We start from the raw sequence: 72,089 nt of genomic DNA, 5'->3' as shown, positions 1-72,089 counted from the left end.
TTGATGAGCCTGAAGCACCATTAGTCATAAGGGGAAAGCTTGAGTCCATAGGTTCAGCATAGTTTTCTGGGTAGTCCTTGAATCTTTTGCTGTTGTCAGTTTCATTGGTTTCCATAGGCTCTGCACCCTGAGTTGATTGCTTACTTTTTGGCATGACTTTATGCTTGTCCAAATCCTTAGTACTGTCATTATCAAAGGGTGAATCTTCTTCAGTGAAGACGTGAATTGTCTTTCTAGCTTTCCAAGCCTTCTTTTTGAACTCGACAGTTTCAACATCCATTCTTTCCTTGATTTGAGCTAGAGTTATGATGGTTTGGGAAGGGATGATTGGAAAGATACCAGTGGTATCCAGAGTTTGGTTGGCATTAGTGTTTGAAGGATTTTTAGCTCTAGATGCTTCCTTGATCTTTGTTTTAGCTTGGTGATTCCTGTAGTTTGTGGAGATTTTCTTTGAGAGCTCAAGTTTTCTGTGCCTTATTTGGCTGGCAATGACATCCGTATGTGGGGAGTTGGGATCAGCTCTAACAGAGGCTCCAAAAGTGAGGTGTTTTGAAGATGAAGGAGCAAATTTAGCAATTATTTTTTTTCTAATTCTTTCTGTTTTGCATTCCTCATCTTGATTTCAAAGACTTGAGCAGCATCAGCATCAGAGTATCCTCTATGAATGGCATTTCTTCATTCTTGAACAGATTTTTGGTAGGCAGTTTGGGGTGGTGGGAGAGATTGAGGTGTTTGTAGGCTTTTGTGATTTGAGTAGTGGGATTTTGAATGTGTGGGTGGGATGGGGAAGGGTGGGGATGGATGATCTAATATTTTACAAAATTTGTAGAATTTGATTCCATTGAGAGCATAAGCAAACTCCAGCCAATGAGAGATAGTTGGGGTTTCAAAAGCTTCAATACCAAACTTCAAAGGTTTGGAAACATCAATGGTAAGTTTAACTTTTAATTTTTTTTCAAATCTTTCTCTTCCATAAGGTTTCTTGGCAGTTTGAAAAACTCCAACAGGTTGTAGAATATTTTTGATATCTGGTATGATGTGTGATGGGATTCTTTTGATGAGCAGCCAAACCATTACCTTAGTAAATTGTTCTTCATGAATTAAGTCTGGGCCTCCAAGGGGGACACCAACAAGAACTATAAGATTGTCAAAAACTCCTATGGTGCCTCCATTCCTCAGTGTTGAGTAATCATCTTCATGAGTGAGTCTGAGGATGAAAAAATTCCTTCTTCTATTCCAAATATCTAGTTCAACTCTACCATTAAATTCCCAGTTGTTGTTGATGAATGTACTGATTCTGGATGTTTCATAACAGATATTGCTGCAGAGTTTTCCAATAAAACACCATTTACAATCTAAAGGTTGCTTGGCTCTAATGTTGTCAGGGTTTAAGAAAACCTCAGGATAAAGATCTACTTCAGGCATATTGAGGGTTTTGTTCATCTGATCAACAAGAATTTCAATGGTTGGGTTGGAGGGATTTAATTAGGAAGCCATTTGTGGGTAGTAAACGAATAAGAACCAGTAGGTATATTTACCAAAGTGTATTCTAACAAGGCAGGACTAGCTGTTGTAGTGTGGGGAATCCACCCAAGCTTTAATTTGAAAATGATTCTTGCAAATGTCAGTAATGTTGGTCTTTGGAACATAGATGTGGGTTGTACTCAAGTTAGTCCAAACTGGTTTTGATAAGTACTGATCTGTTGGTGTGGACATCACTTTGTAGTTCAGTTGGTGATAGTTGTTGCTGGCTCTCGTGACTAATGAGTTCTGGCTCATGTACCTGCATACAAGGACAATCAAATTGTTATTTAAAGTGTTTAGAGTCTTACCTTGTCCTTCCCATTGAGGGCAGTAAATGGTAATTGTGTAGTCTTCATAATGACCGAGAACGACATGTCTAGCTGAATTTTGAAATGTTGACGCAAGTTGGATTTGTTTTTTGTCTTTGATGAAGAGGTTGTCTTTGAATTGGTCCTTGGTATTGCAGTTGAAGTGGTCCTTGTACTTGCAGCTGGAAGGATTTGAGTGGTTAAAAGTGTCTGAGTCATTTCGAAAATCTTGTATCTGAGTGGATAAAAGTGTCTGAGTCATTTCGAAAGTTTGAGGTAGTTTTTGTATCTGGGCTTGTCGGGTGGGAATGTTGCAGATCCATTTACTCAAAATCTGACCCTTTGACGTGGAAAGAGACTTCTTGCTAGGTGTCTGTTGCCACTTTGCATGAGCCAATGGTGGTTCTTTGCTTGTAGTAGGCCAAATAATGATGCTAGTAGGCTTGATAATGCGCCTCAAGTTGCAAGACCGGAAGTTAATGCTGCAAGTCTGGTAACTCCCGAGGATTTTTTACGGTTGTGATTGAGAGGCTGTTGCTCTTCTTATGTTGATTAAAACCGCTGAGATGATAATTTCAATCAGTTTTTTGATCAGTTTTCGCTGAGAGAAAAAAAGTGTTCCTGTGTAATCCTTCTGTTGAACAACATTTCTAGAGTAATCTCCGCGTTGAAATCTCCAGGCAAAGGGAAGATGGATGCAAATATGCGACCTCAGAGATATGAGCATGAGAAGCAGAGAGTTGCCGAAGTCGAGCCTCAGATAGAGCAGACTGTTGAAATCCCCCAGATAAAGTAGGTAAAATTCTTTGTAAATCAAGCAGTTCTTGGGAGAGGTTTTAACTTCCATGCATTTAATCAATTTGAGTGCTATTTGCGGCCTGATAATTGAATTTTGTAGGTTGAAACTGCAAGGATAAGTGAAGGTTTTTCTGGTTATAACATGCATGAATTGCATTATACTTCTGATGCAATGTATGGGAGAGCAGGTTCTGGTGGTAGGGTGTATGGTTTTAGAGGTGGGAGAGCAGGCAATGGGGAAAGGTATGTGTATGCAACTTCCAGGCGAGGGAGACCAACGCAACAGGTCGAGCAAGGCCGAATTCAGAATGGAGAACTTGTGGGTGTAAAAGATGGGTGGGTTATTTTTGCTCTGCACCCCACAAAGGGCCGCCGGGTGATAAAAGAAGGCATTGTATTGGTAGATGATGAGAGGATTGTCTGTGGGGGGACTCAGCAGGGCTTCTTTTCTGCTCATATACCCGATCTTTCCAAGGATCAGATTCGGATCAAAGCTATAATGCCACCTGAACCAGGTCAGATCACATTTCCCAATTTGTTCATTCTTGCTCCCACTCTCAGGCAGATGGCTCAGGATGTGGCCGAGGTGTCTCAGACTGGTGCTGGAGAAGTCACACATCCACTTGAAGTTCCTCGAGATGAGCATGTAACTCCTGGAGTTGATTCTAGGATTGTGGGTCAAATCTACAGATCTGCAAAGGCTAGTGCTATGGGAGGTGAGGATCCCCAGCTTCCTATGTTGCCGGCTGGTGACACTTTGCCTCCTGAAGCAGATGCAAAGGCTGTAGAGAGGGTGTATAAGGCAGTGATGGCCAGAGCTGTGAGAGATGTTGCACTTGAGTCTGGGGGGCCAAAAGAAGACTAAACAGGTAGGATTTGGAAAGCTACACATGCTGAATTTAGTAGAACCAGACATTCTGAAATCTTTTCTTTTAGTTTGATGCCGAAAAAAAATGATGCTATCCTGTTTATGGAAATGTTTTATGCATACTTTGGTAATTTGTAGTACTATGTTTAAGTTTTATTTCTATTTAAACAAAAAGTAGTGCAATGTAGTTGATTCCTAGTTAAAAGCATGTTAAGAAAGAAGCAATTTTCCCAATAGACAAGATCATGAGTGCTAACAAGGTTCAAGAAATAGTCAGGTTTAAGGGACTTGGTAGGACAAGCAGGCAATAGAGAGCATATGCTTTTGGTAAATTGTAGAAAGATCAAATTAGGAGTAGTGAGTAGAGAAACAAATAAACAGAGAGTCAAGTACTCACCTCCAGGAAGTTTAGCCAAAATAGCCAAGATAGTACACTGATACATACCAGGGGAAGGAGGTGCAGAAATCCAGCTGATTCCCCAATGAGCTTTGCAACTAGAGAACTTCAGACTAACTGGTTGAGATTTCTGTCTCAAAAAAACTCCTTCCTTTTCTAGGATAAAAATCTGGCTTTGAAAGCTTGAACAGGGTAATTTAAATCTAGGCAATGGGAGTTTAGTGGCAAGTTGTTTTTGATAAGAATTTTCCAGTAAGACTGAAAGATGCTGAGTTAGGCTAGATTGGGTATATGTTTTTGTAAAAGAACCAAAAAAAGATTTTGTGCCATAATAATCATGAGATATGCCAGAATGACCTTTGATGGTTTGGGCATTCATTCCTGTGTGATTCTTCGGATTGTAAGTTATGAATTCAGTGATTTGTGTGTTGCAAGTGATTTTTGAGCTTTTTGTGATTTGAGTGGTATTTGTGATTTGTGTTGTGTAATTGATGCAATTGAAGTTGCAAATGTGAGACTTGTGAGTAGTGTTCATGGATTGTGCTTGAGATTAGATGAGAAGTATCATTTGCAGTGAAAGATTGGAGGTTTCCGGCAAAAAAATTTGGGATCGGCGGCTAGAGAGAGCCGTTAAAGAGATGTTGGAAGAATGTGACAGGAAAAAAACGGTAGGAAGTAGCCGTTACCGAGAGGAGAGAAAGCTCAGGTGAAGTGGAGAGAGAGGAGAGAGCCATTTAATGTAGCGTCACGTTCATACGCAACAAACCAACCAGCTACAGATGTTATCATCAGTTTTGAAACTAACTTTTATTCTGTCCTTCAGATTCATTTTCTAAAGAATATGCATATTAGGATTATCAACAATGATATTTTACAGGTACCCAAGTCTACAATTGAAAATCCTTACCAATTTATAGGTAGAGATCGGAATGCAAGATTTGTTAGTTATTCATTTTCACACACAATTTATCTACTAGCATCTAAATTACAGATATCTTCATCAAAATGATTTTTAAGTGATGCGGTGTCATGGAATTTTTATAAGCCAGTGATCTTACCTTTGGGCATTCTTTCTCATGCATAATTTATGAACTGGCATACAAATTGCGATTTGCGAATGACTGCTGTGCCATTTATGTTTTTTTAAGTGACCCATAATCCACTACTTTGACCCAAAATCTATCACATGAACGAAATTTATGGTATAACCCAAAATTTATACTGTAGCCGACCATTTACCAAGTGATCAACCATCCTCCTATACTGAGGCGACCCGCCGACCCCTAAAGCTATACGGAAAATGGGTCATTTGTTCAAATATTTTTAAATCACGGTTCAAATGGACGAGTAAAAAATAGTTTGGGTGAAATGGCCAAAAAAAAATAGTAAGGATGAATCTGGTTTCATCCTAGCTTAAATTTATAAAATGGCAAGGATGAAACTGGATACATCCTGTGTAAATTAAAAATAAGAAAAAATATTTGAAAACAAAACTAGTCAAATAAAACCAAGGTGACCAAACATGTGGTACAAAAAATCCAGCCATATTATTTTTAATAAATGAAAACCATTTAATTAAAAAGTGACACAAAAACCTCGGGTCAAATAATAAGGTGCAAATTTAGTTTTTATTACTTTAAAAAAAAGCCAAACATACCCTTTTTACCTTGTCTTCTTCTTCTCTCCTTTCTTTTTTCTATTTCTGCGGTCTTCACCTCCCCACCACCATTAACACCAGCAACAACAAATATCTCTCAATGAACACCATCGCAACACCTCCGTCACCACCAGCAACAACACCTCCGTCACCACCAGCAGCAACACCTCCGTCACCACCAGCAACAACACCTTCGTCTCCTCCACGAAACCTTCGTCTCTTTTTCGTCTATTTCTATTCAGATCTATCACCAACAGTAGCTCCGCCACCATCAAACCAACCGATGTGTCCAGATCCGCCACCAACAGAACCTCCGTCTCCTCCATTAACACCATCATCACCTCCGTCTCCTCCATTAACACCATCATCACCTTCTTCTTCTCCGTCTACCGATTTTCCATCAACAACACCGCCTCCTCTTATTTTTGTTTTTCCCACCAGTACATCAGATCCGCTACCAACACTACTTCTACCTCCTCCTTTTATCATCTAAAACCACCACCAATACCTTCAAATCGTCCACCAACAACACCTCATCTACAATCAACTCCTGTACCTGCAGATCCGCTCCCAACAGCACCTCCGCCTCCTCGTTCAATCCTCTACAATCACCACCACGACCTTATGATGTTTTTATCACCAGCAAATGATGATACATCTTCAAAGTCGAAATCAATATTGTATTGGGAAATGACAGATTTCTGATGAAACCAAAATTGGTTTCATCAAATTCTGACAGTTTTGGTTGGTGAAAACAGTAAACTAATGATGAAACCAAATTTGGTTTCATCATAAACTTGCTTATTTTCTGTCATGAAACCAAATATTTTAATGATGAAAATTAAGTTTATGATGAAACCAAATTTTGGTTTCACCTGATTTTTGTCTAGTTTATTCGGTCTGACTTGGAAGACGGCGTGTTTGGTTTCATCATTGAAGTTATGTTGGTGAAATGACAATATGTGGTTTCGATTGTATGTACAATGGTGGTTTTGATTATATGTGCGTATGAATTGGGAGAATGTGTATAGCAGGGTCTGGTACTGGTACTCCAGGTATTGACGAAGAAGTTTTGTTGGTAGTGGTGGCCTTAACTGAAGTTATGGAAGTGATAAAGAATTGATTAACTGAGTAAGGGTGGTGCCAATGCAATGAGAGTTGTAGTTGAGCTTCAAGAGTTGCATAAAAGACTGGTATGGGTTACAATTAAAGAGGTGTATGTCTGCATTGTTAAAAGTGTAATGAATTGACTGAAGTTGATGAAACCTAATTAGGTTTCATCGTATTTTTTTTCATTTTGTTGAATATTAATATCTGTGAAGCCAATGTTTGATGGTGGGATACAGGTGAATTATTTTTTGTTGAAACTGGTTGTAGTTGAGGGGGTAATGGTAGTGGTGGTTGTGGTGCTGGTGGTTGTGGCAGCGATGGGGGTGGTGCAGTTGACGGTGGTGGTAGGTTTCATCTTATTGTGGATTGTTTTTTGTTGAAAGTAGTCTTAGTTAAGGAGGTAATGGTAGTGGTGGTTGTAGTGATTATGGTTGTGGTGGCGATGGGGGCGGTGCAGTTGACGGTGGTGGAAGGTTTCATCTTATTGTGTTTCATTTTTCTTCTTCTTCTTCTTCTTCTTCTTCTTCTTCTTCTTTCTCTTTTCTTTTATGATGAAACCAAAATTCGGTTTCATCTTATTTTGGTGAAACCAATTTTTGGTTTCATCATTTTTCTGATGGTGGCGCGGTGGTGGTCGGTGGAGGCGACAGTGGTCAGTGGCGGCGGCGGCGAAGGTGGTGGGTGGCGGCGGCGGCGAAGGTGGTCGGTGGTGGTGTTGCTGCTGGTGGGTTGTTGTTCGTGGTGATAATATAATAAAATTTAAAAGTTGGGTTGATTTTTGTTTTTGTTGGGGTGATTTAAATAGTAGAAGGGTAATATAGACAGTTTATGTTAAATGGGGTTTTTGTGAACATTTTGTTTTGATGGAGTTTTTGTGCATGGATGTGACACCTTTGGGGTTATAACTCGCGGAATGATTTTAAAATGGGCACGATGAAACTGGTTACATCCTGCCTATTTTTATATTTTTGTCCATTTAAACAGTATCAAAATCTAACTGTACATTTCACCCAGGAATTATTGATTTTGGTCTTTTAAACCAATTTTGTGAAAGCTATATGAGATGAGGGGAATAGCCTCTCGCTGCTGTTCCACAAAATCTATTCCTACTTTTACCGAGCATAGTTTACCTACCGCATATCAAAGCCCCCGGACACAATCCAATGTCGGGTGATAGCAGAAACAAAGCATCAATGTGTAGATAAGAAGGATGACGCAGCACAATACTACGAGCCTATTGGAAGCCACATGCTTGCACTGGTATATTTGAAGGTGGATATGGGTGTCCGCAAATTAAGGATGGGAAGCTCACAAATGAGTTGCATAAAATCAACAAGATTTTATTAAGGTAGAAAATAAATAAGGGTGAAGGTGTGATGATGGCGGGGACTATGACGATACACCATCACATAAGAAGATACAGTTGTAAAATTAATTAAGGAGTTGACTAATAATTTCTTACTTATCTACATGTCTGTATTAGTAATGTTTTGTTTTCCTTGTTATCGATCTCGATTTAGTTTAAAAGAATTAGAGTCCTCTCGGTTTTTATTTGCTTATAAGTTATAACTATGTATTCTGTGTTTGTAATGCGATTAGGTGCCAGTCTTGCATAATAAGTGAGATTACCTAAGGAACGCTATGGATCATGAACAATATGGAACAGTAATACTGTAGTCATTTTTATAACTGAAACAATTAATTAAAAATTAATTTTCCCAATCCAACCGGTAAATCAACAATTTTTTTTCTGGGGTCGCTGCTTCCGTTTTTTAGATTACAGGCACATCAACACACCTCCGTTTGGGGTAAGTATGCTATTTCCATAGTGTCAGTTTGCTGAAAACCCGTTCATTTCTGATAAAAGATAACTTACATGATTAATTAGTTTCTTTATCTTTTATTTTACTGACAACTAAATATGTTTTCTATACCGTTGCTTTTTAGTTTCCTCCGTCATTTCAATTTTCAAATTGACCTTCATCCTGACATTGTTGAGACCTGAGGCTCATTTTCTTCAACAATGATTTCAAAGCATTGGTATACATTCATGCATAAACCACTTTTCACAAAATCCTGACTTCATCTACTATTCAAAAACTTTTTCAATTTATAGGTAGATCAGAATCCAAGACTTGTAATACTTTTGGTTTCGCTCAGTTTACTAGCTGACATACAAATCGCAAACACCTGCCGAAAAATGAAATTTAAATGATTAATTGTCATGGAATTTAGATACAAGAGTGATTTTACACTAAGCCACTAAGGCGTTCTTCCTCACACACTAGCCGACATACAAATTCGAAATGCCTACCATATGTGACGGACTCATAATTCGCCATTAGAGGCCACTTGAGGAGAGGGGAATTTTGTCTGGACGTTGTCTCACTGAGTCTATTTTAACCTTTTTTTTCCGACCATAGATTACCTCGTGTGGAAAAACCCAGACACAATCCGATATCATCCGATACCACAGAGCATTTATTTGTATTTAAGAAAGCAGAAGCCGAAAACCATAAGCCTGCTACAAGCCACTTACTTGCACTTGCATATTTGTAAGTGGAGATATAAGTGAAACATGTACCGCATGAATCAATTTCTATGTATTTTGAGTTCTCTCCGTCTCTAATTAGTCTCACTATTTGTTTATAACATTTTTGAAATCCATATAATTTGAGATTGTAATGGATATAGGTGCTATATTTGGTTCGCCATTCGTGCTGAGGTGCTATATTTTGTTGTTGATGTCCCCTATCCATCTAGAATGCTCCATCATGAATGTTAGTAGAGAAAATTAACATGATTTTTAACTTTCATAAAAAATGTTTTTACAAACGTGTTAATTTAACTTAACTAATAATTTATCTTATAAATGCTGTTAAGCTGGATTGGCTAATCAACAATGCATATAGCTTGAATTTGTTTCTCAAAACATCCACTTGATTAAATATTTATCTCATCAACGTCTACCTCGATGAAATATGTTTCCACAAAAGTTGCTTTTCAATTTTCTCCATCATTTCAACTTAAAATTAACTTTTATTCGGATTCGTTTTCTAATAATATATGCATATTATGATACAATTTGGCATGCATAGATATACCAGCTTTTATAGAAACCGAATCCTACTGGATGTGGAAAATCTTTTTCAATTTATAGCTGGCGATCAGAATACAAGATTTGTTAATTATTCATTCCTACACACAATTTATTCACTAGCATGCGAATTACAGACATCTTCATCAAAATGAACTTTAAATGATGCAGTTGATTTGATTATAATCATTGAGGTTTTAGGTTTCAGTCCAATTGACAAAAATGTGGTTATACTTAGTTCCGAGAAGCGCAATTGGGCATATAAAACCAAGACCAGAGTCTATGAACCGTTATGTCATCCTCCTTTGAGTGTTTCCTACGTGGGTAGCTTCGGATTAAAATCTGAAAATGAATGCCAAGCCGCAAATAAAACTCAGCGAACACTAATTTCTTAAGTATTCCCATGATCTTCCAGTTCCATGTGGTCGAAATTGCGGCACATAATTTAATAACATCATATTACATCGAGGACACCGTATGCCTTTAAGAGATGGTGCAATCGCCTCTTGTTGCTAAACCCGTTAAATATGTGTTTGTTCGAATGCACCTGATACCACTCTAGTTGTCTATAAATTCCTTGTTGTTGATCTCGATGTAGTTAAAAGGAACCAAAGACCTCTTGGGCTTTAATTAGTCTTCATATTTGTTTATAACCTTTCTAAATTTTTTTTTCCAAGGTGAAATTAGGGGGAGGTCCAAAAAAAAATATTCTCATTCTCAGGCCCACAATTAATTTTAGGTACCGTGACACCCATAATTATATAAAATTATTAAAAATGTATGCATGACGGATTATGCATCAGGGGTATAATTGGCAACGCAACTTGGATATAACATATCTAAAAATCCGCGCCTTGGAATTTTACAAATTTTATATCGTTGGAAATCTTTTTAAGAGAGCTACGCAACGAGTACAAACAACAATATTAAATTTTTGTTTTTCACGAAAAAATCGGAGGTGATCATCATTTTAGGCAAAATTTCGAAAACTGACTACATAACCATTATGCAGCCACCAAAAAGATGCATAACACATTCTACAGACGCATAACGAATTATGCAACCATTTTCTTGATTGCATAACAAAGTTATGCATCTATAACAAGTTATGTAGCCATTGCTTTGGTTGATTTTAGTGCGTACATAAAAAATTGATGCATAATGCATTATGCGAACATATTTTCGGATGCATAACAGGTTATGCATCTATTTTCTCGATGTATAAAAGATTGTGCAACAAATTTCTCGATGCATAATGCATTATGCAGCCATATTTTCGGATGCATAACAGGTTATGCATCAATTTTCACGACTGCATAACATGTTATGCAAATATTAATGTAGGTGCATGACAAGTTGTGCAGTCTTTGTTTTTATTGGTTTAAATAGTGACGAAAAAGTTGATGCATAACGTGCTATGCAACCGTTTTCTGGAATGCATAACAAGTTATGCAACAAATTTTGTAGATGCATAACAGGTTATGCATCCATTTTCATATCTGCATAACAACTTAAAACAACACCCAACAGATTAAAAACCAAATCTGATCTTGACATGTTATGCAGTCATAACAACGTGTCATGCATAACTAGCCACCAACTTCACAGCTCCCCATCTATATCTCGAGAAAAATCAGACTCCTCAATCTTGGACAACAAGCACACCCTTTTCTTCCTTCTTTTCTCGCTGCCAGAACTGTACCAAACCCTCACCATAGACAACATGTATCCTTCGATATCTTGCTGGTTTCAAACCCACGACAACAGCACACATCACCCACACAAACATCTGCAACAACATTTGTTTCTTCTCCTCTTCTTACACGACCCAGATAATCAATAATGCCCATAGAAGCAACCATTGTAACAGCTGCGAACTAGGTGGTAATAAGATGGTGGTTCAGTATTTCTGTCGAACAGTTGATATACGCTACCTGATGGTGTTGTCGTATGTTGAGAAACCATCTCCTTCAGCTCTCCAATTCCTGCAATTTCACATTCAACACAGCCCAATAACTCCACTTCTTCTAGGAATTATAAACTAGACTCATTCATCATCATTTACTGTCACAATCGACCACAGCAACAATATCTCTTGGACAGAGAAAATAGGGGATGTAAGAAATTCTTCTTTCCCGGCTCTCTTGAATTAAAATACAATCCAAACTTCTACATCATCTCGAGCTCCCGATTCTTCGAACACAACCACCAAAACCCATTTAATCAATCAGTCCCAGATCCCCTTTTCTTTGTTGATTTCAGTTTTGCAACTTCACCAAATTCCTTATATGATCTTCTAAAACTTCATTCATAATTACATCAACAGATCAGACCCTAACTTCTTCCTCTCAAACATTATCTCAACTGTATATGATTCGAATCACAGACGAACCCTTGAATACACCCAATCCAGTTGACAAACGGACCCAACTTGGTTGCTGCAATTTCTAATCTCAATCGAGACTTTGGACTCCGTCGATAGATAGGAAAGAAAGCTGCAGGGAGATACGAATCTGAGAAGAAGAAGAAGAAAAAAAAAAGACCGAAACATAATTTCAGAAATTATGGTTTTGAGAATAATTTTCTTCCAGAAAATGGGTGTGCGCCTGTGTTTTTCTGAGCGTGGGTTTCATAGTAGAAAAGTCTGGGAGAATGGGTCTCCCTGTAGTTTTCACTTTTTCCAATTCTACTTCAACGTATATTTACTTCCTAATGGATAATATTTTTGATAAATTTTAGAGAGTATTTTCGAAACAAAGTGCATAATCCGACGAACGCTAAACTTTATATATAAATAAAATTTTAATTAAAACCTGCAGATAAACCCTTTTCTTTAATAACAAGTCCAGATAACTTTCAGGGGCGTAGCCAGGATTTTAAAAGAGGAGGTGCAAAAAAAAATCACAAGAAAATAAAAATCCTAGAGAAAAAAATCATTGCACATTAAAGATTGAGTACCTTTTATGCATGTTATTTGACCATCATCGTCTCCAGCGTCATAGTATATTATTAATCTCCGATGCTCAACCTATTAGTCACAAAAAACATGCATTTTCGACTATACGATACAACCTTAGTTTCTATATATGTAAAGCAATAATAAAAAAATTTAGATTCCGTAAGTATTGTGCCATAAATATGTGTACCTCGAAAGCAATAATCAAATTCGCCAACATCTACTTGAATCAACAAAAAAAAATAGAACTGAAGGTTCTAAAAGTATTTTTCATTCTAATATAATATTATATCATAACACTCGTGTCTCCGTAACAACAAATACATACCACAAAACACATGTTAGATAGTTAATTCTAAATCAGATCTGTTTCTCTAATTTTATATTTTTATGCATCATGTAGAAGTGCTTCCAATATCCACAAAAAGTCCCAAAAAACTACCTTATATGCAGTATTGTCACCCAAAAGAACGCCTTATATGCTTTACCAAAAAAATCAAAGTCTTATTGTATTCAACAATGGCCACGACGTTTTGCCATACCTTGAAATCGTTTACTAATCTTTTCGTTGCTGATACTGCGAAAAATTTCTCGTTCAATATATGTCACTAGACAGTCATTCAAATACTCATCACCGATACGATTTCGTAGACGATTCTTCACTATTTTCATTGCAGAAAATACTCGTTCAACGGTAGCTGTAGCAACCGGCAATATCAAAGACAATGTAATCAACAAGTAAACAAGAAGATATACTATATCTCTTTTCGTCTCAACTATTTTCTTGGCAAGCCCACTAATTCCATCCAACTCAAAAAAATCGGTTCTTGAAAGAACATCGTGAAGAAAGGTGTCTAGTTGTCGTTCTAGTATCATGATTTCAATTTCAGAAAAATCAGATGGATATAATTTGGCAAGACGAATTAACGCACCTTTGTCAAAAGCTGAAAAATATTGCTTCGATGAATCGATTCAAATGCGACATGCAAAGAAGCAACTCGGTGTTCACTTCATCAAAACGGTCATTAAGCGCTGCAGTTTGCATATCAATGACATTGTTAAACAAACCCACTTGAAAATGGTGCAGATTTGTCTGTTCTTGTAAATTACGTCTACCTCTCCCAAGTGGTACATACAGAGACATCATTTCAGTGACTACAATATTTGTTTTAGCACAAAAAGCAGAGATATCATTCATAAGACTATCCCACCCACCATCTCGCATGGTCTGTAGTTGTTCTTTAGATATCTTGACCAAATTCATGGCATTCACAATGTCTTGGTCTTTCCGTTGCAATGCTTGCGACGACTCGTTAGTGACTCCTAACAAAGTGCTCACCAGAAACAAAGTAAATACAAAATCAAATGTCAGCATCAAGATTAGATAAACGTATGCTTTTCCCCTCGCTTCCTTAGCACCTTCTCGACTGACAATCTCCAACATGTCTAAAATTGATGGAAACATCAAAATTAAACTCAACAGTGTGTTGTAATGTGTACCCCAACACGTGTCTGAAGGTCGTTTGAGGAAAGTTTCTTGATTCAATCCCGAGCCACTTAAACGTTCACCTTTTTCAACAAGTTCAACCAATCTAGCCAATTCTTTTTCTCGAAGAACATCTCTGCGTTTGCAAGAGGCAGAAACAATAATAACAACTTCACTAACTATAGTAAAGAACAATGCAACCTCGCCATGCTTTTGAGCAACATTCATTGATGCCAATTGAAGCTGATGCCAGAAATAATGGATAACACACGTCGTTTGAGGCAAGTTATTAACTTCCGTCTGATAATACATCTAAAATTTCCTACAATTTATGGGTTCTTTTTTTTTTTTTTTTTTAATTTTTAGAACAAGAAAATTTTCATTGAAACTGATTATGAACCTGATGCATAATGAGCATCCTCATGCAGTAGAGGTATTACCACAGATGAAATATAATCAGTCCAAGTATGATTGAGTTTGTCTACTCTAACTAGTTTAATTAGATAGTGCATCAGCTATTTTATTTCTCTCTTTCTTTCCTTGTCAACTTAGACGCAAATCCGAAGATGTATCCCCGCTATTAATTTTTAATTTCCTCCAGCATTTTAATCTTCAAATTATCTTTCTTCCAAAGCTTCATAATCATTTGGTAATGCTTATGATTTTTGTTTGAGTATGATTTATCTACAATCATTCGGTAACGCGCACCTTATTAACCAACATACAAATTGCATATACAGAATTCGTTACGCATAATTTGTTAAGTGACACATAATCTGTCACAGTAATCGAATTTAAACAGCCGCAGAGTGTTTTGCATTTGTATTTGTTCTCACGCAAAATTTATCAGCTGGCATATAAATTGTAACTAGATTTGTGCCCGTGCTACGTGTCGGGCCTATATTTTCTTTTAACTTGGTGTGTGCGGAACTTTGTTATGCCCTATGGCGATGTATTTTTGATTTGGCAAGCGCGGCGCTTCGCCCCACCCCGTGACAATGTATTTTTTATTTTATGTGTGTGGGGCTTCGCCCCGCCCCTTGACAATGTATTTTTGATTTGACGAGCGCGGGGCTTCGCCCCACCCTGTGGCGAAGTATTTTTGCGCGCGGCTTCGCTCCGCCCCATGGAGGTGTATTTTTGATTTGGTGTGTCGGGACAATTACATTAAATAGGTGGATAATATCTGTAGATTTTATTTGTTTACTCCTTTTAATTTGGTGTAAACAAGGCTTCGCCCCGTCCCGTGGAAGTGCATTTTTGATTTGGTGTGCGCAGGGCTTTTTCCCGTCCGGTGGAGATGTATTTTTGGATTTGGTGTTGCGGGCAAAATACATTTTATAGGTGGAGGACATGTGCAGATTTTATTTATGTTTTCTTTTTATTTTCGTAGAAAATATATGGATATTTTTCCCTTTATATATTAATTTGGAAAATACAGTAATTACTCGATATCAAAATTGAATTTGGACTTCCATAAAATCCAAACACGGTAAGTTATGGTTTCCTTTAAAGTTTGTAATTTTTGAACCAGCCATATATTTCAGGTGTCCTCACAAGAATATTATCACTTAATGAATTCCAAATTGAATTTGGTTTCCTTTTTTTAATTTTTTTCCTCTTCCTTTTAAACCAATCATGTGTTGCCAAGTGTCCTCGCCAAAACGCTCGTTTCACAAAACACACAAAAAGCATATTACGGCCAAAAGGAAGCGAGGATTTCCTCACCGTTCAACGTGAGAATTTTATTTGCCTAGGCCTTTAAGTCTTTAGACTAGATTTGTGCCCGTGCTACGCACCGGGCATTTCTCTTACTTCCACTTGGAGTGTGCGGGACTTCCCCTCCCCGTGCAAATGCATTTTCTACGTGATATGCGCGGGGCTTCATCCCGTTCCATGAGAATCCATTTTTTATTTGGTGTATCGGGGGTTTCGTCCCGTCCCGTGGCGATGTATTTTTGAATTAGTATGACGGGATGAATAGCGGAAAAAAGATATAAATAATGTGCAAATATTTATTTATTTATTCCTTTTATTTTCAACAAAAAATATGTGTTTTTTATCCTTTATGTTGGTTTGGAAAAAGAGTTCTAATATGCTAGTTACACAACTTGGGAATTGAATTTGGACTTCTAATTTTATTTCTTACAGTACTTGGATGCGGCTAACTTATTTTGGAACTTTCAGCTTGTGATCATTTGTTTAATTGAAACATGGTAAGAAAAAATCATCCATCGGTACTTGAAAGAAAAAACAATTAAAACACCAAATCGAAACATATAGTGATACTAATTAATTGAAACCTTTAATGATACTATCACAGTCAAAGGAAATAAAAATTCCATGGTTACTATTCGAACTTAAATTTCATATGTGGAACTAAATTTCAAATGAATCTACTCCTGAGTAAACGAATATCAACACAGCTAAACGTTCTTCAAGTAGAGACCCGTCACTACCAAAAGAACTAAGTAGTAATATTGTTGTCTCCTATCCTTTTAAAAATGCTCTTTGATTTTCTTAGCATCAAAACGTGGTTATCTTTCCCATTTTCTTGAATTCTTTAGCTTCTACTGCAGCTTCTATCACCTCTTCATCTGTGTATATCTGTGTTGCTTCAGGTTAAGTTAGACACCGGATTCCTAGTCAATAACTTGTGGCTGATTTACCTACGTTTGCCTGATCTGAGTATACGTCTTGTAGATTAAAAGCTAAGACGGCGGCAACTCCAATCCTTCTCGACTTTATCGGCTTAAGAACTTCGCCAAATCTTCAACAAATTTATGAAATTAGTTTTTGTATTTCTGAATCTTTTCGACTTTTTTTCATCATGCAATAATATGCAAGATTTATTGTTAATAATTTACATATTGAGTTCTTCATGATTTTTCTTTCTATGATAATTTGTTACGTTAATATTAATCAAGAACGTGTTTATATGCATGTGCAGGGCTATTAACTACGATGATGATAACCAAGAACTTACTGATGAAGATATTCAGTTCCTGAATGAATATCTTAACCAAGCACTTCTTCCTCATGAAGGTCTGCAGTTCTTCAGTGATTTTGATAACCAAGAACTTCTTGCTGATCAAGATCCACAGTACTTAGGAGATTTTCATGATAATGATGTTCCTGCCGTAGACCTTAGGGAACTTCCTCCTGGTTTCGTGTTTAATCCTTCGGATCAACAGTTGTTGTCTATGTACTTGAAGCCGAAGATAGGAAATCCTGAAATTCAGTTTGCAGTCATGCCTTGTATACCCGAGATGAAAGTTTATGAATATCATCCTAAAAAGCTTCTAGGTAAGCACATCGTTATTTATTCTTTTTCAATTAATTTTTATTGGTTAATTACTATGATTACGATATTGATCGTTTGTACGTTTCATTGTATGTTTATTACAGAAAGGTACGAAGAAAAATCAGGGTATTTCTTTACTCAAAGAACCAAAAGGTGTGCCAATGGAAACAGACCAAATCGAACTGTGGAAGGACATGGGTACTGGAGAATGTCTAGAACCACGGAGCCGGTCAAGGAAGGCAATACAGAAGTTGGGGAGAAGAGCGGCCTCGTTTTCCATACCGGTCGTCCAACTGATAGTAAAAGTAGTACAAAAACCAATTGGGTGATGAAAGAGTACCATATGGTAGTGAGTGGACATTGTGTAGGATCTATTTGAACAAATAGATCGATTTTGGATTCATGGTGTACTTAGCCACTGTAACCATGGTTTTACCAACGGCAAGTCGTGACATATTCAACATTGGCTTGGAGAGAAGAAGTATATTTGATTGAGAAGGAAATAATAACAATATTTGATGGGTAAGGAAAGGACGGGTTTTTCATCCTTATGGTTGAACATAGTCGGGACTCGGGGTAGATAGATTAGGGTGTAGGCAATACCGAGAAACCCATAACCAAAAAAAAAAAAAAAACTAAGAATGTAATTTTAGGTTTATATACGAGTATCTTGTTCTGATTCTGCTTTGCCTCCTAAATTACGAAGTAAAAACCCGGAAAAAAAACATCAACAGTGTGATTTGGATTCAGAACAGAGAAGCAAGAAAGAAACACAGAAGAAAAGAATCAAGGAAGCAAAGTTCTCAGGATTTGCGTGGGAGAGTTATTCTTGGAGGAATGAATTTAGCTGGATTTTATATATGAATACCTTGTTGTGATTCGGCTTTGCCTCATAAATCGTGAATAAAAACCCTGAAGAAGAAAATCAACAATGTAATTTGGAATCACAACACAGAAGCAAGAAAGAAACCCAAAAGAAAAGAATCAAGAAATATACACACCCTTCTTCCCTGTCTGCTGCCATTGTTGCAGTCTTGCAGAGAAAGATGCCGAAACAAAGAAGTGGAGGAGATGCCAAACAAATTGCAGAGTTTTTATAGGTTTCGAAACATATTAACACTTCTGTTTCCTTATTAAACTCTGTCGTGGAATGCCAAATTGATGTAGTTTTTAAGTGGTAGTAAAGTTCGTTCAACTCGGATTATGTAGACTCTATTTTAGACTCAAATTAAAATAGAAAACTTAAAAAGAAATTGTATTCAAGTTTATAAAAAGCACTGAGACTTTGGATTCCACCAATCTCCAATTTTTATGTGATTTAATCTAGTCAATATTTATGCAACTCTTTACGTTTAAAGTGATTCTAATATTTTTGCCTAGACAAGTAGATTCTCAAAACAATAGTTGTAAATAGAAAGCATGGACCATTAAAAGAGTTAACCTAAGCATGACCTATCAATTGAGAACACAACCACTTAATCAGAATCATATATTCGATTTCAGTTCAGTGCAAATAATCATAAAAGAATTACGAAAATTAAATTAAATAGAATTTACCACATAATAATTGGAAAAATGGCTTCCTCCGTCGCCTCAACAATGGGGTTTAGCTCCTCATATTAATCACTTGCTCAAAATATTTGTTTATGGTTCAAAAGTTGATTAAAAGATGAAAAACTATAACTCTGAATGTTTCCAACGGTGTATTGGAGTCGCAAAACGAATGACTGACTGTTACAAAGAAGTTATTGTAGCAGAGTTACAAATTTGAGACGCTGTTCTTATTTGCAACGGATGTTCTTCAGCAGCAGCAGCAGCAGAAATACGGGTTTCCTGCAACTTGATCAATTCGCCTCTGTAGTGTTACAAACTCCTCTGCGACTGCTCCAATAACTTCATTTTTTTCCCTGGGACTTAAATACACCTTTTATACTATTTAGAAACCTAAAAATAGCGATTAATTCTCTCTTTTTCTTTTCGTGCAAGCCACGGCAATAATCTCTTCTACCGACTTCCTTAATCGTTTCTGAGACTTCCAAACCATCCTAAACTCTTCCTTAGATAGAATACTACCTTAGGAAACAATATCACGCGTTTAGTCTCCCTGGAATTCCTAAAATAATTCCACAAAGTTTCCGTGCAAAACTCAAACTATGTTTCCTAAAATTATTTTCTCCGAAACGGAATGAAAGTATCACTTTTCCCGAAACAGGGCGAAAGTATCACTTTCCCGAAACGGAGTGAAAGTACCACTTTTCCTGAAACGGGATGTGAAAGTATCATTTTATCTAGAAACGGAAAATTAGTCAATCCATAAACCAAAATATGGTTTCATGATGTGTTATGCATCCTTTTTGGTGGTTTGCATAACGGCTATGCATTCAATTTTCGAGAATTGTGCCTAAAAAAATGAAAGTATCATTTTTCTTGAAACGAAGGGAGTACATCGTTTTATTAGTTGCAACGGAAAATTAGAATTTTGCTACATAAATTAGTATGTCTCATTTGTGGTGGTTTGTATAATGGATATACATTTAATTTTCTAAAATTGTGCCTAAAATGATAAATACTTCCGATTTTTCATAAAGCTCTAAATTTGATATTGTTGTTTGTACTTATTGCATACATTTTTTTATAACCTTTCCAACGAGATAAAATTTGTTAAATTCCAAAACACGGATTTTTAGATATGTTATATTAAAGTTTGCTTTCCAAAATATACCCCTGAAAAGATAGGATACACAAGGAACATAATAATTCAACTGAAAGGGAGCGACATTTTCTATTTTTGGGCCCTTATCATTTTTAATCTTTTTGTGTGAATTGATCATTTAGATTTTACAAAAAAGTGGACATATAAAAGTCCTCCCTCACTTGGTCTGCCAATAGGATGGTATAATCCAAATTTTTGACAATATTGGAAATACATATACCGCCTTTTATAGATGGAAATAAACATGCAAGACATGTTGGTTTTTCATTCTCACGCACAATTTATTAGTAGCATACTAATAATTGCAAATACCGGAGGAGAAAATAACATTACACAGACTCCATGCAGAACAAGGATTGCAGCTATAAGTTCACTGAATCTATTTTATAAAGATTAAAAATGCAACAACTAGCCGGATCTCCATAATAATGAAGCCTCAAAATGGATACACAAACAAAACCCACATAAGTACAAACATACTCAGAAGTCATTTAACTTTTATCAATTCAATGAGATCTGAGTAGTCCATCGTTTGCCTTGGACATTCGATTTTACTTTCGGATTTTCTTCAGGTAAACTGGATTTTCGGATTTTTCGGATTTTACTTTTATCAAAACCCACATAGTTGATTTGGTGTTCTTTTCAGGTAAACTGGTAAAAGTCGATGGGATTTACTCTTTTAATTTTCCTTAGACATTCGATTTTACTTTCGGATTTTCTTCCTAGGCCTTTTGTCCTTGCGTTTACAGTTCCTAGACCATTTTAATTTGATGATTTTAATCTGATAACCGTTACTTCGCCTGTCTTGTCTATGGATATTGCTATGTATCTTAATATTGAGTTTTGGTACTGTGGTTTCATTTTCTCAGTTGATCTTTTTCTGCTTTTGTATTGTTGTCGTTTCTTTCACGACAGTTTTATGATGAAATTCCATTTTCTTCTAGCTGGAATTGATCGTTTGATCTTTAATACATTAAGGGTGCTCTTCTGTTTCGGTGTTAGCTTGTCGCCGGTATCAAAGTTTTCACTGTAGCTTGTTGTAATTGCAAGTAATCATTGTAGCTTGCTGTAGTTGCAAGTAAAATTGAAAAGGCAGAAAAGTATACAGGGTGACGAGCGGGGTGGCGTTGACTAGTAGATTAGGTGTCCTTTTGTTTTTTCCTTTTCTTAACACGTATACAGAGTTAGCTTAGGTGGTTTTTTAGCTTTCTCACCCTAGATGGATAGGTCTTCTTGTTCTGGGCCTTGTTAGTGTTGAACCTTTTTACACGATTTTTGTTAATCGTTAGTAATCGGTCTTTAGGGAGCTAATCCGTATTTTGCGTATAGTAATCGTTAGTAATTTTTGTTGATTTTTATTTCATTTTAACTTGTTTCAAAAAATAAATAAATAATAATAATAATAATAAAAAAAAAAAAATTGTTTTCCCCACCTTTCAAAACCACGCCCTAATCCTAACGTGGTTCAAGAGCGCTCGTCAACGATGCCAGCCTAGATAAGTAACACAAATTAAAGTCTCTTTTATTTATTTTAGTATAAAAAATTTGCAAATTAATTCGAAGTTGTTTCTAGTCATTCCCACCGTACCAAGTTTAGTTTGGGACCGGTTAGCGAGTTTCTTCCTTGAAGTTTTCTATTAATAAGCCTTACTCACCCAACTTTTTTCCCATATCTGTGGTCACTTTGAACCCAAGTTCGATCCCAACTACAACCTTTTAAAACATGTGTCAAGGCCCAAATTTTTACAACAATCTGTCCCTTCTTATTCAAATCACCCAAAACGCTATCCAAGCCCAAAACTATTCTAAACCAAAAATGAACATTCTAGCCTGGAATTGCCAAGACATCAACAATCAAACTTCAATACAACATCTACAAGATATAGTATCATTGCACAAACCCGAGATCCTGTTCCTTTCGGAAACTTTAGCAAATGACCGACATATGTCGAATCTTGTGCGATCACTTCAATTCCAAAACCTAACCTCCGTTCCCAACGTAGGTCGTAGAGGTGGACTATGTCTCATCTAGAACAACGTAAACATTCAGGTACTTCTCCAGTCCCAAAGTTACATTCATGTCATTATTACTCCCCCAGCTCCGGCACAACCATGGCTCTGCACAGGCATCTATGGTCCTCCTCATCCAGATGCAAGAATATATTTTTGGCAAGATTTCCCAATAATCTTCCTAAATCACAACAACTCAACTCCTTGGCTCCTGATAGGGGATTTTAATGACATAATGGACCAATTAGAGAAAAAAGGCGGCAGACAAGTCACATATAGTCAGACTCAACCGTTCCTAACAATGATAGATCAAATAGGTTTCATCGATCTAGGATTTCGAGGAGATCCATTTACTTGGACAAACAACCAACAGGGTCAAGACAACATCATGGAAAGACTGGATAGAGAAATTGCAACCCAACACTGGCGCACAACGAACCCTCATGCTGCAGTCACCCACATTCGAAGGATTGCATCGGATCATGCGCCCATCTTGCTACACACCAAAGCAATTGACTGGCAAGGGCAAAAAAATTACAAGTTTGAGCATCTATGGCTGACACATCCACAACTCAAGAAAATCGTCGAATCCGCATGGACACGACAAAGCGACTCAGATTCTGCCCTGGATCTTTAACTCAGGTTAATCACAACAGGACAAACACTAATGGACTGGAACAAGGACACATTTGGACATCTTCCAAAGTTAATACTCAATTCAACAACACAAGTTAAGATGGCTCAACATCAATGTGCTATTCACATCGGAGAAGAACTAAATTTCTGGATAAATCATGAGAAGGAGTTGCGCAAGCATCACCTAAATTTACTTCAATGTCATGCAACATACTGGCAGAAAAGGTCCAGAATACAATGGCTCCAATTTGGAGACAATAATACAACCTTCTTTCATACCAAGGCAACCATACACCGAAGCCGCAACAACATAAAGCAACTACAGGATCATCAAAACAACTGGGTCAGTGATAAGGATCAAGTGATCCAGATCATCCTCGATCATTTCACCACTCAATATTCATCCCCAAGCACAACTCTGGACGAAGAACTCTTTGAAGATATAGCTCCACGATTGACACCTTCACAATCTGACCAGCTCTCGGCAGCCGTAACCGTAAAGGAAAGTGCTACTGATCCAGATGGATACACCAGTAAGTTTTTTAAAGTTTTCTGGGACATCACGCATATTCAATTAATTGCTATGGTTCGAAGTTTTTTCGATAATTTAAACATCCACCCTCTCATGAACCATACAAACATTATACTAATTCCGAAAGTTGACAACCCAACAAAACCATCCCAATTCAGACCTATAAGCATCTGCAATGTCAGCTACAAAATCATTTCAAAAATCCTAGTCAACCGCTTACGCCCTCTTCTTCCATTCTTAATAAGTCCATATCAGAGTGCCTTTGTCCCTAAGAGATCCATACATGATACATCACAATCGCCAGTGAGCTATTTCATCATATCAAAACATCTTCAACCACAAAAAACCCCAAAATAGCTCTTAAACTTGACATCCAAAAAGCTTATGATAGCCTGGACTGGGGATTCATCAAAAAAGCTTTTACAAAACTAGGCTTTCCATCAATATTTGTGGAATATATCATGCTATGTATCAAATCGGTAACTTACTCAATCAACATCAATGGTACTCCGCATGGATTCATTACTCCTACCATAGGCATTAGACAAGGTGATCATATATCTTCCTACATATTCATTATATGCGCGGAAATTCTATCAACAAATCTTGCCAAATTGGAGGCAAAAAACTGGTTCAAGGAATCCGGATATCAAAAAAGGCACCCCCATCCTACACCTAATGTATGCTGATGATTTACTCATCACATATACAGATACCCAGGAAAGTAGCAACCACCTTCAGAGAATTCTTCAATTATACTGTTCTTCAGCTGGTCAAATTATCAACGCAGCAAAATCAACCATCATTCACCGACCAAGACTACAAAAACAACACATAGATACTATTCACCAATTCTTCGGCATGTCAACCACATCAATCCCACATATATACTTAGGAGTTCAATTCAAACACTGGAGGACCTCAAGTCACATCTTCGAACCACTACTCCAGCGATTGGCACGCAAAGCTCAAGGATGGATCACAAAATGCCTTACCCCTGCAGGTAGACTAGTCCTAATAAAAACCTCATTAACACCAACCTCAAATCACCTCATGCAAACACAGATTTTCCCAATCCATGTTCACAAAAAAATTGATCGAATCACTAGGAATTTTTTCCGGGGTCATGATTCTTCGGTCCGAAAACTTCACCCATTAGGATGGAACAAGCTAAACAAGCCAATAGCGGAGGGAGGTATGGGCATCTGGAAGAGTAGTCATCACAATAAATCTCTTTTCACGAAATTTTTTGGAATATTCAAGACCAGCCACATTCCATTTTCTCAAGCATCTTCAACGAAAAATACCTCCACCATTAGCCTATATTGCAAAGTACAATTTCAATACCTACTACCGCAAGCCCGCAATAGAAACAAATGGCATCTCTCATACCAAATATCAAAAAGCATATATTTCACCAAATAGGAAATGGTTTAGATACCCCTATCCAAGATAATTGGATACCTCACTTTCAAAACCTTGATCCAATCCAATGCGCTCCTATTCAATATGTCGCAGAATTAATCGACCCCATCTCTCATAACTGTAATCACGATAAGTTAAACATCCTACCTGACACTTCCACCCAAGATATTATAAATATCCACCTTCCCCTTAACAATATCTCAGACAAAATTATTTGGCCCCACTCTAAATCTGGTAAATACACCACAACGTCCGGGTACAACTGTCTAATCCAGCAAGAAATCAACTCTCTTCCACAACCTCACCCTCAACCCCTTCCAAACACAAAATTCTTGTGGACCTTACCGTGTCCGCCAAAAATACGGCTTTTCTTGTGGAAAGCTATAAATGAAGGTTTGCCAACCTTCTCTCTACTCCATCACATCAATCTTTCCACTTCCAACCTCTTCCCCCGTTGCAACTCTGAGCCTGAAACAACCAATCACATGTTGATTCATTGTCCGGTGGCTCTGTCCTGCTGGAACACTCTCTCTAACCGCATATCAACAACCCATCCCCAAGGTAACCTCCAACCAATTCTCATAACCACCAAACAACCATTTCTCAACTACTGGAAAATCGAGGTAATACCTCTTCTATCACATCCTGTTGTTTCCTCTTGTGGTCTCTATGGACAACCAGAAATGAGCTAGTTTTCAATCAGACACACTCCACCCATGACGACATCCTGGCAAGATCTTTCGCACAACAACATGAATTTGAATGGGCAAAAGTGACCTCCCCTCCAGTTCTCCCCGGGGAGCTTCCTTGCAGATTGAAAACAAACATAACAAAATCTTCTACAACCATTCAAGTGGGTTGGAGTATCCCAACATCAGACTGGTTTAAAATAAATATCGATGGAGCAGCCAGAGGCAACCCGGGAATAGCGGGAGAAGGATTCATATGCAGGAACTCAAGCGTGCACACGGTTTTGGCTATTGCACAACCTCTAGGTATAACCACAGCGCTAACGGCGGAAACATGGGCCGCAGTGATAGCAACCAGAGCAGCAAATGAAAGAAATTGGACTAAAGTCATATTCGAGACGGGCTTGGAAAATCTCGTGCACTTCATTAAAACTCCAAAGGAATCTCCATGGTATATCTCTACAATGATTGAAGAAATCATACATCGAATGCGTCAAATCCCATGTTGTGTTATTCAACATAATTATAGAGAAGGAAACCAAGCAGCGGATGGACTGGCAAACTTTGCAGCTGACGGCAACCAAGCGAGAAACCTATCAAACATGTAATATGGGAATCACATTCCAACATGTAATAACAATTTAGTTGGTTTTTATTTTATTGCATGCTTCAAAAATTTTTTTTGCAAATACCTGCTACAAATTGGATTTTAAATGAAGTGTCATAAATTTACATCGTAATCCAACCAACCTCACACCCGAAATTGATGTCGAATCAACCAACCAAAACTAGCACCTAAATCTATCACAAACTCTAAATAGTCCATCCGACGAGATGGGAACTGCTTCTAGCTGTTGTTCCAGTAATTTGCTCTCTTTTCCGAACATAGTTTATCCCCGTATCAAAACCCTCAACACAATCCACTGTCAGGCCATACCAAGCATTGATGTCTTGAACTGTTGATAAGAAGGCCGAAGCCGCAAACAACACGCACAAACATCCTACAAACCATTTACTATGTAAGAAATAGATGTCCTTATAGTTTGATCACCAAATATGTAAAAAGAATGTACGTAAGTGCATTCTTTAATTAGTCTTACAATTTGCTTTTAACCATTAGGTGCTCGTTTTGGTTGGTCACCAATTTAAGTTGCTAGGCTGCAAATAAGACGGCCAAACCCTCTTTTGTTTATCATTCGAAACAAAACAAAGTTTATATTTTATAAGAAAATTAATAAGACGGAAGTTATAACAAAATTATTTACACTGATAGTTGGAGTGGATTGTTTTTCTCTTGTGTGATTATTAAAGAAATTCGCATATCTCTATGCACCCAAACATCTTACAGCTTTAATTGAGATAGTTCCAATAACTCAAGTAGTCAGCCTCTTAGTTTCCTCCATCATCTCAATCCTCAAATTGGCTTTTATGCTAATCTTCAGTCTCATTCTGCAATGCGTCTATTTTCAGATGTGTATGATTTATAAACAATGATATAAATCATCAGATTGGAAATTTTGCATACACATACCACCTTTAATAGGTAGAAATGAACATGCAAGATTCATTCCCACTCGCAACTGATTAACTAGCATAAAATTGCACATAATTGGAACAATTTGAATTCTACATGACTATGTGTCATTAATTAACAAGCAAAGGGCAATGTAGTTTTAGTGAAAACATCTGGCATTCGCTATGTGAGATTTTTAAATTCTTAATTCCAACTAGTTTTGAGGAAGTACTAAACATGGTGAAAAACAAAAGCTCAGCTATTAAACAAGTGTGGTTGATAAGTGCTTGTACTGCAATGGTAGAAATCTGGTTCAGTAGAAACAAGAGAATGTATGAGGATCAAGTTCCCAGTAATGTGCAAATTCAATGTAGGATTTTGAACTTTACAAAGGAATGCAGTATCAGGTTGAATGGAAAAAGAAGAAGCGATTTGTATGACTTTCAAGCATTATCTACATTTGGCATCAAAAATATCCCAGTGAGTACTAATATGGTGAAGGAGTGTTTTCTCAAACTTCCTGAGATAAACCAAGTTTTGCTTTGCTGTGATGGTGCTGCCAGAGGAAACCCTGGCCAGGCTGGTGTTGGTTGTATAGGGAGAGACAGTGAAGGAAAGTACATTGGTGCTATTTCAGGAGGGATTGGAATTGCCACTAATTACAGAGCTGAAGTTATGGCTCTGATTACAGCTGGATAATGGGCAGTAAGAAGGGGCTTTTTGAATGTTTGTTTTAGTCTGGACTCCAAGGCAGTTATAACAACTTTTATGTCGGGGAGAATTCCTTGGATAGTCGGCATTAGATGGCAGATCATCAAGAGTAAGCTGAAAAAGATTACTTTCAGGCATTCATATGGAAAAACCAACTTCTCTGCTGATAAAATGGCAAAGAAAGGAGCTCTCTTGGCAAGAGGAGAATGGATGTATTATGATTGTAAGCCATCCTTCTTAGGTGTATTGGAAAATGAAAGCACATCATACTTTAGATTTTGTTCTTAAAGGGGTCTCCTGGTGGGCTTAGTTGTTTCTGGGCTTTGATTTTCCTGTATCTTTTTGTTTTGAGTTAATTAGCTTTTGTTCTGGGCCTGTCCAGACAGTTGGTTTTTTTGTAAAAACTTTGGTTTCTTTTGGTAATAAATTCATATGATTTAGCAAAAAAAAAAGAAAAAAATTAACAAACAAAGGTTATATATTTGTTCCATAACCAGCATACAAATTGAAAATTCTTATTTAGAATTTTGCAAAGATCCATAATCTATCAACTGGAAAATTTATTGCCTAATTTAAAACTACATGGTGACCCAATTTTTACTATGTGATCCAGAATAAACACCTATACGCGGTCGACCCCGTTATAGGATACAATAAAAACTCCATATATTAATAACCTTGGAACTTTACAAAATTATTAATATATAGAGTTTTTTAATATAGGGAAGTATACCAAAAAAAAAAGATGAATAATATATTAAAAATATATCCTATTGAATAATATATCCTTTACGTGAAGACATCATTTATGAATAATATATTGAAAATATACCCTTTATTATATACAAGGTCTTTTCAGGCCCGTGCAAATGCACGGGCTAGTTCACTAATTAATAGATTGATACAGTATTTTTGAGGATTTGTGTCGTGACCATTTGCGTTCCTTTGCTCGAAGTTTCTCATCACGTATTTTTCACGTGCCCATTTTCATTTGCTTTCCTTTGATACAGATTGATTAGAAATAAAATGTCTTCAACTTATTACCAAGGCCAAAACTTAAATCCGTTGCGAGTTGCAACCAAAATGCAATTCCAAAAATGGAATCATCAGACAACTCTTTACCAAAAGCTCTAGAAAATTCACTCCGACAAAAACCTTAACCTCCATGAGCTTTCCTTCAATTGACAACAATGCTTACGGTTTCCCACTTATGTCTTTCCAACAAAAATAAATAAATACAGTCTTCACATTTCTCAACATATACGTTTCCAGTTTCCCTTTGAAAACATATTAAACCAAACAAAACAAAGCTTTCTAGAAGCGAGAGTTTTTGTTGGGCTAGAGTTCAGTGGTCAAAATGAAAAAACGCTACCTGTTCAGAGGTCTGACCTTGCAATGACCCTGTTGAAACTGTAAGATCGAGCAAGAGAGAGGAGAGCACACGCATAAACAAATAAAAGACTACATTGATAATCAATACAGTGTACATTGTCTCATGGCTTACAAGTCTACTTATAGTCTCACAAACTTGACGATCACTCAAACGACTTTCCTAATAATAACAAACTCTGAATAAAGCACACATTCTTAACATAACACAAACTCTAAATAGAACTCTTCTAGAACACTCTAGAACCGACACAACTTGCTCTTCTAGTTAATCCAAACGTCTAAATATCGCACAGTGTGTCAACAACTCCTGTTGATCCAACTTGACTGCGTCAACTGCAGCAGTTGATCCACTCGGATTGGATCAACATATGATGTTGATCCTCGACCCAAATCCATATCCTGGTTTAACTTCCAACATCCTCCCTTAAACCAAGATATCATTCAACGAGAATTCTGTAACCCTCTTCTACTCCTCATCTTCTTCCATTGATCGACGTTTACACATCCTTGTCTTTTCTCATTTATAGAAACCTCTTCTTCCATAGATAAACGTTAAAAAGTTCTTGTCTTTTCTCATTCTTTTTCAAAGAAACCACCAATCAAACCCTTACTCCTTGATACTCGATTATAACTTATCCCAACTTCATGATCACTTCGAAACTCCGTCAACAAACTCAAACTCAAATAAAAAAAAAAGCACAAACAACAAACTAACTAAAAAACGAAACTCAAACTGCAAACCAAATCAAACGAAGCAATCTTCTAATTTTGCTTAACAACAATCTTCAAACACATTCCATAATGTCTCCATACCATAACAACCATCATAAACTTCTTTCTTCTTCATCTTCATCGCAGCGGAACACAAAACTTAACAAGCTATAAAACACCTCATTGTGCTCTATACAACTTGCTAACCAAACACAACAACTCATCACCGAGCATTGTAGCTCATCTTCAACTCTTAATCTTCTCTTCTCAAGTACACATGTTTCCAATCTTCATGATCACAACCTTGTTAATTGTTGTGATGTTCTCCTCAACCCATAGGTATTAACCTCCTTTTGTTGATTACTCTCTTCTCAAATTTGCAGCACCAACTGCAACACAACCAAACACAAATTCCACACTGGAATATCTTCACTTCTCTAGCCAAATCCCCACTGGGATTGCTTCACACAACTCTAGCCAAATCCCCACTAGGATTGCTTCACTCAACTTGTAGACTTTACTCAGCTACAATCTTGTTTCACGCTCACAACCTTGTGATGTCTCAAACTCAACACTCTCTCATCACCACCTGGTGATTAAATTCTCTTTCTTCACAACCTTAATGTTTTTTCTTCTTCTCTTTTCTTCTTTAGTTCCAGTCACACTTGTTAGAGTCGAAACCTTCACCCTTCTTTGTTTTTACAAGATTCTCTCACAATCTTTCTCTTGTTATGCTTCTGCCACAAGCAATAACTAACGCAAAGTCTGCCACACTTTGTAAGACTTCCAAGTTTCTGCCACAAACTCTTCAATCACCATGTTTGAGCTTAATGAGATACCATCCTCCCTTAAGCTCAAACATCACCACCCAACTTTCTTTGTCATTCTAAGTTTCTGAATTCGATCAACTTCATCAAACTGTACCAGTCCTCCTTGACTGCAAGACCAACTTTGATCTTCTCTTGCGTCTATTTGAAATCCATAACCTAACCCTTCGAATCAGCCACTCACCCAAAACTTCTTAACCTTCAAAGCTGAAATCTGCTTTCTGCAACGCCTCTGGAAGAAAAACTGTCACACTTACTGTAACACTTTCTTCTGTAATTGTTCGACAACAACAGTTCTTGTCCAACTGTAACACTAACCTTTGTAACACCAAACTGTTACAAACTTCCAATAACACTTTCCTTTTTTTTTTTTTTTTTGGCAAGTCGTGAAACCCTAACTCACCTGTTCCACACAAGCACACCTTACTATTCACTCTCCATACGAATCACAGCTAACACCCAGTACCATTAGTTCACGTCAACTCCTTTCTCTTCGGTACAAAGTGCTCTGAAGTTCTCAGCAGTACGAGGAACGCATTAGGTGTACAGCTCTTGACTTCAACAACAACTTCTCTTCTCTTCCTATCACCAGCTCGAGCATCAACATCTCTCATCACGGATCATCACAGCACATCATCCTCTTCTTCTCGTCGTACACAACCACTATGTTGTTGTAGTCATGAAAATCTCCATTATAATCAACAACCAGCACTTTTTTAAGCAGACCCTAACCATCTTCTTCCAAACTTGAATCTCGTTTCTAACAGCGTGATAATATCACGTTAACTACCAGAACCCATTGCATTCAATTCAAACACCAAGCCTTGTTGATTCGAACTCCTCCTCTTCGTTTTAATTTGAATAGCAGCGGCAAACCTTCTTCCTTGTTTACTTGCAAAGAATAACTCTGTCCAAATAACCTTCAATCTCCTCCATTGGTCACTGATTCAATCGGAAGTATCTCAATCTCTTAACTGTATGGAAACAAGGTCATCTTCTTATCTTGTTCTTCTTTATGCCTAAATCACCACAACGTCCATCTGTTCGTTCTTCACAGCAGCAGGTTTTCTTTACAATTTCAATCGAAATACTGTCAGCAACAAACTCCGTCTGTCTTTCCTTCTTTCACAACCAAACTCAATGGAAACATCTCCATCTTCCTTTAAGATCACGAACAAACCAATATGAACAAACCCTTCACGAACACTAAAAACACCAACACAGCACCAAGGCTTTGACAAGCCTTCAACTTATCTTTGAACAATTCTCTATCACTGCAAAAAAAAAAAAAAAAAAAAAAAAAAAAAACATCTTTAGCTCTTTTCTTCTTCTCCTCTCCCTTCCTCTCACCTTGCTCTGATATCATATGTAGGATCGAGCAAGAGAGAGGAGAGCACACACATAAACAAATAAAAGACTACATTGATAATCAATTCGGTGTACATTGTCTTATGGCTTACAAGCCTACTTATAGTCTCGCAAACTTGACGATCATTCAAACGACTTTCCTAACATAACACAAACTCTAAATAAAACTCTTCTAGAACACTCTAGAACCGACACAACTTGCTTTTCTAGTTAACCCAAACTTCTAAATATCGCACAGTGTGTCAACAGCTCCTGTTGATCCAACTTGACTGCGTCAACTGCAGCAGTTGATCCACTCGGACTGGGTCAACATCATATGTTGATCCACGACCCAAATCCATATCTTGGTTTAACTTCCAACAGAAACTACAAAAGAACGTCTTGCCAGCGTCCAGTTTATGCACTGTAAAAGCAGTACTTTAGGGATATTGTTAAACATCTCAAAAAATTGATTTTCAATAGTCCGGTCTGCAAAAATTCTCCCGGTCACAAATGATACTGATCGTATTTTGGATGATTATGATGAATTTTCAATTAACCTGCCAAATCAAACCTCAAAATTCGCCACCGTCATCTCTAATTTTACCTTGGTATATCTTCGTAAAGTATTTATTGCACATGCTTATTGTCATCTCCAACACTAACGAATTCTTACAGAACTTAATCTTCCCTTTAAACTCTATATATGTCTTGTTGTCCCTTATGGTACCTCTAGGACACATCGGAAGTAACTGCAAACAAAGACAAATAAAAAAAGTAACACAATATTCATGACAGATGGATACCCCGATTATTCTAAAGAGAGAACGTTACAAAAAAGGATCGAATATATATAGTCAAGCAATGCAGTCGACCCTCGATTAATTCATATGATGACCTCAAAACAAAAGCAAAAAGATAAATTGAAACTATTTAGTTCATTGAAACATGTTGTATGCAAGAGAGAATTTTACAGTTTATTGTCTGACCGTGAATTAAATTGAACAAATCGAGTATATGCATCTTTTGAATAAAAAAAAAGAGAAGAATATATGCTTCCAAAATCATGCAAATAAAAGTGCAGTTAAGAAATCCAATAAGTGTCAAGCATACTCAGTCAAGCAATACATACTTACTTTCAATTGAGTGTCACTAAGCAAACATCGAAGGAGTTCGGACAATCCTCGTTTTCTTATTTTGATACTTTCCTAATGTTGTTTATCCTACAATAAGTCCCCAACACCGAAATTAAATACTAATGTAAATTTGAAATCCAACCATCAAAGTAGAGATTAATAACAACGATTATGTTTCATACTAATACAATGGGACTGTATTTCAAAGTAATATCTATATCGATTTTACGTATTACTTCTACTTCGTTCATGACGTTTCTCTAATAGAATCATTGGATGGGAAGAGGAAGCAATTTCAAACTACATAGAGGAACCTAAATGTTTCCATGGGCGCCATAAGTCTAATGTACTTGCACCACTGGTCTATTCGGCATATATTATTCAAACAACTGAAAAGCCATCTACATGCGGAGGCGTGTACTGTGCAAGCCTTTAGGCACCTATACACTAGCAATGCCTATATATGTTTTTTTTCTTGAAGTGACAGTCATGTAAGATAACGTTTTTTTTTACTAAAGAGCAATTAGCAAATTTCTTCTACTTCCTGTTTTAAGCGCCTATTAAAATCAAAGGAGCAACTCAAATCATCACCTGTTGCCAGATTGAAACCTCAAATCTAACTAAGTTAGGAATCTTGAACCTGAAACGGCATGCTTAGATCATTGCCGAGCCAAAATGCAGATGAATCACCAATTCCAATTCCAATTCCAATTCACACTTCAAATCTTTTATAAATAACGGAAACTGGGTCATTTGTCCAAATATTTTTAAATCATGGTTCAAATGGACGGGTAAAAAATAGTTTGGGTGAAATGGCAAAAAAAAAATAGTAAGAGCTTAAATTTAAAAAATAGCAAGGATGAAACTGGATACATCCTGTGTAAATTAAAAATAAGAAAAAATATTTAAAAATAGGCACAATGAAATTGGTTACATCCTGTCTATTTTTACATTTTTGGCCATTTAAACAGTATCAAAATCTAACTGTCCATTTCACCCAGGAATTGTTGATTTTGGTCTTTTCAACCAATTTTATGTATAAATAATTGAGCCCAATTGAGAGATAATTATCCATCAGGAGTGATCCAACGTCATCCATAGCTAAATTATGAAATATGTCATCAACTATTCAGAAAGTGAAAGACAATAGTATTAGTTATACAAAATTTTGTGTAAGAACCGTAACCCAGCGCAACCTTTTGAGAAGACATATCCGATATCTTTTAATCATTTCCGTTAGGCAGACCAACGGATGTATTTTCTCATAGTAATACCGTGAGAACTAAAGCAGAAAAGAGTAAAAGAATAATGTTCTACCCTGTACAAACTATTGTCGGAGAAAATGAGTTTATTTGTTGATTTTATAGTCTTGGTGGGAATGGAATTTAGGACCTTTAAGTCTTTAAGAGCGTCCACAGTGGTGCGAGTATAACCAAAGATCAAAGACTAAAAGAAAAGACCAAATTTGGGTTTAGTCCGTCATGTGGCGTAGTGGGAAAAGAGTATATTTGGTCGCGCGTTGATAAACATTACGCCTGGGATCAGGCGTTGGTAAAGATAACGCCCGAGTGAGGCGTTGGTAAAGATAACGCCCGAGTGGGGCGTTGGTATAGTATACGCTTCAGAAAAAAAAAAAAGAAAAAAAAAATGGGGCGGAGGTATAAAGCCCGCCCCATGAAAGTTTCATAAATTGTGAAGTTGAAAATGGAGTGGGGCGTTAAGTATATGAACGCCCCATTTCGCGCGTTAAGTTTATGAACGCCCCATCGGGCGTACATTTAACCAACGCCCCGTTTCAGGCGTACATTATATCAACGCCCCTTGTGTAGCGGACATGATATCAACGCCCGATGAATGGCGGAGATTATATCAACACCCGATGTGTAGCGGAGATTATATCAACGCCCGACTATATTTGGATTTGGTCTTGATCGCAGACCAAATTTGGTCTGGATTTTACTCTTTGATCAAATTTTGATCGATGGTCCGTCCCACTACGCCAGCCCACTCGACTGAAAATTTGGGTTTACTCGTCCATTGCAGTTTCTCTAAGGGTACTTACTCATTTTCTTATGAGTGAATGAAATATGACCTTTAGTCCCATATAGAATATAACTAAAGAGGAGTTCCACTATTTAACTAATCCATTATGGATAGTTAAACAAACAATGTGGGTGGAATGAGTGGAGGAAAATATATTTGTTTTCACTATTTGTACTTATGCCATGAATGTATGTCAACCGGACTTATCTTTTTGGCAAAATTACTTTTGAATTATTTCTTGAACGAATTATTTAAACTCAAATTAAATTTTGTCTTGAATGTGTGGGGGGGGCGTGTGACATGGGAGAATTTATTTTCTTACCAAAATATTTCATAACGTTTTTATGTGCATAAATGACGACATTATTTCTTACCGTTTTTTGACTATTTTATGACTGATTTATGTCGACATCATGCAACATAATTTCTCACATTAATGTGCATTGATTTCACCTCTATCATTTCTACCTATAAAAGGGACTAGAATTCTTCATTCCAAAGTGTGTCCAGAAGAGCTACTATCCTGTTCTTTTCGTCTTTCTCCCTCTGTGTGGTTTTTATTCTTTGTGCCATTGTTGTTGAGTTCGTATGAGTGGGCAAGTATTGCAGTGCTAATAATATTTGCAACGGGCAGTTTTATCCTGGATACGACTTGACCACAGGGTATAGGCATCACTCATTCTTGAGGCGTACTGGTCAACTATCGTGTTAAGGACAGCGTGTTGAACACGTGACTCTGTCCTCTGTTTGCTGATTCCATTTAGTGTTTATTTAAACATTTCATAAATTTATTTCTAACATCTTCTTTGAGTATTTTATTGTTACAGTACCAACAACTATACCTTTGATGGTTCACATTAAAAAGTCATGAGTGCAAATGCTTTCATTCTGTAGATACACGGACATCATCGGTATGCAGTATGTAACACTCATACTTCCCCGCAATCAGTTACGTACCAAAAATCCAGTGAAAAATCCAGCGACTCGTTTTAGTATTTACCATATATTTAAAGGAAAACTCATATGGACATCGCAGTATATCCCAAGCAATATTCTAATAACAAATGAAAAAAAAAAGTTTAATACTTTCTAAAGAATAATTTCATCAAACACTTTCACGATCATGAGAGCATGCTTTACTTTCCATCCTCATGAACTTTTTATGAGCACCAATTCCACACCGAACTTCACTGGCTTTTAGGCGGGCCTTGAATCAGTTGAGAGCATGCTTTACATTCCATCCTCATGAAATTCTTACAAACACTAAATCCACAACGAAATTTATGAACACTAAAGCAACAATGAAATTGTGTATAGAGCACTGGCTTCGAAGTTTGACCGCTGGCTTTCAATCAGTTTGATGGGTCATATATAAAAGTCAGTGAACGATAAGTTGCAACCTTTCAACACAACTCTTCGCAACTAAGCGAAAGGGTTCTAGAATGTGTCTTTTCCGGACAACCTTCGAATGGTCGTTCCCCTTCAAATTTTCTGGCTCTCTTTAAATCTGGTACGACAATGACACGTCAGCCAAAAGAGTGCAAATTTCCTATGGAACCGCCACATCAACAAAATCATTCTGCTTTATATTAAGAAGAATTGGTTGAATATCCTTTAATAATATTGAATAATACATCCTATTAAGAGTTTTTAAAGCTTTCTCTACACTATAAATAGTACTAGATATATTAGAAGATAATTCATTATTTTTAATATTCTCTTCTTCTCAACAAAATCAAAATGTCATCCAATGTTAGGAAAATAACTCATATGAGTGATAAAATTCGTATATAATTGTGTGAAAAGAAACAATCACATGCAAATTGGACACAAAAAGATCTTGCGAAATGGTTAAAAGATACTTATGAGTAATCAAATTGAACAGTTGCACTACACTAATCGAATGAATATGGACGTCTTCCTTAATCATCCCAATGAGAAACAAGTCGTATATGCTTCAACCGAAGAAGAAATAATCGATGGAATTAGACAAGAAGCGGAGGCAGATAATCCCGATGATGATAGTTCGGAGATACCAAAAGTTTTATGCCAAGAAGCTTTAGGCATGCTCGACAAGTTGGAAGTGTTTTGGCTTCAACAAGATGGTGCACATAGCAACGAGGTCTTACGCATACGCAAATCAAAAGATGCCATAACAATCCAAAAAATTACATCATTTTCTCAACCAACTATAGATAAATATTTTCCTTCATCTTAAATTTTGATGTAACAAGATCTATAATTTTCCTATTATGTTGATTTTATTAATATATGGAGGTAAATTCATTAAGGTGGGACTAGAAAAATCTATTAATATTAAAATTTGGAGTTTATTACTATTTGTAACTGGCCCAAATTAGGACCATGATTTTTTTTAATATATAGAGTTTATTAATATATGGAATATCAATATATGAAGTTTTTACTGTATTTCAGGAGAAGACAATTGTTTCTTTCTAGTTGCTCGTTCCCGAGCATAGTGTAGCCCCATGAAAAAGAATCCTGACACAATCCAATGTCGGAGATACCACAAAGTATTGATGAGTATATAAGAATGCGAAAGCCGCAAACCATGTTAATCGAGTTTTATGTAGTTTAATTAATCTCACTCTTTCTTTATAAGAAAGTATCGACGAGTAGATAAGAAAGCATTTGCCAGTTCTACGTAACTAGACTCTGCCTAAACCGAATTCTTAATTTTATAAGATAACCTACTAAAATTAACAAGTATGTAGGTATAGTTATAGTAAGTGACGACATTTTGTTCCTAATATTGATAAATATGTTGCCAAATTCTTGTTATCTTCGTTAATTATTCAATAAACGTTCCCTTGACAAATTGTTCTTCTTTATACCCTAGAAAATACTTTTGGTATCCCTTTTGTTAGTTTAGTTAGTTATTATTTGATTAACATGAAAATCATGAAACTCTTTCAAAATTTTGATACTGATACCCCTTCAAAAATTTATTGTATAACCATATATAACTGTAAAAAAATATATCCCTATATACTCATGTGAAAGAATAATCTTTCTTCCAAATATAGAACATGATTTTAATTATGAGATTAATGGTGAGATTATATAATAAGAATACTACTCTTACTTGTTATTGGAAGGAAAAACTCTAGGTAAATCAACTATGGAATCGTTAGAATCCCATTTGGAAGGTCCGGGGATTGAACCATATCATGATGAACTCAAGGTATATAATAACCTACAATAGGGGAACTACTAATCATTTTTTCATTTTTGAAGGTTTTTGCTGAGAACAAATATGTTATATGATTTGATTTGATTTGAGTTGTTTAATAATGATTTGATTTGAGTTGTTCTGGAATCAGTCTTATGAGTTTTTTCATTATTTTCGAATTTGGGAAACACAACATGGTTACCATTGAGAACCCCGCCTCTAGAAGATTTCAAAGTTGTGACAATTCTCAATATTGATAATCAACACTTTGTTAAGGCAATATTGAAACCGGGTTCTCCCCTTCCACCAGTTCAGAGTGGATGGAGTTCTATATGCAATGAGGACCCCTTACTGTGGACTCCATACATGGAACAGCTGCATAGAGGATGGGAGAACATCAAACAAATACAACCTGGGCAAGTTTTACAAGTTATAGAGAACATTGATATGGATGAGCCATGAATAAACATATCAGTTTTGTTAGTGCTTAATAATAAGTTTTCAAACTCGTATGCAGCAAGAACTGCAGTGGTTATTTTAATTTTTCATAGTTTCTCAAATTATTTCTTATTTTTATAGAAATAATTTTTTGCAGACAGATCATTTTAGAATCCTTAACTACAATCAATATCAACGAAAATCTGCCAGGCATTTTAACAAACAGAGAAGGTGCATGGTATAAATCTGAAAGTGTTTCAAATTAGGAGTTACATTTCCCTTAATCCATCATCACTAATACATAAACAAGAAAATGGGTTTGTGTTTCTATACTGAAACAGATGGAGGGAGGAAGAAAAGGAACTCTATATTTTCATCCATTTGTTGCGATAGTGAAGAGATTATATCGTTTCTATTTCTTTTTTGTTGTTTGGGGGTATAAAAATTTTATGAATCTGATGGGGTAGGTAAATCATTATTGGGGGTATGTAGATAAAGGGGTATCGCTAGTATTTCTGGGGGTATATGGAAGAACACCCTTCTTGTTATCTGTCAAGTGACTCAAAATTTTTAAAACTACATTGTATCAGCCTACACAGAGGCGGCCTCAGTATAAGCCATTTAAGGAGAGCTGGAGAGGGCAATGGCCTACCGCTACTGTCGCACTAGAAAGTTTGTGGGTGTGCTAGCGCTTGAATTAGGATACTGTTGGAAAATTGAATCCAATTTTTATAGATGAATGGAAAATCCATGTCTAGTACCTAATGGAGTTGGGTTTTAGAGGTATTAGATAATCAATTGTTAATTGGTTTGGCCCAATTAAGTTTCTGATCCGGTTAGTTAGGTTAGTTTCAAATTTGTTAAAATGCTTCTACTGGATAATGTATGTTGTGAGCTCAAAATTCAGAAACATATAGTCCACCTTGCTAATCCTCGCTTGTTATTTGATCGTGGTAAGTGTGCTGCCATTTCATCAATTTCTTACGGTAAATTCATTCTTCAGTTAATTCTTTGCATGGGGTATACTTCAGATTTGAGATTTATCAATTCAATTGCTCTTGTATGTGTTAAATCTGTTGATACTCATCGACGTAAGCTTCTACGATTGATTCTTAGCTTTGGATATGAATCAGATATTAAGGGTAATCATTCAATTGCTCCTTTATGCGTTAATAATTCTGAGATGAAGTTGCTTGCTAATATGCTAGAGAGCAATAGATTTGTACTACGTTTATTGACTAGGATGGATGCTATTAGGAAAATACATGCATTATTTGCTAAAATGTTGTCGCAGGACCATGTCTCCTGGTTTAATTGGATAATACAGTCTGTTCTCCGGAGGTGTTTTACCTTGCGTTATGTTTGTACTCGATTAGTATATGACCATGGCAAAGAATTTGAACAATCATGGGTTTGCTTTTGGTTTGATGTAAGTGCTTCTAATTACCAGAAATATACTTGTTCTCTCATTCTTCATGATCAAGTGCTTGTTCAACGGCTAACTCTTATGTACGGGTATGAATTTGAACTGTTGTTTATGAATTCCTATCTGCTGGTAATTGTTACAACTGATGATTGTGGTGCTAGTGGTTATCTGTCTGTGACAAAAGCGCAGAGAAACAATGTATACGAGAGTACTTTAACCTTTCTGTTTGGTATCTAGCTTAGGAGTATAGTGTGGAGTCTGCACGGTGGTGGAACTTATACTCTTGTGCTGCTTCAACATGGTTTGGTTTATGATACGAGAGACACAGCTGGTGACTTGTGGGAGAGTGGATCAATGACAGAACAATTTCTGTGGTATTGCTATATAATTTTCATTCTCAGCTCTAAATATGCACAACCACGTCCATTCAATACTTCTGTCATTCTTTTTCATAGTTCTCAGGTGATACTCAACTGCAAGTTGCTCGATAGGGGCTGTTTTTATATTTGTTTTGCTTATACTCGTACATTATTTGATCGTGGGAAGGCATTCAAACTCGGTATGTGGGATTCTTGTTTTTTGAAATGCGAGTTTGAATTTCGGTTTGTTTTTGACATGGGTTTGACGTTAGTGGATAAATGCCATAGAGGACTTGTTCATGAGCTAATTTACAAAATATGGTACCGGTCAGATTGGTCGTTTAGTGCTTCAATTGTATATCTGTCAGCTACATATGGAGAAGATTTTTTTTTTTTCTTATTACTGAAGTGTACCTTACTTGAGGTGATTGCAGTTCATTGTCAGTGCTCTAAATACATCCACAACGTTATTGCATATTGTACTAAAACTGTAACCAATCATGGGGTCTGTCAGTCGCAACCTGGTACTTCTTATCATCTTGTGTTGTTGTTTTACACTGATCCTGCGGGGAACTATATCGTTGGTGGGATTGTCCGGATAATGAGACGACATCTCATGCTCATGGTAATTCAAATTCTACATGTCCAGCTGTTGGTGGAATACTTGAGGTTGGAAGTTACAATAAACTATGATGCTCATCTCGACGATGTTCCTAAGCATATTACAGGTCAAGAAAACAGTTTACATGGGTCCTCTCTAAGAACATTTCTCACTGAATTTTTCGCTCCCACTTTTCTCATAATAAGCATACGTGTATTAAGGACCTGCGCTGAAGTTCTTGTGCAGCTCACAGACATGCTCTCACATATTTCTGAAGTTCCTTGCAAGGAAGATGACGGACAGCAGAATACTCATGCCATAGCTGAAAACATAGACTTATTTTTTCTACTTTTTCATGCGGCAACAACACCAAAATGTCGAGGCTGGGTATTTATTTTCGATCCAATTTTCACTAATAACTTATTCCTGGACTTGTCTTTTCTAGTGTTGATGGGACCATAGCCATTAGTCCTTTTGGTTGTGCTACTTCTACCAGTAATTCTCAAGCTGCGAAATGCAAGGGTTCTGAACATGTTTACTGTTGGGAGCCCAGCACATACAAGTTCAGTTCCATGATTGAATTTATGGGTGATACCACTACCTTGTGTGGTCATTTAACTTTACGGATCATTAGTCAATGGATTGCAAGGCTTGGAGTTCAAGTGCTGGAGAGCCTCACAGGGGTGATTATGGGAATTCTAGCTACTGATCTTTTGATGCTAGTTGGAGGGAACTACTACTGTTGTGGCCTAACCAATATGGCAGGGAATTTTCGCATGAAAGGGAGCTATATTTTATCGTCCATTGCGGCTTTGAAGATGCAACCACATCTGGCTACCTGCTACTACGGTTAGAAGAATTGACAGCTCAGTTCTCATCCTTGAGGACAAGGATGTTTCCAAGGAGTGGGGAATGTCATGTACCTGCTATGGTTAGAAGAGGGTGTCTCATATCATATCCTTGTTAGTAGTTATAATTATAATTAGTAGTTAACTAAAGTTAATTAGAGTTATAATAGATGGTTGAGATATAACCATGTGGGGGGCTTAGGATCGTTAGATCTTAATTTGAGAAAACCTAGCTTTATAAGATATGCGTCTGTAATGAGAAACGTTTAAGAAAATTATAACCAAAATATCGATTTACCGATTTAGTCTGTGTTCTTCGGAACCAGAGAAACTTGGTTCTCTTAATCAAGTGGTTACTATCCAAATCTTGTCATTGTACCTTGGTACATGACAATGTCATCCTAATTTTAGTATATGCGATGGTCTTTGCTTAGATTAGATGACCTTTACTTCGCATACATAATGAATATGCGATATTTCAATCCTACATTTTGCCTCTTCTCACACCGTTCTCTTTATAGAGTGAGCGATGTGAGAAATTCTCAATCCAACTTATCGCACATGTTTATTTCTTCATATTTTGTTTGCCGACATTCTTCCGTTATTTCAGCCTTTCTTTCTGCACGTGTCGATTCTTCTGCTTTCTACCGATATAACCCGTCTCTAACCGGTCGTCTTTGTTTTCTATTTATTGATTTATTCTTGAGAAATAACTCCTTCGTTTCTTTTGATTTTATTTATATCTCTTTTCCCTCAAGAATTCTACTTCCATGTTTCATTTGTTACTGCTGCTGCTGTTTTATCACCATTATCCTCATGGATCCAAATCCAAGGTTTGTATATTTTATCAAAATCATCCTCTTTTTCTTTTGTTGACTACGATTATTGATCGTAATTGTTAATCTCGATCGCAATTGTTGATCTTATGATTAACTTAACTCCCCTACTGTTTGTAGGAAAAATTTCTCTTCGAGTGGCCTCAAAGTTACTGTTTCCAACCCTAAATCTTCTTCAGATATCAAGGACAAGTAATCTCCCAAGAGGAAGACTTCGCACAACAAAGGAGTAAGAAATATCCTTTTTTTTATTATTAATCATTATTGTTGCCTCTATTTCTTATCTGCGTTGTTTTCGCAGGATTCAGATTTTGAGATAGGTGGAGGGAAAGGACTGAAACTTAAGAGAGTTCGCAAGCCCACAACTCTTAAATCAAATATTTATATCCCTGAAATCGGCATCGCAGACGTCATTCCTCCATCTCCAGTTCAAACTAATATTTTTCCTTCTCATGCGAATGTATCTGTTACTCTCGAAGAAAATTTTCCTCCCGAAGAGAAAACCGTTACTAATTAAGGTCTACAGGGTATCCCCACTCCTGCTTCTACACTTTCTCCGGATGTTATTCAAATTGTTTCCACCTTTGTGAAATCCCCTTGGCTCATTAGCACCGATACCTTTCAAAATAATATTGATATTCCCAACGCTGCGAATTTTACTGTTTCTTCTCCTTCTATTTCTGTTTCCCCTTCTTCATGTTCCTCTTTCGTATTGGAATCTCTTTCTCTTGATAAGAAAGCTTTGGACAGTGTAAAGTTTGCTTCTCAAACTTTACTTGACATTATCAATTCTGCTCAGTCATCCACCAGTGATCCTCACAAAGTTCGCATATGTTCTGCTTTAAGCAAACTTCTATGTGAATTTCCTTCTAATAAAGCTACAAGAGAGGAGATCCATTCTCAAATTGATCCAAGTTTTTATACTGCTCTATATGTCTTGGTAAGTACCTCTTATATATGTTCTTTCGATTATAATATTTTTATTACTTATCCTTATTTTCTTTCTTCCTTAGGAATCTCATCGTCGAATGATTTTGGCTGAAGGGCGTTTTAAATCCAGCTGTTCTCAATTAGAACTTTCACACCAGAACTCCAAGTTGCAATCCTTGATTCTGATGGCCTTCGCAACCATAACCAAAAACTTAGAGGTATTTTTCTTCTTACTTATTGCTTCTTGTAATATATTTCTTCTCTTATCCCTACTCTTTAAACTTCTTCATGCATTTATTAAGATTTAAACCAGAAGCGAGTTGCAGAAAGATTCACCTTCCAATTTCTTGCTGAAGATATTCGTGCGAATAATGAGATGTTGCAGATTCAATTAAATCAATTAAATAACCAACACTCATATTCGCTTGACCAGATTAACAATCTAACTCATGGAAATAGTCATCTTAATCAAGAGATTGAAGTATTAAATGCTCAGATTTTCCACATGTCTAAGTTGTTATATAGTGCTTATTTAAGACATCAAACCTTATCAGAAGAGAACCATACTCTTTCTATGGAGAAGCACTCTTTTTTAAAGAAAGAAGCAATGTTTTCGCATCAGTACTTAATTCTCCAGAAAATAAATGATGATCAAGAACAAGCTCTTCGTTCACTAGAAGTTCAGCATGAAGCCTTATTTAAGAAATTAAACACCCAGAACGAAAAAATCATCCAAAGTAAAATAAACTTGACTGTGAAGATGAACCAGCTTAAGGAACAATATGATCAACTGAAGCATTCCCATGATGACCTTAAGAAAAAGAATAATTCCCTCTCTGCTGATAAAAATAAGATTCGATCTCGTCTCAATGGTTTAGTTGGTGACGATTTCGATAAAGCTATGGAAAGTATGAAGAATAACACTCTTGCTTTTTCTAAATTCTGCGAAGGTAGTCAGCTTGACTTGGATTCCTTAAACTTTCTATTCTTTTTATTTATTTATTCGAATTTTTATTTTCAAATTATGATTCCATATTAGTCTTTGCAGAGTCCGAGAAGTTGAATCAATCCACTATATCACAGTTGAGATCTGACTTAGTTAAAGTTCGCAAGGATCGTACGAACCTGGAAATTGCTTATAGGAATCTTGAAGTTTCTCTTACCGCTTCTCGAGACCGAGCGCGAAGAAGATTCGCATATCTTCAAAATTTCGCAGAAATCAATGCCATGAATGTTGAGAAAGAAATTATTCGTGAGGCTCATGTTAATGCTCAGACTTTAGTTAATCAAATCCTTCTGAGCAATTCTCTTTCTCCAGTAACTGTCCCTCCCCTTAATATAAGCGAAGACGAGAAATATCCGGAGCCAGATAATGACTATGAATTTGTAAGCGATGATGAAAAAGATCATGAAGATGATATTGATGCTTCTTTGTCATAGGATCAGCTTGAGAAGAACAAATCTGGCAATGTTGATTATGTTGATAAGACTACTGTCGAAGCTAAAGACCCAAATCCAAGCCACAAGATTGATGATGTACCTTCCAACAATGCTTAGTCTTCGCACTCCTTAATTATCTGAATTCTCCTCTTATGTTTTGATACATTTTGAACTTGTTTCTTAATCAAGAAAGATAATATCTTTTTACTTTAACTCCCCTACTTTCCTCTTATTACATGTCTTGTAAGAAACAAGTATATGAATTTTACGGATCCTGCTATTTTTCGTGAATTTCCTGCAAAACTACATTAATTTATATATAAATTTTCTCGTAAGGTCTTATGTTGCCTTTCTAAGTAAAGGTCTTATCTTGGCTTAATTTATCTTTTACTTTGGTGCGACGAGATCGCAGGCTGTCGTTACACCTAAATGTAAGGACCCTTTGATCTCGCCTTATCATATTCTTGTATTATTGCCTCTTTAGGTTTTTCTCGTGCGTAAATATGACAAGCCTTAATACTCCCTTAAGTAAAAAGCCTCATGACATTTACGTCTTTTGACACAATTCAGCTCCCTAATGGAGGGTGCCGTCCTTATGTTCCCCCTGGTTTCCCCTTCAAGGAAGCTTACCTCTATCGGGTTAAGGTTGGCTCCTCCCATCCAGTAATACAACAACCAGTTGATTTCGCAGCCTCTTATCCCTCCACCGATAAGGTTTATGGTTACGAGACCACACCCTAAGTGGGGTATTTTCGGACCGAGTGCATCATAGTCAGGACTTGTCAAGAGTGGCAAGGTATGCTCCAGACGCCCCGGGCACTCTTGACTCAACTGTGTACCTCGGCGCCCTGATCGAGTTTCTGCACTCCTTAGGAGAGACTTTCTTACCTTGGTCTTCCAATCTAAGTTAATGAACTTGGACTGAAAATTTAAGGCACCTCTTCTGGATGGGATTTTTCGTTTTTTCTCACCCCAAATCTCCATGACTCAAGTTCCAGGGTCGATGTAGCTTTCCCTTGAGTCATGCTTATCAGGTTTCCCCCAAATGTGACGTGCGATAGGTCTTACTTTTTTCCTCTTGCATTTATGCGAACTAAGGTGCACGCCACAATTGGATGCCTCTCTTCTGTGGTTTTATATTTTGTTGCCTTATATTAAGGTCTTATCATAAGGACTTATATTTTCCTTTTTTTGATGAGAGAAATTCTTGAGAAAAAAATCTTCAAACTTGTTTATTGAATTGAATATTACATTCTTGAGTTCGCATTTTTTACCTGTACGATTTATATCGCATACATTCATGGATAATATTTCTTCAAATATAACATATTCCAAGGACGATCTAATTTTCGTCCTACATCTCTTCCTTCAGGATCCCCCAACTCATAAGCTCCATTTCCAACTATTCTTTTTATTATATATGGTATGTCCCACTTCTTTTCTAACTTCCCATTTCCTCCTCTCTGATAAACCGGTATTTCTCGCAACACTAATTCTCCTGGTTGAAATTCTCTTATCTTAACGCGTTTATTGTATTCTCGAGATAATCTTCTTTGATAATTTTCCATATGTTGCAAAGCGATCTCTCTAGATTCTTCCAGATCATCAAGTTTTGTTAAGATTAAATCCTCACTTAGATTCTTCTCCCAAGCTTCTTTCTTTGTAGTAGGGATAATGACTTCTGTTGGTAACACTGCTTCTATCCCATATGTTAAAATGAAAGGGGACACTCCTGTTGCTTCTCTCCTTATTGTTCTGTATGCCCACATTACATTATGTACTTGTTCGCACCAACCTTTATTATGTCCTTCCAACTTCTTCTTTAATGTGTCTGCGATGGTTTTGTTGGTAGCTTCTACTTGTCCATTACTCTGCAGATAGAGGGGGGTAGAGTTTTCACTTTGAATTTTGAACGCATTGAGTAGCATCTCTATATTCTCACCCTCAAACTGTTTTCTGTTGTCAGATACTAACTGTGCAGGGATGCCAAATCTGCATATGATATTTTCAAAAATAAACGTGAATATATCTTTATCACGAATATGTTGAACTGCTTTCACTTCTTCCCACTTTGTGAAATAATCTGTTGCGACAAGATATCTTCTTTGCCCCGTTCCTGGCATAAACGGACCAACAATATCAATTCCCCATTTTCCGAATGGCCATGCGTTTGCTGACGTGTTTAGCATCGCTCCTGGTGCGTGTATTTTTCTTCCCATGACGTTGACACTCTTCTCATCGTCTTGATACTTGTTTTGCATCTGCGTGCATGTAAGGCCAATAATATCCTTGTATCTTTTCTTTGTATGCGAGTGATCTTCCTCTGCTATGGTTTCCAGCATACCCATAATGTAATGCCTTTAATATTTCTATTCGTGAAACATCTAAGCGAAGGTCCGAGAAATGATCTTCTATACAGAATACCATCCCTTAATTCATAATTCGTCGCACGACTTTTTAACTTGTGTGCTTCTGATATTTTTCTTGGTAGCTCTCCCTTGTCTAGGTATAAATGAAGCTCAGTTCTCCAATCTTTGTCTTTGTTCATTTGGTCTCCTTCCTGGTCTTCTACTATCATCACATCTGCTTCCGCTTCATCTTCTTTCTTTATAGATTGTAAATAAAGCGTTTGTATCTTTATATCTCTCGCAATTGGATCTGTCAGCATGGAGGGTACGAAAGCCAACGCATCTGCGAGCCTGTTATCTTTTCTGCCTATATGTCTCCAGCTTATATTTGGAATTCGCTCTGTTAATTCCATGACCAATCTCTTGTATTTCTGTAAAGATGGTTCATTTGTACAATATTTACCTTTTATTTGTCGAATTACTAATTGGGAATCACTAGTTACTCGCGCTTCTTTTGTTCCCATTTCAATTGCTAACCTCAATGCATGTACAACTTCCTCATACTCGGTTTCATTATTTGTGGATGCGAACTCCAACCTGAATGAGTAAGCCATTCGCGCTCCTTCTGGTGAAATAAAGATAATACCAATACCATTTCCTTCTCCATTAGACAATCCATCTACTAGTATCTCCCATCTATTTGAATTTCGATCTGTTAGTAAATCTTTAAGATTCCCATGTTCCTCATCCACGTCCATCATATCTTCTACATACTCATCTTCCTCCAATGGAAATTCGGTCAGGAACTCTGCGATGATTTGTGACTTTGGTGAAGATAATACTTCAAAACTGATTTCAAAATTTCCCAATTGTGCATTCCATCTTTAAATTCTCCCTGATCTTTTTGAATTTTTCATCGCAGGCTCAATTGGTACTTTTGTTAATACCTTAATCTTATGAGCCTGAAAATAAATGCGAAGTTTAAAGGACGCATACACGAGTGCCAGAATTGTACGTTTTGCTTATATAATATATTGGTTTTTCTACCCTCTGATCCGAACGTAACAAGACTGCGCTTAACACATATGGTGTTGATGCCAAATATAACAGTAACTCTTCTCATGGCTTTGCCTTTTGCATAATGGATAAATTCATTAAGTAATTTTTTATGCTTTGTAATGCCTTGTCACATTCCTCTGTCCACTCAAATTTTGCTCATTTCTTTAATATGTTGAAGAAATGTTTACACTTATCCGAAGAACGGGAAATAAATCTTCCCATCGAAGTTATTAATCCATTTAACTTTTGAACATCCTTCACCGTTGCTGGAAGTGGCATATCTCTAATAGCTTGTACTTTGTCTGGATCAACTTCTATATTCGCACAAGATGTTTATTTTTTTTTCTTCTTCTTCTTTATCCATCTTTGTTCCTATTTTCAGTATTTTTGGTTCTTCTTCTGTACCAACATTTACATTTTTCGTTGGTTCTGCTGCAGTGAAATTCGCTCTAATCATTTATATCCGAAATTCTTCTTCTTTCCTTAACTCCTTTGCTTTTCTCCAACGATCCTTTCGCTTCTTTGCACGTCCTTCATAATTTTTTACATCTACTTGATGGCAGATCTTCGCACTCGTAACATCTCCTCTAATTTCACCTATTCCACTTGGAATTGGGAATCTAATGCATTGATGTAGTGTGGACGCTACGTCTTTTATCGCGTGCACCCATGATCTCCCCAATAACATGTTGTATGGTGATTCGATATCAACCACACATATGTTGTTTGTACTTCAACTTCTCCCAGCAGTATTCGCATTGTAATATCTCCTTTTGGTTTTGTGGTTGTTTTATTAAATCCATGTATATTGTAAGCTGGACATGTCACTAGTGGAAAAAATTCGTTTTAAGATAGTCGGAAGTGTCGTTTTAGCCACTTATACGACACTTTGGAGTTGCCTCTGAAAGTGCCGTAGATTTAGTGTCTTTTTGTGGAACGACACTTTCAAGTTGACTCAAAATTACAATGCTTTCTGGTTGTCGCTAGGCAAGACAGCTGGACAACGTCGTAGATATAATTTCATAATATAAAAAAAAAAAAAAGAAATTCAGCTGAATTCCAATGTTGATTCAGCTGATTCAGATTTGGCTGAGTACAGTTTTTATCCGACTGAAACTAAAATGAATTAATTTATTTCAAAACAAATTGTATTTAAAGCTGGAGTTGATTTACAATTTTCACCAAAATTATTAAGTTCCAAGTTTTTAATCTTGAATACTAAAATCAATACCTAACCTCAGTTTCTTTTACATGATTTAGATGCATACTGTAAAAAAGAAAAGAAAATAAAACATTAAGGACAACCTTGTATCCATCTTGCAGTCAAAGGCAGCAACACCCTTCTGAATAGCTTAAGTTACTTCTTTATTTTGCCACGCCATAAAAAAAATAAATCATTAGTAGACTGGATCATTATAATGGAAGAACTTGAATAACCACAATGATTTTGAGATAAATTGCAACAAACATGAAGCATTTATGTGTCACGAGATACTATCAAGGTTTAAGTACTAACTTGCCCCAACTGAGGAGAACCATAGCAAAATTGAGGAAAAAACATAACTTACTGTCAGTATAACTATGATAAAAGAAAGAAAATTAGTTGGAGCATACAGAAGTGATTGTTACCCTAGAATAAAGCTAGACTACTGTTGAATTTAGATTAGTTTGCTTAACTCACTTATGCAAATGTCATGATCCTTCATGTACATGAATCATTCAATCACAATATCAGACACCTTAGGTGATACGAAAACAGAGAAAGCATACCATGATATATAAATCCCCTTGCTTGCCTTGTAATGAACTATCGGGTTAACATGCTGGATCATAATCTAAGCATTCAGATAAGTAAACGCAATGTCTATAGCAATAAAATCATTCTAACCCATACAGTAAACAAAGAGCCAATTCTTTTTTAGCACATGACAAGACCACTAATCAGGTTAATAAACTCAAATAGTTCTAGCAAGCCTAAAGGTTAGTAAAAGTAGAAACGACATCTAAAGCACCCAAGAAGTTTTATTCTTATTTTCCCTTTCTCGTTGGCATGTAGGAAATATGAAACATCACACAGAAGATCTAAGTATAACTTAGCTGAACGAAAAATAGTTCTAGAGCTCGGTTGTAGTTGAAATTCTTAAACAATAAAGATCCACCCTGATAACCAAATGATGCATCGTTGTGATAAAAGGTGAAACATAATAAGAACTTGAGGCAACTAATTTTTGTTAGTGCTGAGCGAAAAGAACAGATAGACGATAAATATAAGAAAACAAGAATTACACTAATTTCTAAATCCGGCCAGAGATTGGCCATTGAATTTTCATAGTTTTTAGCGAGAGATAGTTTAAGATGGAATGAGAGCACCACAGATACAATGACCACTCAAAAATTATCTATATGAACTCCTTGTCGACAACCCAACACTATTACCCAGGAAACTTATCACTAAACATTACAATGTCTTATAACTACTACACTTCAGGGTTTTATCATAATCCAACCATTTAAGATTAAGGTTGTGGATGAGAGCTAGCTTAGGTGCAGCTATTGTGTGCTTCACAGCGTCACTAATCGGAAAATAGTTGTTATGATGAGAGGAAACTTACAAAAGTAGCTTGTTGCAACTAAAACAATGTTAATGATTCGATCTACAAGGGTTCAATAATCCCTATACAATACAAGTTATACAACTAATATAAAGGTGTACAAAGTTATAGATCCACTGGAAACTACAACACTAAGGACAGTAAGCAAACATCGAAACTTGATGAGAGATTAAAAAAGATTCACCTTCATCTTCCTCCTTTTTTCTTTCTTCTGGAGGATATGCTAACAACGGTGCTGGAAACGGTGTTTTCATTGAGCTGAACTGTGGAAATATATCAGGTCTCCATGCAGGTCTAGGCCTTTCCCATTCCTGCTATAAAAGAGCAATGCAACTCGCATCAGTTTATGTATCTCGTGAAAATGACTCAACTCACCCACAACTGACTGCAAAAATTCACGAAAAATAACAAGACTCAAGAAAATATGGCTACTCAAATCCAGATACCATAAAGCGCAACAATTCATAAGAAAACACAGCTACCCAAATTCTTTAGTTCTCACTGAGTAGCTCAAATCTAACTCAAAATTTTAATTGCCTATCAACTGACTTGAACAACATCATCATCCTACCCATAATTTACTCATACGAAATCAATAAACCTCCATAAGATTTGCATAAAAAAAATAAATTCTTAAATTAGCAGAAATAGTCAAAGATATAAAGTACTTTAATAGCTAGCTACTGGTTGCAAGATGTCGTTTCCAAACTAACCACTACAGCCAACCATGAATTTCCGAATTAAATCAATGAGTACACATAATAATTTGATAACAAGGGGTTTAAAGGATGAACACCAACATTCAGACCGATTAGTACCCCAAAATAAGTGAAGACAAGGTTTATGATGTGCCCACATGCATGAAATTAAAGCCATACATACATAGAAACGATACATAAGCACGTCAACAAGTACAAAAATTGGTGCATATCAAGTTCACATCTGCTATAACGAGGAACTTATGTACCAAAACTATATTCAGTTCAGATAGTTGTTTTAACAAGCCTCAAAGGCAGCAAAATGCAGAGAGAAGGAGGGGTAGTTCACCTTAGCTTTAGTAAATAAAAAATAGCTCAATTCTTGTTAACACCATCAATAGTAAACATTTCAACTGTAGCCAGAATAAAATTAAGTTAATCAACTAAATTAGAGAGCAACATACCATGGGAATTTATATGCTACTCGTGGTTTCTCCCATATATATGCTTACCAAGTTGCTGAAGGTTGAAAAGATTCATTTCCAGTTCCACTGTATCGGTAAACGCTGTATCGGATAATTTTATCACATCAGATTGTTTCTTCCTCCATAACTCGGACGTACTTGTAAGCACCTGCAAAAATAAAATAAAAAAGTCATCAAACCAATATAATCATAAGTGCCGAGAGAGAAAACAAAAAAGTATGTGAATAAATATAAGCAGGGAAACTAACTAGGAGATTACCAATAGAAACATGAGAATACGACACAGTATCTAAATGCCCAAAGCCAGACCATAGTATTTAATTCAACACATCAAAATGCAACGAAATAAGAAAAGGGAACTTGGGTTGGCATTGACACAACTACTCATAAAACTACTGGAATCTTACAAATGCACGAGGAGAGTCCAAGGAAATGGCATCTACGGCCTAAATCAGACCATTAATACATGGCATAACAATTGCAAATGCAGTCCAATTATAGTGAGTGAAATCAAGCACAAAACAGCATATAAAAAGTGAAAGAGGGAAAGGAGAAAGGAGGAGTTCACCATTGTCTGTAGGCCTGTCAATGGAAGAATATCCGTCGGATATTTAGATATCTGATATCCGACATGTTAAGCACTACCGGATATTCGATATCCGATAATATCCTATAGGATATCAAAATCAGATATCGATTCCGATAGGCTAAGCTGTCGGATATCCGATAAATATCCAATAATATCCGGTTATAACAAAAAAACTTAAAAACCCTTGTAAAACATTTTCATAATTGACACTTATCGGATATTTATCCGACAATATCCGATAATATCCGATACTAAACTCGAAATTAGGATAAATTACAAATAAGTTCCTATACTATCGGATATCGGATATTAACATTTCGGATGGGGTCTAATCCGTTTTCGATATGTTAAGGAAGAAATATCCGATAAAATATCCGATCTGATATCCGATATCCGATAAAACGGATAAAGTCCTATAGGATATCAAATACTCGGAAACGAATACCGGATATCGGACAAATATTGACAGGCCTAATCGTCTGAGACAGGGGAACCAAAAGTACCACTGACGCAACAACAAAACAGAAGCAGAAGAAGCTGGTTGCTATTTCGTATACGCTCTGCCAGGAGGTCCAATTTCCCATTTCTCTTGTCCATAATTTTCTTCCAGATACATTATAAACCATTCATAAAAATCCCTGAATTCAAAAACACAACTATTGATTCAAAACAACTGGAATACATTTTAGGGTTCAGAATCTCAAAACATACACTTCAACGAGATAATCAAAAACCTCAAAGAGAGCCTATATCATCTGTGCCAATCAATTCGACCAGTTCCATCATCAAGTGTAAGAGTAATCTTGGTAATACTTTCCTTCCAACAGGTGTAACCTAATTATTAACACAAATAACAACAACCAATCTATAAATAAAAGAAAACTTCCAGACATAAACAAGAAATTAAGATTTTAGGATACATGACTTCAAAACATACACTTCTATATAAACCAATAAAAATACAAACTCATACTAAAAACCAAATCAAAAGGGATATTAATTTCTACTGTGAAATCAAAAAGGAAATAATGGAAAAAATAATTGAAAAACCCAAATTTTACATGTTGATCTTGATGAAGGCAAATGGTATCCACTTGATCTACTTATTTCCTCCATTAATCCGATCTCTCGAGTACCTACAAAAAAGAAATCGCAAGAATAGGAAAAACCTAGAGTCAGAACCAAGGGAATCCTAAATTTCAACATTAAAAATCTGATAAAAATAAAATTAGAACAAGATTTGTACCCGATGCTCGAGATTTGCTATATTCTACACCATTTGAAGTTGATGCTCCAGAATCGAAGAAAAAAATAGAACTAAAGTGTTGATGAAGAGATTTCTGGAAACCCTAGTTTTCATTTTTTTCTTTTTTGCTGAGAAGAAACTGAAAACTAAAGAGGCGGAGGTAGAGGTGAAGACGAGGACGAGAAAAATTGTTTATCTGAGATAAACTAAGATGGATTGAAAAAATAAATTCTCGTCTGAGAGAGAGAGGGAGGCGAGAAAGAGAGACAAGAGGTGGTGAAGGCGGAGAGATCAAGGGGTGAGGTTTTTCTCTCTGCTTTGGATAAGGATAAGGATTATGTGAGATGTTTCATCTCCAGCTGTCCATGCATAAGATGAAAAAATCACAGCCACACAGTTGGAAACACCTATCATAGAAACAATACTACCATATGTGTCGTTGTGGAAGTCAACAAAAGTCAAACTACAACGACATATTTGACTTAGTCAATAACACAAACGAGTGTGTTGTTGTAGAAGTCAACTAAAGTCATACGACAAAGACAGTTTGACTTGAGTCAATGACGCATTCGGTTTGACCTTGTTTCTGGATATTTAATTTGTGTCGTTACCTTGTGCCTCAGATAGCCTGTTTTCCACTAGTGTGTCATGTCCGCATCTCTGTATCCCATGGCTCTGAACGCACGATAAAATAGGATATCAACAACACTTCCGGTATCCACCAACGTTCTATTAATCGCCCATTCTTCTGAGTTTTCCGTCATTTGACCAATTTTGCTTCGCTCAGCCGTTATTGTAATCATCAATGGATCTGTTCGCTTTAAATTTTCTTCCGGAATTTCATCTGCTGCAAATGTTATCTTTGTTTTTTCCCACTCTTTTAGAGGAGATTCTTTTTCCACCGTCGTCACCTTCTTTCCTTTATGATCTCATTTATATATTCTTCCTATGATTCCTGCTTGAAAATCTGCATCGGAAAGTGGTGTTTTAGTTATATAATTACACTGTATGCCTCTACCTCTTCCTTGTATCGTCATGATTTTTATTTTTCCTATAGATTCTTCGCCTTTCATCTTTATCTTCTCCAGAATCTCCAGATCCAATTTTTCAAAATTCTACAAATTCGTTGACAAGAATTATCACTCCTCCTTATTTCTAGCGCCAAAATGTAGTTGCAGGAAATCCTACAACCACATCCATTCAATATTATGTGATTCTCTAAGTAATCATGGTGAAAATCATTTGTTTATTCATCAAGATCTTGATATTGAATACAAAATATTACAAGGACTTTACTTGCTCTCCAAATAAACTTTCTCTCTCCTAGTTTCTTGTCTCACACTTACCTTAGAGATCCCTCTCAATACACAGTTTTCTTCCCCTTATATATGGTAATACATAGTGGATGACAGCTAATAGATCCCCTATTTTTGGAATCACTGTGCGTTACAATCGCTCATGTATATTCCCTCAACTTCGCACACTCTACACTTTCGCACAGATCATCACACTTTACTCGTGACTATGCTGACATCATTAAATACGTCATCCTAATTTTAGTATATGCGATGGTCTTCGCTTAGATTAGATGACTTTTACTTCGCATACATAATGAATGTGCGATATTTCACTCCTACGGATAGAATTGCCTCTCATTGCTGCCTTACGTATACCAACCACTTGTTTGTTTGAATTCGACCCGGAATTTCGAGTCCAATGATAGATCATTTACTTTTTCATTTTTCTAATGTTTAGTTTCAAAAAGAAAAAAATTCAGAGGTATGCTTCAAAAAGAGAAATATACAACTCAGAGGTATTTGGGTCTTGTTGGGCACTATGTGTGTAGACAAGAAGCCTTATGGTTGAAGCCGCAAACCAAACGGTACAAGCCTCATACTAACATTCGTATATATGAAGTGCAAGAAAGGAGCGCGCAGAAACCTGGAAGTTTATTGCCTACTAGGTGCTAGTTTCGCAAAAAAACAAAAACGTAAAAAATTGTATTTTATCACAATTTGCTGGGGATACCGAGGGTTTCAGCGAAGTGCCACCAAGTTCACATAGATGTCGAATTGTTTAATTGCTGTTCTTTGGATGGACAACCTATAAGGAGGAACTCGTGATAACTCTCAATATTTGATTAACTAATAAGTACCAAAATCAGATTCTTGTCAAACCCAGGAGGAAAGCATATAATGTTGGCCTCTGTACAAAAAAAATAAGTGTCAACATTCTAATCATATCGGCTAACAAAACGGTTCCAAAACCTTTCTCAGTTTTTCTCACAAAATCTTTTTCGTTGTTGGTGGGCTCAGTATTCGGGTGAGAGTCGTGAGACATAAGAAAAACCCAGGTTCTAAATCCGATCTAAAACCGATTCGAAAACCCCCGAGTCATAATAACAAGGCAGTGCACAGTGCCCTAATTTAGTTTTCTGCCAAGCAAATACAAACCGATTTCGCAATGAAGAAAATGAAGATTATGGGTTCTTCTTCTTCATCTTCATCCATTAAAAGAGTTGATCGAAAGGATATAACAGATGATGTTTGGTTCGAGATCTTTCTTCATCTTTCTTTTAGTGCAGTCTTCAAGTTCAGGTGCGTTTCGAAGGTATGGTTTTCAATACTCTCAAACCCTAATTTCATTAAAAAATGGTATCGGCTCAACTATTTATCACTCCCATGGGGATTATTTCAATATGCTTATCCTGGTTCATTGGAAAACCAAGATAACAACAAACTGAGAAGATATTTCACAATCGCGTATCCTGATTCACATTCAAAGTTTATATCACATCATCAAACTGGGTTTTCTTTTAGCTTTCTAAATTCAATTTTACAGAATCGTAGTAGTAGTAATGACCACCAAGGAAGGACAGATCTTTTCGTTGTTGGTTCAAGCGGTGGTTTAGTTCTGTGCACAACAAGTCGTCATCCGACTACTTATTACGTGTGTAATCCACTCAGTGAAAAATGGGTGGTACTTCCTCCACCACCAAGAGAAGACAAATGGGTTGTCACTGGTTTCATATGTACATCATCGCTCGTTTCTAAGAGTTCTTATAAGGTTATCCATATACCGAAATTTGAGACTGGAACAAAAGAATTTATAGTTGAAATGTTTTCTTCTGAATTGGGTGAATGGAATAGCTATGATGTTTCATGTCCTCAGCATATTACTTGGAAATTCTCCCTTTCTGAAAATCTTGTTGCCTACAATGACTTTTTGCACTGGTGTCAAAAGGGAAGTAGCAGTATCTTAGCTATCTGTGTTAATGGAAACCTTGCTAACCATGGAACAACTCGTGGGAGGATTGAATGTAAGTTAATCAATATGCCTGACCGAGCAAAAGATGGAGATGGTGATGATGATATCGACAATTTAATCGAATGTCTGGGGGAGTCAGAAGGATTCATCTGTTTCTCTAGGTACAATAAAATGGAGAAGAGTTTGAGTGTTTGGGTGCTTGATGGAGACTGCTGGTATACCTTGCACAAGGATATTAAGCTTCATGATTGGTTTGCAGAAATAAAATCTCAGTCTTTATCAAGATCAGTTTCGGAGATTGATTTGATTATAGACATTGAGGTTTTAGGTCTCAGTCCAGTTGACAAAAATGTGGTTATACTTAGTTCCGAGAAGCGCAATTGGGCATACAACACCAAGACCAGAGTATATGAACCGTTATGTCATCCTCCTATGAGTACCTCAGCAACTGTTTTAAACCATAGGCTACAATGCTTCCTCCACTTTTTTTCGAGTGACACCTGAATCATTCTTGGATGTTCAAATATGACTAGAAATTAAAGGTGTTGCACCCTATGGCTGATTTATTGGCGAAATGGAGTATCAACTCCGGAGAAGACTGTTTTTGGAGTGATCCGCCTTTGTTTATTAGATCCGCAATGGGTACTGGCAGAAGCACTCCGTCTACGTTCTATAGGTTCGGCTAATTTGTAATTTTGCTTTTCTTATTATTTTTCTTCTTCCTAGAGGTCAGGTTCTTGCACCCCTGTAATTTTGGTTTTCTTTTTTCCTAAATCTTTTCTAAATACTCTTTGGAGTTTGCCAAAAAAAAAAGGAAAAATTAACATGTGGGTATTAGTTTGTCTAGGTCTGTTCTAAATACTTCATATTATTGATGCTGTCTCAATCTTACTCATACAATTGTGGCATCCATCTTAGAATAATAAAAGCATGTTACTGGTATTTCTATTATCCCACTTTCCTGATTTATTGGCTGTAGTATCACTTTCCGAAACACAAATGACTGATAATTATCATGCAAAACAGCAACTTGTCACAACTATAAGTGATTAAAATTGGAGATAATGAATCTCGTTTATTACTTGTTATTATCTACATCTATATATTAGCATTATCATATAAGAATTCGTTTTCCTTGTTATTTTTTTACTTGTTATCATTATCATGGAAATGGTGATCCCAATCAGATAATGATAAGCATAGTGGAGAATTACATTCCTTAAAGTCAATTTAAGCCAAGGGTGTTGACACTAGTTATAACTCAAATTCATCCAACACAGAATACAAGCTGAAATCCTGAAACGTACACTTCATGAATTCGGGTTCTATTCACATTTTACGGCTTTACTTTTATCCAAACTAGTTGAAGTTAACGGAAAGTATCATTCGTTTGTTACCAGTTCGCCACAGTGGATGACATTAATACTTTTAAACGGTCAGCATACAAAAGGTTGAGTTTCACATGGCATCAAGTAAAGAACCTAAATAGTAGTGAGTGTAACCTAATTTATGATTACTCGAGCACATTGGTTGAGTTTGACCAACTCTTATCTTCACCTGGGAAGGGGCCTAAGTTTTCTTATTACGGAACCTAAATAGTAGTGACTTATTTTTCCCTAGTTTATTTTTAGGGAAACCTTATACAAGTGTTTTTTAAAAGTACAGTCTTAGAGACATTAAACACATAAATGCAAAACACACTGTAATGAAGATTAAACTAGTTGAAATCAAAGATCAAAGATAAGAAAGACATGAAAGAGAGGGAAACTAGGGAGTGGCGGATTGCGTCTTATCTCCATATGCTTAGAACCCTTCCTCCATTGATCTTGGCCACACCTACTTAAGATATTTCTTTTAAACCTGGGAAGCTTCTCTAGCGAACCACGATACAGCATGTGGGATGATCTGGTCACGGATGGTGCAACTTCAAAAAGAAAAGCACAAAGTTTAAACATAAGCCTTCAAGAAAATCTGCAACTATATATACAATGAAGGAAATGAAATTACCCAACGAGGTAGTCTTGATCAATTTCATTCTGAAGTTCTTGAACCTGTTCACGAGTGCAATCAAATTTAGAAAAAAAAAATGCATATATATTTCAGCACATTTCTCAATTTCCTAACCGAAGTAATAACTTACTGTTTCTTCAAAATCGTTATCATCATCAGGGACTAGGGCACCATTAAATTCAAAATCGTTATCATCATCAGAGACTATGGCACTATTAAATTCAAAATCGTTATCATCACCAGGGACTAGGGCATTAAAAAGATTGAAGAAACTTTTATTGATACGGATATTCATAGTCCAGTCTTCTGATACCCAGATATTTGATCGATGCTTTAGCTTCTTCCCTACCTGTTTCCATGTAAAATTCTTCCCATATTTCCATTCAATTTTAGTCCTACATAGGCACAATCGATTCTCGAACTGAGTAAGAAAGGAATAAGAAAAATTATTGAGGTAACCATTGTAGTAAAAGGGTGTTGTCAGAAACTTACGCTTGTATCTTTTTCAAAATTAGTTCATCAAACATGTGATGAGCTTTTTTCATGCGATAAATCTTTGTGAGGACAGCATTATGGAAATAGGGATTGTCATCATCAAAATAGAAACTGAGCTTGAACCCCTTGGCTGTACCAGTCCTGGACCACTTGATATCTTTCAGATGCTTGAGTGGAACTTCATCCTTCTCTGTGATCTACATTTCAGAAAGGGCTAATTATACCAACAGTTCTGGCATATTTTATCCCAACAACTAAGCGGCTAATCATAACACTTACTTCCTTTGCTAATACTTTATTTTTCTTCATAGCAGTAAGCCAAAACTCGGGAACACACTTCTCTACTGCAAGTACTCAAGTTAACGTTAATTCAAGCACCGATTTTGAAATTTTACCACTCAAAAAAAATAATTAGTGTTTATTGTACCATGTGCATCTTTATCTGCTTCTTTCTCAGCCTCAGCCTCGTCTCTAACTCCATTCACAATATCAAACCTCTGCAACGAACACCAGTTTCAGAGTTCTTTAACAAATGGAAAAAACTTAAATATTATGAAGGCAGAGTCTAATAAGAATCTAACCGAGAGTTATGCTAAAGAAACATCCAGCTAAACTGCTAAAACAGAAATCAGGATCGAGAATGGCTGATACCAATTGTCATGAAACAGAATTGAAGATTGAACTAACAACAATACCTTCTCTTCCTAACTTAAGGATAGAGCCTAAATTTCTGATTAATTTCTCTCGCTGGTTTCTTCTTACAACTTAATGGCCAATAAATAGCCGACTTTCCTTGCACAATCACCCGATGGGTGTAAATAACCAATGATTAACTGTAAGAAAGGAAATAAAGCAGAAGGAAATAAAGAAGCCCAAGCATGGGCTTTGTTCTCGCACAAACAAGAAAGGCCCAAAAACCTCAGTTCCTAAGCTCAAGTTCTTCTAGTTACATGACAATCTAACTGAACTGGTTCAAAAATATGTGAGTCATTGTCTTGCTCTCATGAGTTAAGAGTATTTTTTTTTATCCGACTCAAATTGGTTCAAATCAGGAGTTAGGTAATGAGTCAGATATTACTCAAAATTATAAACAAACGTCTGACTCGTGACAAATCAACAGTTGACTCCGACCAAATTATGAGGGGAGTAAGATGCAGTTAATTATAATGCAAGTCAATTTTCACTTTTTCATAGTTTACCCACTTATCAAAAATCCCCCATCCAATACCACAGATAAATTATAGTCAGGGATTGACTCAGAACACCGACCCAGATGCAAACAAACAAGCCAAAAATCAGACTGAAAGCCCGAGTCAAATCTGACCAAACAAGGCGTGAATCTATATATCACCGACCATAGTTCACCCACAAATCTAAACCCCCGGCACAATCCAATGTCGGCCGATACCACAAACAAAAATCATTTGATGTGTAGATAAGAGAACCGAAACCGCAAAACCATACGCACAAGCCTACGTTTAGCCCCTTCCCAGCACTTGTATATGTAAAGGCAGCGATTGCCGAAACGTGTACCACATGAATCAAGTGCAAGAAAAGCGCGTGTAAGAATGCGTACAAGGCATTCCTCTGCCACATCGGATTTCTCATCTAAAATTCGAATCCTCCTAGAAAAAGAGAAGAGAAATGAAGATGACGACGAATTCCGAAGAAGAAGAGGAAGAAGATTTCAACTCCTAATTATTTCAATTCCTTTATCTCCTTAGGAATTCTTCTTCTTCTTCATCAGAATTCAGAAGGCGAATTTTGGGAAACGAGAGATTTAGGATTTCATCAATCAAATTCAGGGATTGAGAATTGAAATTGGGGTTTTTTTCTTTCTTGATTGATTGATTTCTGGAAGAAAAGAATCAATCGAATCAAATGGCTTCTTCTTCTTTGGGAATCAGATGTGGTGGCTCGATTCTGAAATCATCTATTGAATCATCATCGTCTTCATCTTGTACTTGTCTTCATTTTCAGAATCATCATCATCTCAAATTCAATCAGCAGAAGCAGAAGAGAATCACTCTACAAGGATGTTCGATTTTGAGTAATCATCATCACAGAAACAGAAGAGGATCAGTAGGGAGTAATTGCACTGCATCTACAACAACAGCAGCTTACTTGGATACAGTTTTTGGGACAGAAATGAACAAGAAGGAGAAGAATCAACAGATACAGGAGAAGAATCAGGAGAATGCAGTTTCAGCAGTTGTCAGAGAAATCAAGGTCGAAGTGTATGGAGATGGGGAGGAGGAGGATGAAGAGAATAAGGTACCTTCTTCTCCCATCTCTGCTGACAAGCTTGATGAATGGATGACATTTTCAGTTCCCGAGGTATAAATTCTTTTAGATTTCTTCTTCTTGTTGTTCAGTTGATTGATGAATTTCAGTGGTTGAATTTCGATTTGTGATTTGATTTGATTGATTGAATTATTGTATTGTAATTGAACAGATTGTGAAGAACATAGGAGAGGCGCCGCTACTGGTGCAAATTTACTCATCAATAAGTAAAGGAGTTGGGGGAATTTCATCAATTGGATCTTCTAATTCTACATCTACTACTGCTGCAGAACCAGTGCTCGAGAAGACGAAAGCTGACGCGGATAGTTGGAATGGTGTTACAAAGAGATGGGAGGAAGGGAGTCTTGTACCTGATGGAATCATACTGGTTGAACAGCTAAAGGCGGAGGAGAGTGACGGTGGCGAGGACGAAAATGACGAGGTTATTGCCTCGGATATGAGTGGTAACAGCAGTAGCAGCACAAAGACATGGGGGGTGGTAATCCAAGGGAGAGGAGTTGAATCTGCATCATCTTGTTATATTCTGAAAACATGTAGAGTTGGGTCATCACTTGGGTTCTGCACTCACTTCTGCTTGGCTAGAGCTAAGTGTTTTGGGGAAAGCGCGGTTTTGCAGCTCAAGTACTCATGGCTACTTGGTCACTGAATGCGCAATTAGAACAAGGCCGTGGTGATGGTGGTTGATGGAGCTGGGAGAATGGGGGGAATGTACATAGATATGAACAATTTTAGAGAAAAGTAGTTGATATGGATTATTACCCTCAAATTGGGTTTGTAATTGTCTGGATGATTTCATACATTGTTTACAGCAATACAAGATTGCTGTAACAAATGCTTGATTGAATATAAATAAACTAGAACTTCTTAGCCAGCGCGCAATCCCGTTGTGCATCTGAGTGGAATAGAATACATGCAGCATCATGTTATTTCCGGCAAGATTGTCTAAATTAGCATTCATGTTTAACTTGGCCAGATAAAATGCCTCTTTGTCAGACTTTCTAGGAAGCAGGTAGACAGTTTAGCATACACTCCATGAACAAACCATTTCACTTTTCTATCAGGGTCGAGTTCAAACAAAGTTATATGAACAAACCTAATAAACTGTTTTGATACTGCAATAAAAGAGTTAACAAAAGAGGACCTATAATCTGGATAGCAATCATTACAAGTTATAGAGTATTGATGTCAACTGTGGAGTATGTGAGCAGCAGGAAGAAACAATGGAACATTTAATCTTTGTTTGTCCTCATGCAAAAACAGTATGGAGAGGAGTTCAGGTTGATATGATGATGTCAGAAGAAATTTCAGTACTGTTTCTGAATGGGTTACAAGTTGGTTCAGTGACAGAAACTACAACGGTGATAAAACACACTTGTTCACCCTCATGATAGGTATATGGGTTTTGTGGAAGGATCGCTGTGATGAAATTTTCCAGGGAATATCTCTTAATCCTACTGCCTCTGTACATAAGATTAATTATTACCTTGCTTCTCATCTCCATAGCTCAGGAATGTCAGCTGCATTACTACAGGATAACTGCATCTCTTTACTCTTTATGGATTCCACCTAACATAGGTATTCTTAAATTTAATGTTGATGAATCGTTTGATCCTGATACTAACCGATTGGGAACTGGCATTGTACTACGTGATCATACAGGTGAATGCAAAGGCATCATGGGTAGAGATGGCAAACCGGCGGGTCGGGTCTGGCTTGTTACGGGTTACACGGGTTCGGGTTATTAAGGGTCAAAACCCGCGGGTTGGTATTCTTCACGGGTAGTCATTTCTTCAACCCGCACCCGTGACGGGTTAAACCTGCGGGTTCACGTGTTAACCCGTTTATGGTGAGCCAACTTGCCAGAAACCGATTTGACAGAGTGATAAACGCATTTATGTGTCTATTTTGTTCTCAATATTCTGTATTGTTAGACTCGATTAAGTACTTATTGTGTTATTTTGTGTTTTTGTGGATGTTTTTTAGAGAAATAAGCCTTTGCGGCGAAATGAGCTCGAAAAGTAGTGTTTTACACCCCAGGATAATGTACCGGAGGCACCTCAGAAATGCACCGGAAGCGTCCCATAAATGTACCGGAGGAACCCAGAAAAATTACTATTTCCACCCCAATTGCTAAAGGGACACCCATACAGGATTAGGGGGAGGACACTTTTCTTCTCATAATTCAAATTTTGGAGAAAGGCGGGAAATTTCTAAACAGTTCTGGCAGAATTTTGATCGTCAAAATGAAGGGGTTATGGGTCGATTCAATGGATGAAATTTGGTATAGAGATGTGATATAGGTTAAGGAACATAGTATGGGTGACATGATCGATCAAATTTGGCTGGAATTTTCGGTATGATTCACACACCCAACACAGAGCACGTGTACTGTAACACGAGAAAAATTGAAGTTCTTGTGTGCATGGGGGAGTTCTGCTGGCGTTGGAAGAGTGTTGAGGCGTGAATAAGCCGAATTGGAGCGTGCTGGACCAGAGAAAACGCGTGAAAAGCTAAAACAGGAAATAAAATATCCGAAAATATTTTCTTTCACTGCCGAGGATTTGTGGAGTTATGGAGGAGATTCGATGCATGCTTCGGGTTTAAATAGAGTCCTTGGAGGTCAGAGAAAGGTTGTCGAGAGTTTGGGGTCGAGAGGAGGTCCAGAGAAGCAGAAATCAAGAGTTGATGAAACTCTGTTGTTGCTGCTGCTGATGAAGAACACCAAGAACACGAAGAACGAACCTGCAACAGCAGTCGTTTTTCGACAGTAATAACGACTCGCACCTATGAGTCGTACATCAGGCAGTCTTATTTTCCATAGCTTTTGCGACACGACGGCAGCAGTTTTATTTTGTCACTGAGGGTCGTAGGTCTCTGGTTTTATTGTATTTCTCATATTCTCATCATTTGTAAACCATTTTTGAGCCATAATAAATTATTTTGAGAGCATTTTTACTATGATGAGTTAAACCCCAACACTGGGACGACGGAGGAGGCCGAGCTTCATACATGGGTAATTTTATTAATTCATTTCATGACTTTTGTATTAATTTTAATTGAAATTATGATTTAAATTAATTAGTTGTGATTTGATTTGATGGGTCATGCTTAGCTTAGATGATTTGATGTCCCATGCTTAACATTTACACCTAATATTTTGAGAATCTATCTTGGCAATAAATTAGAGTCGATATATTTAATATATTTTTCGAGCTATTATTGATAAAAGAATTATTATTTGAACCTTAAGAAATGAATTTGGCGGAATCCTAGTCCCAGTACCTCTCTACCAATTTGTCAATATTATTGTATATATTTTTATTAAATCTAAAAATTTCATTTCCTTCAAAGTCTGAAACGAATCCTATTTACTACAACCACATCAAAATATTTAATCATTTTGGCGCCGCCGGCGCGGATTTGTGTTTAGGTAGAATTTTTAGGTTTATTTTCTTTTACTATTATTTGTTCCTTTTTACGTTTCTTTTTGTGTCTTTGATTTACAGGTTTGAAGTGGAATACTAAGGACTTGGGAACAAAAAGCTTAAAGCTAAAAGAGAAGAAAAAAAAAGACATAATTTTTTTTTAGGATTTAATTTTTATTATTATTATTTTTTTTGTATATTGCTTTTATTTATTTTTAGAATTTGTAAATAGGCTTTATTTTTCATAATTTTTGTAATTTTTGGACTTTTTATTTGGACTTTATTCTTTTTGTAACCCTACGGAAGGGTATTATTAATAAAAAAATAAAAAATTATATAAACTGTGTGCAGGGAAGGACGACGATTACTATATCGTCCCGGCCCCTCGGGTTCGTACACGGCATAGGAGTCGTGGCCCGAGTCGACGAAAACGGTTCATCCCCCGTCTGGACGGGAGGTAAGTCCAATCGAAACACTCGCGAATCCCCTGCAAGCGAGTTACTGTATGCCTTAAGGTGATAATTGTTTGAGGACGAACCGGACTGTCTTTATTTTCCTAGTAAAGGGCAAGGCCTGGCCTAAACAAGATAAGGGTTCGGATTTCATCACCGTTCCCTTCTTGCCCGTTTTAGGAAAACAAAACCTAACGCGAACCCAAGCTTTAAAATTTGATTAGAAAGAGACCTATAGGGTATCGAGCTTGTTAGGAAAATTTTTCGAAGGATATTGGTTACCTTTTAAGCAACTTCAAAGTTCATGGTGACTTCTGGGAGTTGAAACAAGCCGCCTTGTAACGCCGGTGAGGCCTTGGGTATCAAAGCTCCATTGAGCTTCCCTCGCCTCAGTTTCATCTCACATTAGCTCGGATTGATCCAGAGGGGTTGCTCAAACTGTAACGAATTCCCCTTAGAGATATAGAAGCTGGTCTAGAAACAATCTAAGTGGAGCCATCATGCTTTTTGTTTGCTAGAAATCTTTAGGTTTGCTTTGGTGGAGTCGAGTCGGCCTTGTTTGTGATTGTATAGAATCCCTATGTAATTTATATTTCTTCGGTGATGAATCCTTTTGAAGATACGCCACCTGCGATGACGTTGCGAGAATATATGTCTAGAAATTCTCGTTATCAAGAGACGTCTTCCGAAATGACTCTTGGTGAATATATGCGTGGGCAGCGATATATAGATACTCCAACTTTTATTGAGGAATCACCTCTAACGATCTATGAGAAATATTATAAACATAGACCATGTAGTTGGAAACAAAGATTGAGAATTATTAAATGTCAAAAATTATATTATGATGATGAAGATAGTGCTGATGAAGAATCGGAAATGTGTGGGAATAGTGATCAGGAATTTGTTACCCCAGTTGAGCCTTATAATGATTATATTATTTCTGGTTCAGATCCTAATGATTTTAAAAATTATTCACCTATTCAAAAGGACGAGGATTTGACTAGAGATACCCCCGTTTCATACGATGTAGTATGTCTTGTTTACGAAAACAAGAAAGGTTTAGAGGAACCGGTTTATCCTGAGAATACTATTTTAGAGTCATACGATTTAGAAACAATAGTCTTAGATGAACTCGTAGAGGTGAGTGAGGATGCACCGCAAGATTACAACTTAGAAGAATCAATTGCCCATTTTCAAGAATCTGATGACCTACAAATTAGGTATGTTGTGACTAGTCTATCTAGAGACACTGAAAACTCTAAGTTTGGGGGTGAGTATCATCCTCCATGTGCTTTAACTCTTAGTAAGGTCCCTCACTTGGGACTTGACATCAATGCCTCAACCATCTTACAAGATTATCTTCATACTCGTTTTCCATAACCTAATGATATCCAACAAGAGTCTCAACTGTTAGAAACCCATCCTACGGTTGATGTGGTTAACCCAGGAAATAATACCAAGATTGATTTGGTTTTCCCACCAAATAGTTTTCTTCCAAATGTGGGAACATATAGATTTCAAATGTGTCGACTATTAAGTTGTGAGACTAAACCTAAATGCCTTAGGAAATTAGAATCGACACATTTGCTTAAGAATGACCACTACTCTCACTGTGGTCAATTATGTAAGTCAAACCTGATTGACTTAGAGGATCCTCAGTTATTTAGGTTATTATTCTTTTGTGATTCTAAGTTCATATTTGAGTTTTTCCAGACTCTAGGACCTAATAATTTGGATTCAACCTATGAGGAAATGCATCCGAGGAAAGTATTTTATTTGGACCCTTTCATAGAACCTGAACCTGAACCACAATTAAATATAAATATCTTAATCAGGAAACTAGATAAGGGCATGTTATTCTTGTTCACTTGCTTGGGTTATTGTAGTTTCCTTTGGTCAGCTCTATTTCGTTTTGAAGACCCATAGTTATTCCGACTGTTACATTATGGTTCGAGTTGACTAATCCTTTCCTAAGTCTGGCTGAAGACTTTAAACTTAGCACTTCTTGGGAGGTATCCCATGCTCATGCAACACGGTAATATCTTTCCTTAAATCTTTTTTGCTTCAAGTGGTAACAATTTCTCCTCGTTCATGCTGTTAATTTTATCATTGGAAACATTGAGGACAATGTTAGATTTAAGTTTCGGGGTATGGGAAAATCTTTTAGTTGCAATAAATAAACTCCAGAGCCTAGAAATTTATGCGTATTCAGGATGGCACTAACTAATCTAAGTGGATGGAAACATTTTGGTTGTAGGAGTTGAGGAACCAATATGATTAGATGGAAACATCTATAGAGTCTATTCATAAAAGCACAGAGCTCAGGTGTTAGAAATAACATGATAGTTGCACCATATCTCGTTGAGTCCTTTTCACTTCTATTTTTATTTTGTTTTTAAACTATGTTTCTCTAAGTGATAGGTGGGGCCCACGATTCAAGTTGTTACCAATGCTAGGGTGAATTAGAGTGATTGAGATACCATGAAAAAAAGAAGAAAAAAAAAATGGTAGTTACCAAAAAGTTGAAAAAAAAAAGTTTTAGACCAGACCATTTGACCAAACGGAATAAAATTCAATAAAGTCGACCACTGGTACCCTTGTATATGCCAGTTGTGTTGACCTAGAGTTAGGTTATCGACCACTGGTACCCTTGTATATGCCAGTGTATTGATATTAGTCAGACTAGTATCTCAATCCATTAGGATAGATTCATTTTGGCGGAGGCCTTCAGACAGATATGGGAAACGTCGTTCACTTAGTAAACATCAAAACCATCTATATTTTTCTATATCCATCTCTTAATCTTTCCATGTGATTAGTTTGACTCCGAATATGATGTCCATAGTGCAACTATCTGAGTAGAGCTCTGTCACATATATATGAATTTTAGTATGCTTGAGTGCAAACTCGTGTACATCAATTGGAATTTTGCATCAGTGTACTTCCTCTTGTAGTCAATAAGTATGCCAACCAAGGAGATTCTTTAGTGCCTTCCAAGGTTCGTTGTAGATAGCTAGGGTCTGGAGTAATGGTTTTGTGGGCACACCTCTAGTAAACCCTCCCGAGATTAACTCGGTTTTATTTATTTTTTATTAGTTTTTCTCGAGGACTAGCAAATAATAAGTTTGGGGGTATTTGATAGAAGCATTTATGTGTCTATTTTGTTCTCAATATTCTGTATTGTTAGACTCGATTAAGTACTTATTGTGTTATTTTGTGTTTTTGTGGATGTTTTTAGAGAAATAAGCCTTTGCGGCGAAATGAGCTCGAAAAGTAGTGTTTTACACCCAGGATAATGTACCGGAGGCACCTCAGAAATGCACCGGAAGCGTCCCAGAAATGTACTGGAGGAACCCATAAAAATTACTATTTCCACCCCAAAATTACTATTTCCACCCCAATTGCTAAAGGGACACCCGTACAGGATTAGGGGGAGGACGCTTTTCTTCTCATAATTCAAATTTTGGAAAAAGGCGGGAAATTTCTAAACAGTTCTGGCAAAATTTCGATCGTCAAAATGAAGGGGTTATGGGTCGATTCAATGGCTGAAATTTGGTACAGAGATGTGATATAGGTTAAGGAACATAGTATGGGTGACATGATCGATCAAATTTGGCTGGAATTTGCGGTATGATTCACACACCCAAAACAGAGCACGTGTACTGTAACACAAGCAAAATTGAAGTTCTTGTGTGCATGGGGGAGTTCTGCTGGCGTTGGAAGAGTGTTGAGGCGTGAATAAGTCGAATTGGAGCGTGCTGGACCAGAGAAAACGCGTGAAAAGCTAAAACAGGAAAGAAAATATCCGAAAATATTTTCTTTCACTGCCGAGGATTTGTGGAGTTATGGAGGAGATTCGATGCATGCTTCGGGTTTAAATAGAGTTCTTGGAGGTCAGAGAAAGGTTGTCAAGAGTTTGGGGTCGAGAGGAGGTCCAGAGAAGCAGAAATCAAGAGTTGATGAAACTCTGTTGTTGCTGCTGCTGATGATGAAGAACACCAAGAACACGAAGAATGGACCTGCAACAACAATCGTTTTTCTACAGTAATAACGACTCGCACCTGTGGGTCGTACATCATGCAGTCTTATTTTCCACAGCTTTTGCGACACAACGGCATCAATCTTATTTTTTCACTGAGGGTCGTAGGTCTCTGGTTTTATTGTATTTCTCATATTCTCATCATTTGTAAACCATTTTTGATCCATAATAAATTATTTTGAGAGCATTTTTACTATGATGAGTTAAACCCCAACACTGGGACGACGGAGGAGGCTGAGCTTCATACATGGGTAATTTTATTAATTCTTTTCATGATTTTTGCATTAATTTTAATTGAAATTATGATTTAAATTAATTAGTTGTGATTTGATTTGATGGGTCATGCTTAGCTTATATGATTTGATGTCCCATGCTTAACATTTACACCTAATATTTTGAGAATCTATCTTGGCAATAAATTAGAGTCGATATATTTAATATATTTTTCGAGCTATTATTGATAAAAGAATTATTATTTGAACCTTAAGAAATGAATTTGGCGTAATCCTAATCCCAGTACCTCTCTACCAATTTGTCAATATTATTGTATATATTTTTATTAAATCTAAAAATTTCATTTCCTTCAAAGTCTGAAACGAATCCTATTTACTACAACCCCATCAAAATCTTTAATCACAGAGTTTCCTCTGAATATGAACCAATCCAATCAACAGATTCAACATTCACAGTGACAGATTCAGACTGTCACACGCCAAAACTTAATGAAAGGAATCAAACTTTTACAGGGTTAATCGTATTTCTCGTAAAATTTTTACAACTTCTGTTTAAATTAATGCAGAAAGAATAAGCATATAAATTATAAGACCACTGTGTTGCTACATGTTTTTCACGCACAATTTTCTCTAACAATACTGGATCTACAAGAAAAAGTTCGCACTCGTCAGTAACATTTCTGAATTGTTAACCCAGTGAATAGAAAAATCATGGTATTGTTACCTCTATGAATTGGTAATTGTCACGCACGTAAGGTTCATAAGGTGCCAAATTAAACAAAAAGTCACCTACCTACTTCTCTAGCACTATGAACTAGATATCCTGTGTTGATTACACACGCCATATCCCTTCATGATCAATGCGAACGTACTAAAACTTTAGATATTATCATTGGATGAGTAGCAGCTTTTATAAGATGCCCACGAAGTGTTTTTAAGTAAGGCATGGCAGACCGTGAATGGTCCTGTCAATTCTCATATTGCTTATCGAGCTGTAATAACTGGTCTTGGCGCATGCAAGAAAACGATCAATCATATGGTCCCCCACACATCAATTCATCTTGTTTTCTGATAAACTTTTTTTTCATTACTTCAATTCAAAACTCCCCATTTTATCTGTGATCCTGTTTTGTCATAAAAGATGCTAGTTTTATTGATATATAAGGTGAAACTATGAAAGGAAAATGAAATGCAAATTGAAATTCAGTACCTCATAGTTTTCATCTTCCTCAATTCTTCCACTTTCTCTTGAATTCGATATCAGCGTAGAAAGATGAGTGCAGCGCAAGATGGAGAAGCATGGCACATGCATTACTATCTAGCTCAGTTGCATTTCTCTCTTCATATAATGAAGAACAACAAGTCAGTAAGTTCTTCATGTGCCATTCTTTTCCATCACGACCACTCTATTTAGTCATAGAAACAGCCCGCAGCGGCGGAGATTAGTTGTGATCCATTTATCTTCTGCATATGATCCAGAAAAGGTGAAACCAGTTCGCAGGTACATTTATTTTTTCTACTTCTAAATTGGGTAAGACAGAAATTGCAGAAGAGAAAATGCAC

General features: G+C 36.7%; 4 protein-coding genes and 1 long non-coding RNA gene across 7 annotated transcripts; 1 reads left to right on the top strand and 4 right to left on the bottom strand.

Annotated features, from left to right (window-relative positions):
- Positions 1–13,652: 13,652 nt before the first annotated feature.
- Positions 13,653–14,429, bottom strand: LOC113327863. Its single transcript, XM_026574985.1, has one exon. The coding sequence runs from the start codon at positions 14,427–14,429 to the stop codon at positions 13,653–13,655; it is 777 nt and encodes a 258-aa protein (XP_026430770.1).
- Positions 14,430–46,559: 32,130 nt separating this feature from the next.
- On the bottom strand, positions 46,560–48,367 carry LOC113327862. Its single transcript, XM_026574984.1, has 2 exons — positions 47,724–48,367; positions 46,560–47,619 (listed from the first exon to the last, which is right to left on the bottom strand). The coding sequence occupies exons 1-2, from the start codon at positions 48,365–48,367 to the stop codon at positions 46,560–46,562; spliced, it is 1,704 nt and encodes a 567-aa protein (XP_026430769.1).
- A 3,097-nt stretch (positions 48,368–51,464) lies between these two features.
- LOC113327685 lies at positions 51,465–54,558 on the bottom strand. Of its 3 annotated transcripts, XR_003349143.1 has the most exons (6): positions 54,299–54,558; positions 54,114–54,188; positions 53,764–53,886; positions 52,491–52,611; positions 52,328–52,391; positions 51,465–51,665 (listed from the first exon to the last, which is right to left on the bottom strand). It is a non-coding gene; the product is annotated as an uncharacterized LOC113327685 (long non-coding RNA). The 3 variants fall into 3 exon arrangements; XR_003349142.1 differs by lacking the exon at positions 54,299–54,558 and having other exon boundaries at positions 54,114–54,289; XR_003349144.1 differs by lacking the exons at positions 53,764–53,886; positions 54,299–54,558 and having other exon boundaries at positions 54,114–54,289.
- Positions 54,559–59,419: 4,861 nt separating this feature from the next.
- LOC113327861 (nucleosome assembly protein 1;2-like) lies at positions 59,420–61,666 on the bottom strand. Its single transcript, XM_026574983.1, has 7 exons — positions 61,547–61,666; positions 60,498–60,567; positions 60,350–60,414; positions 60,068–60,267; positions 59,706–59,970; positions 59,573–59,616; positions 59,420–59,489 (listed from the first exon to the last, which is right to left on the bottom strand). The coding sequence occupies exons 1-7, from the start codon at positions 61,664–61,666 to the stop codon at positions 59,420–59,422; spliced, it is 834 nt and encodes a 277-aa protein (XP_026430768.1).
- Positions 61,667–61,676: 10 nt separating this feature from the next.
- LOC113328417 lies at positions 61,677–63,253 on the top strand. Its single transcript, XM_026575528.1, has 2 exons — positions 61,677–62,407; positions 62,526–63,253. The coding sequence occupies exons 1-2, from the start codon at positions 61,952–61,954 to the stop codon at positions 63,018–63,020; spliced, it is 951 nt and encodes a 316-aa protein (XP_026431313.1). The 5' UTR covers positions 61,677–61,951; the 3' UTR covers positions 63,021–63,253.
- The last annotated feature ends 8,836 nt before the right edge of the window (positions 63,254–72,089 follow it).

Source organism: Papaver somniferum, unplaced genomic scaffold (assembly GCF_003573695.1).
Source record: "Papaver somniferum cultivar HN1 unplaced genomic scaffold, ASM357369v1 unplaced-scaffold_107, whole genome shotgun sequence".
Lineage (NCBI taxonomy): Eukaryota > Viridiplantae > Streptophyta > Magnoliopsida > Ranunculales > Papaveraceae > Papaver > Papaver somniferum.
This window is presented reverse-complemented; position numbering and strand designations above follow the sequence as displayed.

Excerpts from the sequence above, each read along its gene's own strand:
- LOC113328417 (XM_026575528.1), top strand. The coding sequence starts at position 61,952 with ATGGCTTCTTCTTCTTTGGGAATCAGATGTGGTGGCTCGATTCTGAAA. Across the intron at positions 62,408-62,525 it reads TGACATTTTCAGTTCCCGAG|ATTGTGAAGAACATAGGAGA; the intron begins GTATAAATTCTT and ends GTAATTGAACAG.
- LOC113327863 (XM_026574985.1), bottom strand. The coding sequence starts at position 14,429 with ATGAATGTTGCTCAAAAGCATGGCGAGGTTGCATTGTTCTTTACTATA.
- LOC113327862 (XM_026574984.1), bottom strand. The coding sequence starts at position 48,367 with ATGGACGTGGATGAGGAACATGGGAATCTTAAAGATTTACTAACAGAT. Across the intron at positions 47,620-47,723 it reads AAAATATCAGAAGCACACAA|GCATTACATTATGGGTATGC; the intron begins GTTAAAAAGTCG and ends GAAATATTAAAG.
- LOC113327861 (XM_026574983.1), bottom strand. The coding sequence starts at position 61,666 with ATGTGGCAGAGGAATGCCTTGTACGCATTCTTACACGCGCTTTTCTTG. Across the intron at positions 59,971-60,067 it reads ATTTTGAAAAAGATACAAGC|GACTAAAATTGAATGGAAAT; the intron begins GTAAGTTTCTGA and ends GTGCCTATGTAG. Across the intron at positions 59,617-59,705 it reads ATAACGATTTTGAAGAAACA|GTTCAAGAACTTCAGAATGA; the intron begins GTAAGTTATTAC and ends ACTCGTGAACAG.